The sequence below is a fragment of the Cyprinodon tularosa genome, unplaced genomic scaffold (genome assembly GCF_016077235.1).
Source record: "Cyprinodon tularosa strain WSP-4 unplaced genomic scaffold, ASM1607723v1 ctg505, whole genome shotgun sequence".
NCBI lineage: Eukaryota > Metazoa > Chordata > Actinopteri > Cyprinodontiformes > Cyprinodontidae > Cyprinodon > Cyprinodon tularosa.
This window is the reverse complement of record NW_024039236.1, coordinates 94073-163172: the sequence shown is the minus strand read 5'-3', so window position 1 is coordinate 163172 and position 69100 is coordinate 94073. Positions and strand designations below refer to the sequence as shown.

Here is a 69100-nt window from a genome sequence, read left to right as displayed (position 1 = left end):
AAAATAATATCTAAAGTGTGAGAGACAAAAGCTTCAGGAAATAAAGTAGACGGGACGTCTGCGTCTCTATTTTAACTCATAAGCTGTGCTAATGCTCAGCACACTGTGCTCCTTGAAGGGTTTTAGCTAAAGTGAGAAATCATTCGGGAGTAATCCCGCTCACTCTCTGCGCTTCCTCTTCCACCGTGTTCTTAGCATTCTTCTCTTTTATTATTTCTTTTGGGATCCATGTTCAACTACTTGTTTTCTACTTGTTTTCTGTTGTTATTGTCATACAATACAGTTACTTTAGCTAATTCAGATCTATATTTTAATATGCTAAAAATTCATAATGATCTTATAATATATTGTTATCATTATTACTATATGGGGACTTTAACCCAATAAGAAGTTTGTGTTTCTGCACTGATATCTTATTAAAGCATACTGATCTTACCTATGAAAGAAGGCTCTGTGTGTTTATTGGACATTATTTGACTTAATGTGATGCTCTATATGTTTTATTTTCTTTGAAAAAAAGTGAAGGCTTATAAAAGAAAAAACAAAATAAGTATCTCCATGAAGCTTGTCAGCAGAGAAAAACATAATCTGTTTAAAGATATCAACACCATTAGACGATACAGTTCCCCAAATCACAGCCAGCGAGGTTTCTGTGGCCCCTAAACGTCTTTAAACTCTAGAACCTTGATTATCATTGGTCCTTTATTATTGTTGTTGTATTGAAAAAGGGGACTTGACAAAACAAAATTGGTAATGCCTATCTGCTGGACAGTACGTGGTCCAGGTCAACCTCCTGACAGCAGATAGACTCAATCATCTTGGTATCAGTGACAACCACACCAGTTACTGCTCTGCCACAAATACATCGACTGGTGTCGTATTTTCTTACTGTAGCGCATCCATATAGCGTTCTCTCCCTCCATCCTGTGACGTGCCGTTTGTGGATGCTCATTGCCAGAAGGTAGGGTGGCTCATTGGGTAGCACCGATAGTCCGACCACTGGGTCCACAGCTGCCTCTCTTCTCCTTATTACGGCTGGAGTCACATGCTGAATGGGCACTAAAGCATAAGCAGTGGGATTTAGACACTCTAATGTCCTTTCAGTTTGGTCTTCCATTGTCCAAGTGTATGGTTGTGAGGTAACCCTGATACTTCAAAGGTTTTCAGCAGGAAGCTACAGAGCAAACCAACCCCCCCCCAAAAAATATCACTGCTTAGAGTTGTACAACATGATGCCGCCCTTGCCATTTATGAGCACCACCGTGTCACCTCACCGTCCAGAACGTACAACCAAGACCTTGTTTTTTTCTCACATTGGCAGTAAGTTGATATACATAGACATAATAAAAACAGTTAAAATAGCAACAGTATCATAGAATGGCTTTAAAATGGCAGATCTCTGCCCAGGTCCCCCTTGAAAATGAGATCCAGATCTCAATGGAGTTTACCTGGTTAAATAAAAAAAATAATAAAAAGAAATGCCTTCTCCAACTTCTAGTAGGTTTCCTGTGGCTGATAAAATATAGATTATTATTGATAACAGCTGCTTCGGCTCTATCTAAAACAGTCATTTTTATCTCCTATTTACCTACTTTATTTTTTTGTTTCTACTTTACTTATATAAAGTTTATTAAAGCTTTACTGCAAATTAATTCCACATGTTTCAGTCAAATGGATTTAATGTGTTAATTAAAATAAAAAACTCAGTTGACAGGATATGTGATGTTTGTTTTTTTTTGGTTTGTTTAGCATGAGCGACATGCAGATCTTTGTTTATTTCAAGACATGAAGTACAATTTCTTTTTCAAGACATGAAGTACTTCTGAAAATTTCAGATTACACATAAATAGATTGGTTAATTCTGCAAGCGAAACATGAGTTATATTAGTGTTAGGATTAATATTCAATAGGTAAAAACAACCTACTGAGCCTGCTGGTAGGTAGGAGGCACAATCTGAAGCCATTCTATGGGACTGATAACCGCTAATTACAACCATTTAATGGCATGGTAACATCTGAAGTGGCAGCAAACGGAAACCTAGTATTTACTGAGTGATGGAAGACAGAATCAAAATGAGGAGGAACCCCATGACATGATGAAAAGTTCCTGCCTGTTAGAACAAGGTTTTTATTCTTCATCTTCAACTGCTATCAGGTGATTACACCTAAATTGAATACAACGATCCGCTACCATTCAAGCAATAAGCTAGTTTTCCCCTGTAATGTTATAGTGGTCAGGCTATAACAGTTTTGATATGTAGGCCTGTTCGTTTGACTGGATTTCTTGTCAAAATGGTAAGGGTTAAATTACATTCTTCATATCTAAAATAAACAGTGTGGATGTCTGAAAATGAGTTTCTCATTTCCATATTATGGTCATAAATTCTATTGGATTAGGTAGAGATGTATTTCACATAATATAAATGCATATTCAGTCAAGCTGATAAATTTCTGAATAGCTACTTAAACATTTCTAGGTATATAAAACTTCTTACTAGTGCAAACTTTTTTTTTTGCATTCCTAAATTCTGTTTCTGCTGGCAAAATGGTATTTACGTATTTAAGTGGTCTACAAATTGAACAACAGAGAGGAGTAATAAAAGTAATTTTAGTAAATGTTATAAAGGCCTGCCATACCAGACATACACACATAAAGTTGCGTATTATCTTGAGCAACAATCTACTTCTATGCCGTCACCCTGTTGTTTTGCTCTTTGCTGTTTCTTTTAAACACTTTCTCCAATTGTTTTTTTTTTTTTTTTTTTCTGCATTAAAATCACCAGTTCCAGTGGGGTGAAATAGGCACTTCCCGTTGCCTGTTGTCATGGTGACTCATCAAATCAGGGCTCCACTAATGATGGCTTGTTAAACACATGTTAAACTCTGAATAGTCCTACTCAGAGTTGATTTAAAGTAAGGCGGAGCTCGAATACGGTGGCTTCTTCCTCTGAAGGCCAGATTTGTCTGCCAACTACATCAGCGCCGTGGCTTCATCAGAGGCAGCCTTGGGTATCCCATGATTCATTGCGAGTCCATGCAAAGTGGCTGCTCCATGCTCAGAGGAAAAAGGGAAATGTTAACCAACAGTGGTGAATGTTGACTGCAGTATCTCTTCAGTGTGGGTACTGCTGCTGAAGCTCCTGGAAAATAAAATTATCACACAGAACAGTAGAAAATAGTTTGGCATCCATTCATTTAATTGCTTTGTGAGTCAACTATGATGGCTGCTAAGCAACACAACTTATGCTGAGTGAGGGGAAGCAGTCGGCGAAGCCTGGACTCGTTTGAATTATAGCCAAACTCTTCCAGCCTCCTGTTTTTGACACAGCCTATCAAACAGCAGCTGTTGTGAAACCGAAACATCAGAGCTTCCAACCTTAGGCTAGATCAAATCAGAGCTGAAGATTTGAGTCTGAGTTTGTAAAATCTCTGCTCTTAAATATTCAGGATGTTGCACCATCCTGGTGTTTTGGTCCAATGAGAGTGAGTCTTGATGGGCCAGATGGATGGGCACAAGGCTGGATCAGTAAAGGACAGCAAGTTCCTTATCGACTCAGACGCAAGCAGATGGAGGTGCGGTACTGGCAGTGTTGGGCAAGCTATTGTCCAGTGTAATGAGCTAAGCTATCAGTTACTCAACAATAAATTAAGCTTCAAAAAGCTACCACCTAAATAATTATAGCAAGATAAGTTACACTAATGTGTTAAAAGTAGCTCAACTACATCAGAAGCTACTTAACGTTGTACCAACCTAATATCAATTCAAAATTAGACTGACACACTCGTTAAAACATTTATTAAATATCAGCCAATGACATAACACAGTGTAAAATTTGATTTATGATCAGCATAAAAAAAAAAGTATTTACTAGTAGACAAAAAAATAAACAATCTGCTGTTATTAGAACCAAATGAAAGGTACTGTGTAGTGTTCTACACATGGAGACATGGCTATGTGTTTGCATTAAATGGTTATCTCTAGGGAAAACAAAACCCTACAAAAGGCATCTTATTTCTTTAGGGTCTCTTCCGTTAGAGAAAACTTCCTTAGACCTCAATTAAACAGTCGATTCAAGTAACAAATGAAACTGTTTGCAAAAAAAAAAAGAAGCTAATTAAGAGATATATATACATTTATATCTCACTGTATAATTTAATTTCTACCTACATATTTATTCATTGTATTTTGGGGGGAAATTAATTGAATGCTTATTTATTTATTGAGCATGTATTTATTTTTATATATGGGAGAGCTGTTCCTCCATACCTAAAAAATCTTATCTGTGCAAATAAGCCTTAAAACAGATTTATTTAAAAACATCCTGTCTGGTAAATTAGGCCATGAAAATACAATATCTAAGTTTGGCTACTGCTCTCTAATGAGAGTATCTTAGTGGCACTCATCAGATTGAACTATCTGGAAATTAAAGGTGCCATTAAAGTTAAAGCTGATATATTTTTCTCATCTTTATTTCAAAAAATTGACTGCAGTTGCTTGTTTTAATGAGTGTTTGGCTATGTAAAACAAATGGCTAGTCTTGGTCACATGAGCTCTCTATGGCCAAGAACCGAAATTTGAACGCATACTTTTTATCAGAGGATTCAACAAGTTTCAAAATCTCTGATGATAAGGCGCTCTGCTCCTGTCTCCTCCTCCATCCTGTGTGTGTGGCTCTGTGTGTCTGCGGGTGTCATTCTTTGAGTTCCACTGCAGTGCGCATGCGCATGTTTCGTAGATACAGACAGGAGAGGCAGAATAGAGGCTCATGCATGAATGTCCAACGAATAACTCCGATTGTTGTTTCAAAAATAGAAAACCTGGTTTCATTACTTAGTTTTGCCCTGGATTTTGTAGCGTTTGTGGATGCTACGTCGCTACTTGATAAAAACAATAATGTCACTACTGGAAAGTTACTTGATAAATAAAGCAGCGACGCTACGGTCAAGCTACTGGAAAATGTAGTTAAACTAATAGCTTCGCTACATGTAGCGGCGCTACTGCCCATCACTGAGTACTGATATGGGCTGCTACAGTATCATCAAAGATGAGCTTGTGGGACCTTTTCGGGTTGATGATAAAGTCAATCAACTCCCAGACCTACAGCCAATTTCTGGAGGACACCTTATTCAAACAGTGGTACAAGAAGAAGTCGCCATCATTCAAGAAGAACATGATATTCATGCAGGACAATGCTCCGTCACACGCACCATAATACACCACAGCGTGGCTGGCCAGAAAAGGCCTAAAAAGGAAAGAAAATAATAATGACATGGCCCCCTTGTTCACCTGATCTGTACCCCATGGATAACCTGTGGTCCTTCATGAAATGTTAGATCTACAGGGAGGGAAAACAATATATCTCTCTGAACAATATATCTCTCTGGTGAAAATAAACAAGTGAGATGGGTATATATTTGTTTTTGTTTACATTGCCTAATAATTCTGCACAGTAATATTTACCTGCGCACACAGACATCCTCATAAAATGGCCAAGTCTTAAAAAAACCCATATCAATTTCCAAAAATATGAAATTTTGATTTTAAGGAGTCTTTTGGGTTGATTGAGAAGACAATTGTGGCCCAATCATAAAAACAATCCTCAAAAATACAACTTGCCTAAAAATTCTGCACTCAATGATTAGCGGCCTGTCGCACTGACTCCCATCACGATGAAGTGCTTTTAAAGGCTGATTAAAGAACACATCGTCTCTAGTCTGCCGTCAACATTCCACCCGTTCCAGTTCGCCTACCGATGGAACCGCTCCACTGAGGATGCCATCTCTCCACCTGAGCCTGGCACATCTGGAGGAGAACACCCACGTGCGGATGCTGTTCCTGGACTTCAGTTCAGCTTTCAACACCATCATCCCACAGCAACTGATGGGCAAACTGGAACAGCTGGGCTTCAATACACCCCTCTGCTATCGGCTGCTAGACTTCCTCACCAACAGACCTTAGTCAGTCCGGGTTGGACAGAACACCTCTGATGTCATCAGTCTAAGCCCCTCCTCTCAGGGCTGCGTCCTGAGCCCCTGCTGTTCACCCTGATGACACATGACTGCGTCCCCAGGTTCACCACCAATCATATCGTGAAGTTTGCAGACAACACCACTGCTCATCAACAGCTCAGCTGCAGAGGTGGTCAGCAGCACCAAATTCCTGGCGGTGCACATCACAGACACCCTCACCTGGACTGGAAACACCACCTCACTGGTCAAAAGGGCACAGAGGCGCTTGGACTTCATGCGGAGGATGAGGAGAGCCCCCCTGCCCCCACCCATCCTCCCCACCTTCTCTAGAAGCACCATAGAGAGCGTTCTGACCAGCTGTCTCACTGTGTGGTGTGGAGGCTGCAGCGCCTCAGACTGGAAGAAGGTGAGAACAGCAGAGAGGATCATGGGGGCTCCTCTTCCCTCCATTAAAGACATTCCATCACAGCGCTGCGTTTCCCGAGCCCGTAACATCATAAATGACGCCTCACCCCCCCGCCCTGCACTGTTCTCCCTGCTGCCCTCTGGGAAGAGACTTCACAGCATTTAATGCAGGACCAGTAGATTCTGCAACAGCTTCTTCCCCACCGCCATCAGATTGATGAACTGTTGAGAAAACTCTGAATCATGTCCCAGACTCTGCATCACACTGATAACACCAAACCAACAATACTGCATATTTACACCATATATATTAATGCTCTGAGCTTCCAGATCAATGTGTTTAGCTTTTTTTTTTTGCACCATATTTTTTTCTCCCACACTGTTTGCATTTAATCACTGCTGCACTTTAAGAAATGAAAATGATATGAAAACTGTACACAAAGAAATTTCATACACACTGTATACAAAATGACAATAAATGTTGTCTAAGTCTAAACAGTGCACAGGACTTTTTACTGTACCTTATGCTCCCTCAAATGTTCCTGTGAGCAGCGCTGTTAAAATCCAAGCAATGATTGCATTAAAGCTTGTTCTAAAGGACAAAAAGTAAATAAGTTCAAATGATGTGAGTACTTTTGCAAAGCTCAGCATGGAATAGTTAGGATTGTAAGACAAAGCTGGATGTTTTTGTTGCATAATCTTTTCAGAATTTAAAAGGGAAGGGAAAAAATAACATGACAGATTCTTCATACCATCAATTAACACATTTTTGTGAATGATATTCATATATAAACCTATTTTGAATATGTAAGGAGTTTTATTATTACCTGTGTGAACTGAGGTCACTGAGCAATAGAGGGGAAATAATCCAGCTGAAACAGAAAGAGCAAACCACTGGCCGGGCTCCGTTAAACTGTTGTACCTAAACATCCTGGTAGGTCCAACCATCTGCTTATCAGCAGGAATACGTCAGCTGGCTTGTGTCTTTTGCACTTCTTCCTTCCTTTGCATGAAGACAGGAACCCAACATTAAGGGCACAAAAAAAGCAAGTGGACATTTTACACAGAAGCACAGGTAAACATCACACAAACACACACTTACACTTTTGTTCCAGCTTTTTTTTTTCAAGCCCTTTTGTTTTCTTTAAGCAGGCAGCCAAAAAAAACACAGTAGAGGTAAAAATGGGAGGAACCGGCGACTTGGACCAACCAACTTCCCCTTGTTTCGGGTTTCCAAGGCACCTCTTTATCCAAAATGTCTGTTGCAGAACAATTACTGTCAAACCAACACTTTCTAAAATCTCCAAGATATCTAGACAGCTACTGACACACATCTGCTTGGAGTTTCTAAGCTAATAGTTCAGCAGGTTGGGTTTGTAAACATGTCATCATGTCTCAAACATGTACATCTAAACATGACAGAGGACAGGCTGCCAGATGCATTTGAATAATGAAAAGAATCACAAACACTAAGTTGGGCTGCTCACTTAAAAACAACTGCAAGTATTGCATTAATATTGTTTTTTATTTGGTTTAAAATTTTGCATCAAATCTTCAAAACATAGTTCAGCAAATTCAATTCAAAATGTCATTATAATTTTAGAATAAAATCATGCATTTTTTGACTTATTATTGACTAATTGTTCATCCAAGATATGTTTTCAGTCTCTTATTCAAGACTAATCATCATTTAAACAAATGGTTAAGAAAAATGTTTAATATAGATGTTTATAGATAGATAAATGTGTGATTTTAAATTTCCAAAATATATCCCTGCAAAAAGAAACATTTTTTATTCAAAAATTCTTGTTTTTTTTGTGCCACACATGTGGGTTGTTAAGGAAGAGAAATTGAACACAGACTCGTGCATGGTAAAAGATTGGCAGCAAAATCTCAGTTTATGTTAAATAGGTTACATCCAAATGAAGCATCACTTCAACAAATGCCAATGCATGTCATTTAGCAGAAGCTTTTATTCAAAGCAACTTACAAAGTAGACACGATGTTACAGTTATCATCAACATGACAATAAGTTCTCTAGAGGAAAATCCTGAGTCAGAATCAGTGGTGACGGCAGGGATATAGTGAAGTGCAGAAAGAGAAGTGGAAGGCTATAGAGCTATAGTTAAGAGTTGGGATAGGAGATGCTCTATGAAGAGGTTGGTCTTTAGGAGTTTCTTGAAGATACAGTAGAAAGGGATGCTGCTGTTCTTGTAGCGCTTGGGAGGTCATTCGACCATCTTGGAACTACACATGAAAACAGTCTTCATTGCATTAAGCAAGGTCTAAGCACTGCTAGAAAACAATCTATTGATCTCCGGAGTGACCGATTTGTGACATAAGCCTTTGCTATAGCATGCAACGCCAATCCAGCGTCTTAAACAAACAGCAACAAGTAAAACTGCTGTTACAGTTAGGCTATCATTTGTTTAACTGACACTTGTTACACATGTAAAAAATATTTAATTCATTACAAAACTGAGAGTCTTGCTGCTGTTTACCTGACATGATGCAGAACTTCTGCCAAACTCCTGTATGCTCAACTTCTACAGGTCTAAATGCAGCCGCTTCACTGTGTGCACAACGTCAATCTGTGTTTGATTACTCTGCTTCCTCTCAAGGACCTGGATGAGTGTCAAGAAAAAAAATAAAATTTTAGAATTTAACTTGAATTCTGCCCCACCTCTCCCAACAGACGACCCCAGGTAGACACTGGCCTCACTGGGACCCTAAGGGATTGAACAGGAGAAGATGGATGGATGAAAGTGAAATTAGTCAAACTGATTTTTTTATGCGATACAATAAAGTATTGATGCATTTCATTCAGTTTAATGTTTCTTTGTTTTTTAAATACAGTTTATATTTAGTAGAAATAAATGTGGAAAACTCTTATCAGCATCACCTGAACCACCTGTGATGTCCCTCTTTCAGTTCCAGCCAATGAACTTGGGGGCCTCACCTTCTCTGAAGCCAAAATCCTGCAAGCAAACTTTCACCCACCTCCACAGCATTTCTTCCCTCATCCTCAGTTCCACTGGTTTTTCTCATCCAAGCCTATCACAGCATCGGAGTCTTCCGGTTTCATTTATGTCTTCATCTGCTTCTGTCTCCTTGAACCTCAGTCAGCCTCAGCAGATGGCTGGGAGTTTTTTCTCCCCAATGTCCCTACTTACATGCTTTGTGCGAGGGATTGCAGGGAGTCAACGAGTCCTTGCAAATAGCTGGTTTTCCTTAGATAGAAATAATTGCTACTTTTCTCTGCGTGAGTCTCTCCAGGTTGAATTAATTTTCAAAATAAAGCGTCTACATTTCTTACTTTTCATATACAGATTAACTCTGGACAATTCAAGTCCAGTTTCCAATAGCTCTGGTTTTCGTCCAGACCTATTCTTTTAATCAAATACACTAGAGTGTAAGATAATATTTGCTGATGTTACACCACAAAAGATGGTTCTAAGTATTAACCATTCCGCACTTCTCAGATTTGTGAAGGATTTTCAAAAACCACAAAAAAAAAAAAAAAAAAAAAAAAAAACGAAGAAAAGATTGTGGTTATGTGTGATTAATGTGATCAATTTTGAGGGTTTGAAATTAGTGAGAAGCTGTCACCCATAAAATATCTGCCGTCAATAGTAAGACATAAAGAATGAGTTCTGTACTATGTCACAATGATTTCATTCAGGCTTGAAATCATTGTGATTTCAAAACTGATTTCAATTGACCATAACTTCCCCCTCCCTCCGCCTGTCTGTTTATTCTCATGCCTGCCTGTCCTTTTGGAACTGCATGTCTGGGGACAGCTGTCCTATGATCTGCTCCAAGGACTTTGTGTTTACTCTATGATTCAGTCCCAAGACATTGCGCTGCTCCGCCTGGGACTGTTACCCCAAGCAGAACTCATATAAAACTATAAACAAATGCAAAATTTCCCATGTTTAAGGTCAGCCAGTGCATATAATCTGATTTAAGTCTTTCTGGACAGTTAGCCCCCTATCTCCAGTAGTTTCTTTTTGGGGGATTTTGTGTTCAGATAATTTTCCTAAAAGATGCCTAGCATCATAGGCAGATAAAGCTTTAGAGATGAATATGAATCCTCTATTGAAGAGCTTAACAATCGTGATATAAGTTTGAAAAGACTTTATTCATTAATCAATTCACCAAAAAATGCCCAGAAGTCTGTACTCTTAGATATGCAAAGTGTTTAGAAATCACTAAAGCTTTATTATGTACATGCAAGCTACATTTATTTCACACTAAAAACTGAATTTGAGTATAGTGTTCAGTTAGTCTTTATCAAACTAAATTTGGTCAATTGACACATGCCAATTTTGAAAAAAAAAAAAACAAGTACTTTTGTCAAATTCTTTTGCACTTGAATGAGGCTGGATTTTTTTGCCATTGTAAAATTAGTGTATTTCACAAAATTGTCATCCGATCAATATCCACATGTTGGTGGTGGCAAAAAATACTAAGCAGACGAGAGGAAGTAGCAGAGGGATGATGGTGCTTAATACTTCTTATGTTTTTCATAAGAAGTATTAAGTGAACAAACTCATTCATGTGTGATTTTAATTTCCTATTGATCAAAACACTTTTATTGTGAAATTGTTATTTTTTTACCTATCAAGTTTAGCCACATTTTACAATGGAAACACAACTAGTATCACCCAAAAGTAGTTCTGACAACAAACATCTCAATCGTTGTTTCCCGGAAGCAGTAATCCCAAGGGATAAATACAGCTGAGTCTAAGAACCCAAATCTACAACATCTGGGCGAAACAATCAGCTTTCCTGACTTTGAAAAAGAATCCTTTTCTATATTGATCAAAACCAGGAATTATTACTTAACAGAAAGATTTATGTCTGCTCTTTATTACCTTTGAAGAATTCCTACTAAATTGCAAAAGTGTTTAAGTTAGCAAATTTAGCAGGATATTCCTACAACAGTTAGAATCAGTAAATTTACAATCCAAAATTCTGCACATTTGATTTCTATACCTTCATAATTCTTCCACAGCTGTGGAATGGCTGGTGCTTTTCATCAGTGGTCATGGAGGAAGATGCGGGGTGCACTCTGGATAGGTCACCACTTCATCTTGGGGTAATGCTGGGACCCACAGGACACACACACACACAAAACACAAAACATACAAACTGGCACCTAAATTCAATTCAATTCAGTTTATTTCTATAGCGCCAGTTCACATCATGTCATCTCAAGGTACTTTATAGTTCACCAGATCATCCAGTCAGATTGATTCAAAGTTTTCTATCTAAGGAAAACCAATTGATTGCATCGACTCATTGACTCTTCAGCAATCACTTACACTAAGGATGCTTGTAGCGACAGTGGAGAGAAAAAACTCCCTTTTAACAGGAAGAAACCTCCAGCAGAACCAGGCTCAGTGTGAGCGGCCATCTGCTGAGGCCGACTGGGGTTCAAGGAGACAGAAGCAGAGATAGAAAAAGATACAGAAGGCAACTGTTAACCAGCTCCACAGGTGGCCCCATGCAGTAAACACACACCCAGGCAAACGAGCTCCGAGCCAGCTCCCATGTCACAGAATGAAGAGAGCACATCCAGTTAGTCACAGTCACAGAAACAGGACTACACTAAAAATATAGGCCAAGCTCCAGCCTCTAAAAACAAAGGTGTTGATGGCAGCAGCACAGCTGATATTTCTCTCCAGTATGGAGTCACAGCCAAACAGGAACAGACCAGATGAAGCTATATGAGAAAAAGCAGAGAGAGCAGAACGTTAGAGATTGAACTAAGATTCTGCAGAGTGGGAGAATAGAGATAAAATGAAGCTGAATGATTAAATGGGGTCCCTATGTCCTCCAGCAGTCTAAGCCTATAGCAGCATAACTATAGAGATAGCTCAGGATAACCTGAGCCACTCTAACTATGAGCTTTATCAAAAAGGAAAGTTTTAAGTCTAGCCTTAAAAGTAAACAGGGTGTCTTCCTCACGGACTAAAACTGGTAGTGATAACTAAAAGATCTGCCTCCCATTCTACTTTTAGACATTCGAGGAACCACTAGTAAACCTGCAGATTGAGAGCGAAGTGCTCTGTTAGGAACACAAGGAACAATCAGATCTCTGGTATCAGATGGAGCTTGGCCATTTAAGGCTTTATATGTGAGAAGGAGGATTTTAAATTCTATTCTGGTTTTAACAGGAAGCTGATGAAGAGAAGCCAGGATAGGAGAGATATGATCTCTCTTTTTCATTTTCATCAGAACTCTGGCTGCAGCATTTTGGATCAGCTGAAGGCTTTTAACTACAGTTTGTGGACTTCCTGGTAGAAAAGAATTAAAATAGTCCAGCCTTGAAGTAACAAATGCATGGACTAGTTTCTCAGCATCACCCCTGGACAGAAGATTTCACAGTTTTGCAATATTCTGCAGATGAAAGAAAAAAAAGTAACACACAAGATTTTTTACTTCATTATGATTTTCCTAATTTTTTACAGAACAAATCCTTGAGTGACAGATCAACCTAAGATCTTTGATGTGAGGTTGGGGGGCAACTGGAGGCAACCCACATGTGAATAAGATAAAAAGGACTGGTTAAAGATTTAAACCCGGGACCTGCAAGTCAACAGCAGTAGCTACTAAATGGTGGGTTTCAGTTGTCTTTGAAGGTCATAATTTTTCTTGTAAATTTTAAACTGGAACCTTTGTCCTTCATGTTGAATGGAGTTCCAACAACAGTATTTAGATTTTCCTACTATAAAATTTGTAGAAGTCCTTCAACATGTGTGTAGCTGGTATGTAGCTGGGGGAGTGTTGGCCTAGAGGTTAGAACAGCTTCAGCTCTGAAAAGGTTGCAAGTACCCAGTTTGACCCCCACAGCCTCCACTCTGGGTCTCTGAGTAAGACCTGTCTCCTGGTTGCTGCAAATGGCAGCCCACTGCTCCCCTAGGGGATCGGTTAAAAGCAGAGATAAATGTCTCCATTGTGAGATCAATAAAGTTCAGTTATTATTATTAGCTTTATGTCAGTTGTTTAGGTGCAGCGCTGCATATATGAGCAGAAACCCTCAAACAGTATTTTTGTCTGTTTTATGGTTACAGTGGCCGTAGTAGCGATGATTCTCCATTGCTACTAGCAAGGTTTTACAAGAGGAATACTGGGGCCAGAGAATGCAACATTAGTTTATTTGAACAAATACCTACTAACCCTTACTAATTTTCAGTTTAACTGAATTTAATTCAGTTAAAAAAACTCCTTGAACTGATAAATTCACTCACCTTTTAAAGTCATCTCTAGAGTCAAAGGTACATTTTAAACAAAAAGTCTGACATTGAGAGATTCAAGTCTTTATGAGATTCTCGTCATAATTAAATTTGGTTCAGACACTGACTTGAAAATTCATATAAGGCAGAAATTAAGAGCACTTACAGCAAATTAACATGCAGCAACTGATATGTGAGAAGAATAAAAAGTCAAATAAAATAAGAATTTCGTTAATATAGTGATGATTTAATACACAGAAACAGGTTCAAGAGGAATTTAGTAGAGGCAGGAGCTTTACAAAGCTTTTATCTATGCAACAATGAAGTGAAGGGATATAACTTCTGCTAGCGTTCGTTTTTTAGGCAAATGTCTGAAACTCTCAGGAGACAATGAACAAATCCTGGAAGATGGTCCTTTATTTGTTCTGTTAGACGCTGTGAAGGAATTCATCCTGGGTGGAGCTTTATCCTTCCAGCTGGATTCCTACAGTGTTTTTGTCCTGCTCTCAATAGAAACAATGGTCAATACATTATCAATGTTTGAAAGAAAACAGTTGCTGTTGTGCAGACAGAAAAAGATGTTTCTAAGTCATAAATATGCATGCAACAACTTTCAGATTTGTAAAAGGTTTTTCGAAAACTCCCAATCTTATTTTGCATTTTAGACACTTCCATCTACAACATTTTCACAACACACATCCACGTAGGACATTTTCTGGGGGGGTGGGGGTCAAGAGCACCTGGGGGGTGGGGCTTATGTCATGGGCCTCACCACGGTTGGCTCCCCCCATCCCCTCTCGCATTTAGACATTGAGGGTTCTGGGTTGTCGATTGGGGGGGTGCGCTGGCACCGCCTATCTCCCGGAGGGGGGGTGGACTGTGCTGGACACCCCCTTTTGGTACTCCCAGTTTTAATTACACCTGAGAGCAACACGCAACAACACCACATTCAAGCAGGCGCAGGGAGGATCGGGTCTTTTCACACCCCTGTTTCCTGGCTGCCGCTGTCTGTCAGTCTGGGGTATGGAGGAAGAGCGAGGCGCCTGGTCTGTGGTCTTGGTGGGGTCTGCTGCGGGGCCTGGGTGGCCTGCCGGCGGCGGGGCTGTCACTTCTGCTCTCCCCAAAGAAGGGTGGAGCGAGGGTGGAGCGTGTAATGGCTGGGTGAATTAGTTAAGAGAGGTGGGGGGGGGGGCACTGGTTGGGTGGCCTGCGTGGGCCGGGCCTGAAGCAGGAACGAGATTGGTTTGTGTGGCGGTGTCAGCCCCCCCCCCCCCCCCCCCCTTTAAACTTTACATGCACAAGTGCACCCTCACAAACAACTACAGGTGCTTGGTTCCAGGTACTTAGAGATTCACTTCCATACAGAAAGCCCACACTCATATCTTCAAGTAACACAGAATACATGTCACATTAAATAATACTACTTCAGCAGTAGTATCTAGGTATTACTTTTTTGTATGTCTCGTACCATGTCTGTTAGTTGTGCTGTCCTTTTTACATCTCTTTGTAGGTGATGAAGCAGACTGAAAATGTTTTATCGTTATCTCCCTTTTATTTCCTCTTTCTTTCATCTTTTCTCCTTTTTTCTGTTTTTCCTCTTCTCTTCTACTTACATTGCAGTGTCCATATAATCTGTAAAACTCCCTGCATAATTATAATAAAGCATTTTATATGCATGAAACAAGCGGAACACTATGGCAGCAGTACGGCTATGTATTCCACTTGTGAAAGTAAAATCTGCTGTGCTCCTTTTGGCATCAACACAATTATTCTTATTGCCACATTGCCAGACAGGACAGTAAAAAAAAAAAAAAAAAAAGAAACCAATTGACTTTGTGTTGTTTTTCCACTTGATGAATGCCACAAATAAATAAAAGATGTAGTTCTGTGACTGATGTAATAAATATTGGAAGGGTATGAATTTAGCAAGAAGCTGTTATGCATTTTAACTATGTATAGAAGAAAGAAAAACAAGTATCCCTAGAGAAGTTACCTAAAATATAAAATACCCTTGGAAGAATAACTCAAATTGTTAAGTATAACAAATCCTTGACTATTTGCTGAAAAAAAGGTTTCACATTTATTTTACGTGGCTTTTGGGTTTTGCGAAAAATGATTAATGTTCAAAACAGAAAAGTGTAAAGATGTTTTTCAATTCAATTCAATTTCAATTCAGTTTATTTATATAGCGCCAAATTCACAACACATGTCATCTCAAGGCACTTTACAGTTCAACCAGATCATACAGTCAAATTGATACAAAGTTTTCTATCTAAGGAAAACCAGTTGATTGCATTGACTCATTGACTCAAATACAATCCCCCACACTAAGCATGCTTGTAGCGACAGTGGAGAGGAAAAACTCCCTTTTAACAGGAAGAAACCTCCAGCAGAACCAGGCTCAGTGTGAGCGGCCATCTGCTGAGGCCCACTGGGGTTCAAGGAGACAGAAGCAGAGATACAAAAAGCAGCTGTAAAAGGCGGCCCCGTCCAGGAAACACACAGCCAGGCAGACGAGCTCCAAGGCAGCTCCCACGCCAGAGGACGAAGAGAGCACATCCACTCAGTCACGGTCAGAGAAACAGGACCACACTGGAAAACAGGCCGATCTCCAACATCTATAAACAAGGGTGTTGATGGAAGCAGCACAGCTGATGTTTCTTTCCAGGATGACGTCACAGCCAAACAGGAACAGACTCTTTTCGACTCTAACATAGGAAACTTTTACCTCACATGACTGATCAGCTGTTCCTCCTGTCCTCCTATTATGATGTTCCTATGATGCGCATGGCTGAAAGCAATGCTGCCTTTATTAGCTGACATACTGACGTAAGAACAGCATTCATTAAAACTGTTGTTCATTACTGATCTTTGGTCAGCAACAAAACGCAGCCTCTGCTTCCTGTCTATTAAAGCCATGTGTGAATAGGAAATGTGGACGAAGACCTATGATGACTTTAAATTTTGCAGTGCTTGGTTAATTTGTGTCAAAGCAAACGGAAACACAGCAAATTCACATTTAAATTTTTGGGTTTTTTTTTTGTTGAACTTTTAAAACTTTACTTGAAATTTGCATTCAGTTTGATGGAAACACGGCTACACCCACCCCAAGTGTGCTTAGCATAATGGCTACTACCTGCCCCCTCTTTGTCACATTGGGAGGGTACAATGGATAGGATCTTCTGAATTAATGTCCCTGTTAGCAAAGGAACCACCCTCTTCAGACTGCTAAAAAGCTAAGTGAGCGTCTTGTTTAATCCTAGAAACCTAGAGTTTCAAAGAGTAACTTGGAGGTACACGACTGAAGAACCATAAAGCATCTAAACACCTAAGTAGCCTCCCAGCTAGGCTATATCACACAGAAGTAGGGGTGTAAAAAATAATTGTTTGTATCGATGCATCGATCCAACAGCTGACGATCCGATGCATCAACACGTCTGCAAGAGTATTGATTCTTTTTTTTTTTTTTCTTCCTCCAGTTTATTTGTATCCATTTGCTCCTGTACGTAATTTCTGATCCTGTGCTTCGGTGGCGCTTACCTATTTTGTCCTCCTACCTCACTACCACTACCATCTTTCTTGTATACACACACCTGCATAAACAATAGGCAAGACAGAGATGGCGGTGGAAAAGGTGACTTACACACCCCTTGCGGGTTCAAGTCATTTCTGTGGAAGTATTTCCGGTGTATTCTTGAGTATCGAAAAAATAATCGAATCGTTGGGTCAGGAAGTCGATACTGAATCAAATCGCCATGATGGGTGTGATTCACATCCCTACACAGAAGCTGCAGAGAACATAGCCAAGGCCAGAATAAGTTTTCCTGAAGCCTCACCTTTCCAAAACACAGACATTAAAGGTCTGACAAAGTTGAGGAAAGCATTTCCAGCTGATATTGAATTTTTGATGATTTCTGGTCATATGTTCACTGTTTTCTAAATCAAACTAACAAAAGCTAATAATTACCAAATTGTAGCAATGCTAACCTGTTTTGAGCAGTTGTTCATAACATTAAGAAAACTGTATTACTGTATTGTGTTGTGATTTTATGTACAATGCCCTTCCCAATAGGATGTCACATTAATGTTGGGATTTTGTATTCTGTTCTTGACATGATTCTAGAGTAGACTCTGGTGCAGACACAATACAAGTCAGGAAGCGTTTTAATATGTTTATTTGGAGATTTTACAGAAATATAGGTTAGGTGGTGATTCTGGGAACTGCGACTGGAACTTGAGACTGGAACTGCACGGGAAGCGAGATCAGTTAGATCGTTGGCAGGAGGAACTGAGTTATTAACAGTGATGGGAGTTACTAACACCGTTATCTTTTTTTAGTAACGAGTAATCTAACTAATTACTTTGACTGTAACTATAAACGCTGTTGCCACTGCCAACACCGTGTTACTGCACGTTACTCAGGTCACAAAATTAACCTTTCTTTCATGATAGGACTCGTGCGCGCCTTGTCATGAGAGAGGGGAGGATGAGATTGGCTGATGTATAGTGAGATTACGTCTGTCAGTTGGATAGGTGGGTGTTTCTGTTGGCGGTTTTAACGTACAGCACACACAGAGAGATGGAGAGTGAGGAGGACTGAAACAGCAAAACAGTATTTTCAAAATAGAAATACCGGTGTTACAGTGGGCGCTGGTTGGAAATGGACACTTCACTCACGCTCCGCGTGTTTCACATATTGTGTGAAAAACATGTGACTACTATAGCCACTAGGTGGCAGTCTGAGTCCATTTCGGCGTCCCATGAGTCAGATTAGATAGGTGAATGAGCAGACTGGGAGGGGTATGAGTTGTTGCAAGCTGAGAACATTATTGTTCCCCAGATTTAGCGTAGAGGGTAAGGCGAATGGGCTGCAGTTCTAAAGGTTAAGGGTTCGGTCCCAGCTGTGGTCAAGTTATTAATGTTGCCTTAAATGTTTTTCTTTTTTTTTTAATCACTTGATGGCCTATGATATCAGAAATTGTACAATAACTTCTTTAACTTATTTATATACATTACGGATAGTAGCCTATTATGCTGTTTGACTTTATGGCATCTTTCTTTTATTTAGATCAGCTGATGTGCGCTCCACCTTTCCAAGGAATTACATTAGACCATAGGGATTATCATTCTACAGCCTCAATATCTTACTCTGATAATAATAGGCGTATTGTTATACTATTTTTGTTATTTTTATTATCATCTAGCTGGTAAAATTTTCAGTTTGATCTGGAAAAGGACGCTATGATGCCTTACAACAAGCATGAAAGGCCCAACCCCCCAGGCTTTTTGGGCACATTATGCAAGAATGCTGCTTGCTGCCGCGATGAATAGCGGCATTTCTAAACTGTTGTCAGGGATGGTTGTGACCCACCCAAAAGTCAGTGAGCTAATCCGGAGTATTTCCATTTTAAATACAGTGAACCCTCGTTTATCGCGGAGGTTACGTTCCAAAAAGAACCAGCGATAGGTGAAATACGTGAAGTAGAAACCCTTTTTTTTTTTAGAGTTATCATACGATGAAATACTCCTTACAACATTGAAATCAGGGAATAAAAACTTTATACAGGCCCAAGCATTTGTTTAACAAATAAAAGTACGGTATAAATGTTAACTACTGTACTGTACTGTAAAATAATATAGTTATAAATACTTTTAATCATCAATACGAAATAAAGGGTTAATATTGCGGGGATCAGCACCGCCCCGCCGTGATGGATTGGATTTTTCTTCCAAAGCCTGCGGTGCAGCTGTGTGTTTTGGAGAGAAGAACATAGTTATGTGATCAACGCGCAAGTCAGTGAGCTAATCCGGTTTATTCCCATTTTAAATCATGTAGGCTACTATTTAACCACGTATGACCAGAACGTAATCTGGATATAATGGGTTCCTCTATGTCATCCTGTTCTAAACATCACCAATTAATTAAGCAAACCACTTAATGCAGGAATGCCGCTACTACTATAGCGGTGCTTGAACTCTATTGTCAGAGAACAAGAGGGTAAATGTCTACACATCGGTTTTTCCAAGACAACGATGAAGTCATAGCCTTGAATGGAGCAGCGACTGGCATGTAATATTCCCAGGGCCAAGAGATACATGTCATTTGCTATCAGTAATATATTGATTTGAAATGCAAATAAAAAACATTTTCTATGAGACATTTTCCTGACTTTATGTTTCACTATTATATTATGGGCTACTATATAAATCTTTTTAAGCAAACCTGTTAAAATGTAATGATGTCAGAATATTGGACCCAGAATTCGAGGCGAGACAGGCAGTGGGAAAGTTTAAAACGTTTATTAAACACTAACAGGTGAGCGGGGCTGCTCGTTTGCTGCAGGGCAGATCTCTGCAGGGATAGGAGAATACTGGGCAAAAAAACTCTGATTACTTCCAAAGAAAAATTATTATAAGAGCTTCAGAGTTCAGGATTATTCAACCACTCGGATTTTCCCCATAATTTGGCCTTTCCCGCTAACAGAGAGATTACATAGGCCACCTTGGCTCGATCAGAAGGAAACGCAGAGGGCTGTAATTCAAAATGAATTTCGCACTGAGTCAGGAAGGCTCTGCATTGATCAGGATCCCCTTTAAACGCTTCAGGAGGGGACAGATGCGGTTCAAGAGAAGCTGGACTATCAGTAGCAGACGACGGCGCGGCAGCTGTCAGGGGCGGGGCAGCTGGAGCAGCCTGATTAATAATCAAGAATCTCCTGCATGCCTGATTCTAGCCGGGAAATACTTTGATCCACATCATTTCGCCACTGCCAGGTTATTCTGTAATGATCTCAGAATATTGGACCCAGAATTCAAGGCGAGACAGGCAGAGCTGAATGCGACTTGGAGCAAAGTCACTGACTTGATTCAAAGTTCAGTTCATTCGCGGAGAAACTCAGCAGAATCCAGAAGGGAGATTTGACCAGCAGTTGCGGCGGCCACGCCCCCAGAGTTTCTAGAGGGCGAGCAGCAGACGCCGCTGATCCACAGGACAGAAAACTGGTCATAATCAGGGAAGCAGAGAGACTAAAGAAAGCTAGGAAACGTCTCACCAAAACACACAAATAACCTGGCGCTGATGGGAGGCAAACACACAACTTAGAACCGCAGAACCAATTAGACAGGGAGCAGGGGCAGAGGAAAAAACCAAACCATCAGCGCCAAGATCCTGACATAAAAACCCCATTTCCATTTCTTTCGTTTTTAAAATTAAATAAAAAAATTAAATGGCAAAAATCCAAACGTGTCTGCTAGTTTAAAGTCCATCTTATTTATTTGAATATTTAACGAAAACATTGCAGATGCTTCACACGCACACAAAATGACAGAAAGATCCGAGCGTTTTAGTTTCTATATATATATATATAATACGGAGCCCCCTAGGGGACATGGGGAATTTTTTTTCTTTTGCGTTACCTCGCAAAACTTTTGCGTTCCCTCGCAATACTTTTGCGTTCCCTCGCAATACTTTTGCGTTCCCTCGCAAAAACTTTTGCGTTCCCTCGCAAAAGTTTTTGCGTTACCTCGCAATAGGGCTTGGTCGTCGTGACGTCACCACTTTGCGTGGTCGCCCTGTTGACGGCGCACTTTACGGCTTCCTTAGACTATTGCCTGTGACTAACGCGTACTGTACTCCCTCTCAGCCGTGTTTTATTTCGTTTAATTTCACCGTAACTTGATTTCAACCATGGTAAACCGTTGCTGTATTGTGGGCTGTAACAGCGCATCACATGATCGCCGAGGGAAAAACCTACAAAATGGGATAACTTTCCACCGCTGTCCTGCCTGGAGGCGCAAACACGGAGACCAAGTTTCACAGATAACAAAAAGTCGTCGGCTAGCTTGAATCGCGGCTGTAAGACGACAGAACAGAACTTTCCACAGTATCCTGATGTCAATGCGAGTGTGTTCCCTGCATTTTCATTCTGGTAAGTTAAAGATGCACGGTTTTATTTTATAGCCTACAGTGTTTCCTTCCTTCATCCGTGGCACCACATACATGCATGAACGCGCGCCCAGAGACTGTTGATATAGCATTTTCATCCTCGTTGGTTGATATAGCATTTTATCCTCTTTGGTAGAACACACTGCCAGTTCCTACAAGGACAGCGACATCCCTCTCCATTTTCAAAAAAAACCCTGAGGTTGACAGCTGTCATAGCACCACTTATAAATTTTGCTGATCCTAGCGCTTACCAGCCGTCTTGTAATGTAATGTAATCATATAATACAATATAATAATGTGTATATTGAGGATCATTGATAACATTATGGTTCTGTATGTGTTCAACACTGCTGCTGTGGATAATAATTTTAAATTGTGTCACCAGGAAAACCAGCAAATGAAATGTACACCTCGCATCCGGATTGGGCACCATCACTACACTTGGGCCACACTGAGATAAAGGCCACACAGACTGCACGCTATGAGAGACAGGAAAAGAGAAAACGGCAAAGGACTGACAGTACACCTGCGAGGATGAGACAGCTATTGATGACCTCTGTAAGGCTTACCGCCCGGTAAGCCTTACAGAGCCAGCAGATTCAACACCGTATGTTGCTTTTGTGGCTTTTTCAGCTGCATGATGCACATTTAGCTAAAAGATGTCCTTATTTTATCCATAGTGGAGACACCAGCACCAGCTGAGGATGGAGCTGAGCAGACACCGCTGACAGAATGTGACTTCTGTCAGCGCCGGCGTGCTGAAATCAACCGGCTGCTGGAGGAGAACAGGACCCTGAAACGTGAGCTTGGCCAGAGAAAAATGGATGAAGATTTCCTGAAGGAAGACACCGTCAAAGTGAAATACTACACTGGACTTCCACACCTTAAAGTCAACCACTTTATTCTGGTGTTTATGAATTACTGTATTAAAGAAAAGATTGATGCTCAATATGGAATTGACAATTTCTTTGTATCAACAATACACTCTAAGCAAACATTTAACAAGTGGGTTGTTTTTTAGCCATAGGTGTGTTTTGCATCCATACCCAAAAGCAAGAGGTCTCAAACGATCAGATCCTTTTCAGTGTTTATTTGCAAGTAGTGAAACTTGAGAACACAGTGTAGCGCAGAACAGTGCAGTGCAGTTTGAATGCTTGTAGGTAAATGGTTACAAATAAAAAATGGACGCGATGAAAATGCAGTGCAATTACTTACAATAACATAGTATGTATTTATACAAAATGTTCAATCCTATTAATAAGTCGGTCTTAATGAAACATCAATGGAGAAATGGAAAGTGGAGATATTGCAAATTATTATTATACAAATTGTAGTTATAGTAAACATTAACAGTTAAACACTGTTAGTGCAAATTCTTATATAAGTATTTATAATAATATGCATTACTTAAATTGTATAAATAAAGGCTGCGATGCAATATGTCATGATATACAATAATATAATCTATAATTGTATAATATAACAACGTGCAATAATATGCAAATATAACAATACAATGTAATAATACAAAATACTATGCTTTTTATAAAAAATGTCTATGTATAAAAAAAATTCCAAAGTAATAAAAAATACGTATTTATGAAACATCAATTACAAACATAAAAATTGGAGGTAGATCAAATTAAGTAATAACAGATATCAATAACATTTGAAGTAGTGCAAATTATTACAGGTACTATAGTACACATTAAAAAACACTGTTAGTGCAAATTCTTATATAAGTATTTATAATAATATGCATTACTTAAATTGTATAAATAAAGGCTGCGATGCAATATGTCATGATATACAATAATATAATCTATAATTGTATAATATAACAACGTGCAATAATATGCAAATATAACAATACAATGTAATAATACAAAATACTATGCTTTTTATAAAAAATGTCTATGTATAAAAAAAATTCCAAAGTAATAAAAAATACGTATTTATGAAACATCAATTACAAACATAAAAATTGGAGGTAGATCAAATTAAGTAATAACAGATATCAATAACATTTGAAGTAGTGCAAATTATTACAGGTACTATAGTACACATTAAAAAACAATGTTAGTGCAATGTCTTATATAATTACTTTTAACAATATGCATTTCTTAAATTGTATAAATAAAGGCTGCGATGCAATATGTCATGATATACAATAATATAATCTATAATTGTATTGTAATATAACGACGTGCAATAATATGCAGCTGCAATGTCTTTCACTGTCTCACAGTGCTGGAGAAGGACAGCTGGTGGAGCATTTTCAAACTTTGGGTCGCGCAGACGGTCTTGCAGGGGTTTTGGGATCACAGCTGGCTGGACAGGAGCAGCATAGTTGTGAAAGTAGGGCTTCACTGTGGACATACAAACTGACCTATGGTTCTGAAGAACAGGGAACATTGACGATAAGTCGTCCAATGTAGCTTGGGCAGTGCGTCTGCTGGCCCGTGTCCGTAGGCCAGGCATGGGAATGTTGTCATCGATGACTCTGTCCAGAGCAATCCTCTGCGCTTTGGATGAAGTGAAGTCCATCTTGTGGGCGACTTCACCGCTGACTTTGTTGATACCTGCTGGTATTTTCCAATAAGCTGGCACATCTGTCACAGTCTTTTTCCCACGGATGCGGACTGCTGCCTCAATCTTAAACAGCAGAGCCCCAACTTGTGTACATGCCTCTGCAATTCCAGCCATGCATGTACAGTGTGCACAGCAAACCTGCCCATCGTCAGCAATGATGACCCATGGCTTCAGGGGAGTCTCATTAATGCGCTGAGAGTGCAAGACCTGAGGAGAAAAAAAATAGACATAAATTATGCAGGTAAGGACACCATTATATTTCATTCTATGCAGGAAAGCAAACGTTAACCTCAACCCCTCATGCATGTGTATACATATCATATAAATCACAGTTATACAACAGTAAAGTATAACAACCACGCTGTTATATTGTTATATCACTTAAAAGAAAAAGAAATGAAATGAGCACAGGACATTTAAACCTGCATAATACCTCTGAGTGAATGATTTAAGCTCAAAGTTACCCGTTACAGTGTTTTATGAGGTCAGATTTAATAACCCGCAGTCAATACTGCACTCATTTTTCTAAATAGTTCACTTTGAAAGACTGATTCAAACTAGGAGTTAACTTGAATGGCCACAGCACTGCACTATTGTTTATTTTTTTATATTTTGGAGATCTTTGACTATTTAATCTGTTCCTTAAAATTTTATTAATAACAATGTTCAATAAATGATTTTCAACAAAATACAGATGTAACACCTATCCAGTTTCTGAATGATGGTAAAAAAAATCTTGTTTCTACCAGCAGCTGGGGGAGACTAGATTAGAAGATGGTTCAGAAAACCTGTTAGGACACATTTTTTTTCTAACACTAAGTATCAAACAAATGCTGATTTCTATTTCAGCAAATTATTCTTAAAATTTTTTTTTATATTTTGAATAAATGTTTTGATGAAGATTTGAGATTCCTTTCACTGAATGAATGGTCACGAAGCTAGTGTTAAGCTTGAAGTCTCTGGCCAAGCTCACGTTTCAGGGTCCTGTTCTCCTCCAGCAGCCGGTTGATTTCAGCACGCCGGCGCTGACAGAAGTCACATTCTGTCAGCGGTGTCTGCTCAGCTCCATCCTCAGCTGGTGCTGGTGTCTCCACTATGGATAAAATAAGGACATCTTTTAGCTAAATGTGCATCATGCAGCTGAAAAAGCCACAAAAGCAACATACGGTGTTGAATCTGCTGGCTCTGTAAGGCTTACCGGGCGGAACAAGGTCATCAATAGCTGTCTCATCCTCGCAGGTGTACTGTCAGTCCTTTGCCGTTTTCTCTTTTCCTGTCTCTCATAGCGTGCAGTCTGTGTGGCCTTTATCTCAGTGTGGCCCAAGTGTAGTGATGGTGCCCAATCCGGATGCGAGGTGTACATTTCATTTGCTGGTTTTCCTGGTGACACAATTTAAAATTATTATCCACAGCAGCAGTGTTGAACACATACAGAACCATAATGTTATCAATGATCCTCAATATACACATTATTATATTGTATTATATGATTACATTACATTACAAGACGGCTGGTAAGCGCTAGGATCAGCAAAATTTATAAGTGGTGCTATGACAGCTGTCAACCTCAGGGTTTTTTTTGAAAATGGAGAGGGATGTCGCTGTCCTTGTAGGAACTGGCAGTGTGTTCTACCAAAGAGGATAAAATGCTATATCAACCAACGAGGATGAAAATGCTATATCAACAGTCTCTGGGCGCGCGTTCATGCATGTATGTGGTGCCACGGATGAAGGAAGGAAACACTGTAGGCTATAAAATAAAACCGTGCATCTTTAACTTACCAGAATGAAAATGCAGGGAACACACTCGCATTGACATCAGGATACTGTGGAAAGTTCTGTTCTGTCGTCTTACAGCCGCGATTCAAGCTAGCCGACGACTTTTTGTTATCTGTGAAACTTGGTCTCCGTGTTTGCGCCTCCAGGCAGGACAGCGGTGGAAAGTTATCCCATTTTGTAGGTTTTTCCCTCGGCGATCATGTGATGCGCTGTTACAGCCCACAATACAGCAACGGTTTACCATGGTTGAAATCAAGTTACGGTGAAATTAAACGAAATAAAACACGGCTGAGAGGGAGTACAGTACGCGTTAGTCACAGGCAATAGTCTAAGGAAGCCGTAAAGTGCGCCGTCAACAGGGCGACCACGCAAAGTGGTGACGTCACGACGACCAAGCATAACGCAAAAACTTTTGCGAGGGAATGCAAAAGTTTTTGCGAGGGAACGCAAAAGTATTGCGAGGGAACGCAAAAGTATTGCGAGGGAACGCAAAAGTTTTGCGAGGTAACGCAAAAGAAAAAAAATTCCCCATGTCCCCTAGGGGAATTCCCCATGTCCCCTAGGGGGCTCCGTAATATAATACCTTTCAAAACCTATGAGTGTTTTTAAAATCTAGTGATTTTTTGAAAGAAAATAAAAGAATAAAAATAGTTAAGCATTTTAAAAGCAATTTTACAAAAAAGGAACATAACAGCATTTTTTAAATAAATGATTTATTATGAGAACATATCATTTCACCATTTATTGGGGGTAATTAATTGAATGCTTATTTATTTATTGAACATATATATATATTTATTTAGATTGGATTAGATGTGATTAGATGAGCTTTATTGATCTCACAGCGGAGAAATTTAATCGTCACATATTGGCATAGAAGTTACAGAAGGTGCAAACAGGGAGGAAAAAGGTGCATTAAGAATAAGCAATATATATACAGTATATCAAGATAAATAGGATTAAGGTGCATGTGTACATGTATCGCACACAATGAAAAACAAAACAAAAATAGGAAATAAAAAAAAAAGAAATAACGATATGTGCAATACGGATGGCTTATATACAGGAGGAGAAATATTGCACATTCAACATATTGCACAGCATATTGTTCACAGTCAATAAATACAAAACTATAATGTAGCTACACAGTGGTTTTTACAGGAGTTATTGTTGATATAGCGCATTATTATAGAGTCTGGTGGCAGCAGGAACGAATGACCTGCGGTAGCGCTCCTTCTTACAGACATGGTGTCTACTGTAAGTCTCTGACTAAAGGAGCTGCTCAGCTCCTCTTTTTACACATGGGAGACTCATGCGTGAATGTCCAACGAATAACTCCAATTGTTGTTTCAAAAATAGAAAACCTGGTTTCATTACTTAGTTTTGCCCTGGATGTTGTAGCGTTTGTGGACGCTATGTTGCTACTTGATAAAAAAAAATAACGTCACTACTGGAAAGTTACTTGATAAATAATGCAGTGACGCTACGGCACTTATATTTTACAAAACTAAAGAAAATATATTTTCTTACATACCCTGTTGAATAACTTTGGCTTATCTTAATGAGGAATCAACTTTGGATATGATTTTAATTTCAACATCACCAGCCGCAGCACTGTCTCTGTCGCCTTTCTCTGGTTGCGCCTCAGTCCGTATCCCCGGTTCCAACTTAATTAATTTTATTTTTAATAAAAAATAGAGATGCAAATAAATAGAAATAAACAGATCTCAGATAAGATCGGAGGTGTATCTATAACTACGCCACCGTTTTCATAAAATAAGATTATGCAGTCACTATGTTAAATTAATTCATTAAGTTTATTTTAATCAAAAACAAAATAAAATAGCACAGTATTACACCAAGATCCCCAATAAACCTGCTTTTCAGTTGACTGCAGGCCCACAAACGTCACCCTCAGCACGGCAGAGGTCCCAAGCGCCACCTGGTGGTTGTCCGGGTACATTGCAGTTCTTTTTGAAATAAAAAACTGGCCTCAGGAAATACATCGTGATTCACGTGGGAATCACACAGGAATCACGCAGGAAACCGTCCATTTCCAACCAGTACCCACTGTACGTCGAGCTGCTTTTCCCCATCAGGTACGGTTTCCCCTTCATCTCCACACAGCGCAGGCGGCACGATTCACCGTGCAAGCAACAGGAAGCACGCATGCTCACTAAAGACGCGTAACAGCCGCCCTGTGCTCGCGCCACAGGGGAACTGCGGAGAGCATGAACAATCAAATGTTAGCCTATATGGAGAAAAGGGAGAAATCGGGATGGATGGATGGATGGATGGATGGATAGATTGATAGATACTGTCATAGTTGAATAGTAGTCATTGTACTCTCTCCCTGGTTGATGGTTTGATGGTGGACAGGCTGGTGAGCGCAGGCAGGAGGGCTGAGCGGTGGATCAGTCCGAGATTCTTGGGTTCCTAGTTGTGTTCAGATGGGGATCCAAGGTCTGTGGTTCCAGGCTGGGTTTCAGGGTCAGAGTCCAAGGTTCTGCAAATAAGGTGCAAGATCAGAGTTAGGCTGGAGATGACAGGCTTTATCTGAGAGACATGGAACGTAGGATGGACACGGAGGAAGCTTAAGGCGGACAGCTGTGGGACTAATAATCTGGTTGATTTTAAAAGGACCGAGAAACCTGGGAGCCAACTTCCTGGACATGGCCTTTAAGGGGAAGTCCTTGGAAGAAAGCCATACCTCTTGCCCAGAGGTGTAAGGGGGGCAGGGATGCGGTTGCGGTCAGCAAAGGTCTTATCCCGGCAAGAGGCTGCCTGCGTCTGGTCCCCGACCCTAAAACAACAGCAAAGGTGGGTTCTAACGGTCGGTTGGACTTAATCAGGAAAGGTTGAAGGTAAGAGATAACGTTGGTAGCCTAGTGATGTCTTGATTGGGGATAAACCAGTAGCCTCGGAAACATGGGTGTTATGAGCCTACTCTACCCAGGCCAGATGTTGGCTCCAGGTGCTGGGGTTGTGAGAGCAGAGGCAGCGGAGGGTGTTCTCCAGTTCCTGGTTAAGCCGCTCACACTGCCCATTTGACTGGGGGTGAAACCCAGAAGAGAGGGAGGCTTTAGCCCCTAAACACTGGCAGAAGTCTCGCCAAACCTGAGAGATAAACTGCGGACCGCGGTCTGAGACTATCTCAGATGGCAACCCATGGAGTTTAAACACATGGGTAAACAACGACCGGGCAGTCTGATGAGCAGATGGAAGTTTGGACAAGGCCACTAGGTGGCAGGCTTTAGAGAATCAATCGATAACCGAAAGGATAACTGTCTTGTGGTTAGATGGGGGAAGACCGGTAACAAATTCTAATGCTATATAGGACCAAGGTCAGCTGGGTCTGGGTAGAGGTTGGAGTAAACCGGCAGGCGGTCTACTAGAACCCTTATCGGTCTTTGTCAGACACGTGACTGACACGCCCCCTAGCGCCATTTTTGTGGTGAGCAGAAGAAAAACAAAACAGCAGAAAACAAGAGGAGAGCGCTGCCAGCAGTGAGGATTATCAGTTAAATGGAAAAGAACAAGAAAACTGAACGGTTACCCTACCCAGACAAACTTTCTAAAGCTGCTAGGGAACGATATTATATATTATTATTACAGTGACAAGGCAGATGTTGTGGGCAGTTGCACAGATAGCTGCAGTTATTAGAGCAGTTTGTGCTGCTCATCAGACTGAATGAAAAAACTTGTCATAATTTTTGCACATTGATAAGTTGCACACTGTATTTGCTGTTCACTTTATCCAGGCCTGTTTTCACTGGGATCTGCAGTCTTCTTCACAGATATCACCTGTTAGGTCATATCTCTACGGAAGACCACAGTGAAAACAAGTCCTGGGAAAATGAAAATCTTCTAATTTAATCTAAAGAGCAATCTGCTATATACGAGGGAGGAAGACAAAGTAAAACATTTGAAGCTTTGCACTGTTCTGCATTATTTATGTATTTGAGATTTTGTATTGCATTTTCATAAATCCTCTGCTTGATTGAAAAGATAATAACAACACTTGTTTCAAATTTCAAATCCACTCTTTATTGTACACACATTTTTACAACTTCAGAAAACATTAATATTTGAAGTGATGGTGAAACTTATATTTGTTTTGCTGTTATTTTTCAAAAGTAACTTTAAAAAAAGCAAAATTCTATTTGTGTGAAAAGAAGAATAAAAAAAGAAGAATAAAGTTGAAACAGTACTTGATCTGGCATTCATTTATTAGCTGGTTTCTCTGTGAAAATTTCAAAACAGTCAATAATCACTGTGACTCTATGTCCAAAGGCCTCCACAAACTGATGAGGCATAATTTTGTGCAAGGTGTCTCTATCTGGCCACACAATTGCACGCTTTAGATTTGCATATAAAAATGACACCATTTCATTGAATGTTCTGTACACTGTCTTTGGTGAAACACGGAAGAGATAAGCAAGGTGTTTTGAGGGCAGATCCAATCTCAGACGCATGAAGGTTAACAGAGCATTTGAAATGGACTGAGAATTTTGTTTTGAGCAGACATGAGAGGCAGCAGAAAATTAAACAAAGCCATAAAGGTTGCCAAGTTTGGTAGACCCGTATAGTACTTGACTTTTTCATTACTGTCTCCAAAGAAGCCATCAGAGATCTGCAGCTCATCAAGTTCACGCTGCAGCTCTCTGTTTTCTTCCAAAAGACGGTTCATCTCTGCACACCTGAGCACACACAGGTTACATTCTGTCTGTCCTTCCTGACGACCACCTTCTGTGTCATCCTTGGTGTTTGGCCGGCCAACGTTTTCAGCAGCCTTCTGCGTATCAGTCTGTTGCTGGTTAGGGTTCTCTGTCGCCTCATGTGTAACTTCATCCTGTCGCTGAAGGATTTCATCAGCCTGATGGAGCCCCGTTTCAGTTGCTTGCAGGGCATTCTTTTTCAGCTGTTCCCGATAACCACGTCTTAAAGAGCGTTCTGTGTCTGTTGGTTTGATGTCAGTGTGGCCCAGATGCAGGGATGGAGCCCAGTCTGGGTCAGTCTCCATCATCTCATATGCGGGTTGACCTGCAAAGTAGATGAAAGGTTGAGTGTTTTACACATCTATTCAAAACACTATATAAAGCACCTTAATAACAGAGCCCATTAGATTAGATGAGTTATAAAATAAGATATGCTTATGTTTCCCACAGTGGGGAAATTTGCTATACCGAAAAAGCACAAGTACATCGGATTAGTAAGGCCAGAGGTAAATAAATAAACTGAAAAGCTTACAGACGAACAAAGGATTATAATAAAAAACTTAAGTAGATTGCACAGGATGAATAAATGCACTGAGTTGGCTGACGAGTGGGTATGTACAGTGTTTTTATATGTACACTGTATTTATATATATTTATTCATAAAAAAAATATATTTGTATTGCATATTGTGTAAATAATTATATACAGATAATGCATTTGTTGGAGCCTATTAAGAATTAGATTCATTTATCTTTTGCAAAATTATTAATGTTAAAGAGCTAAGGTTATGTGAATGGTAGAGTTATTGTTTATTTGTTTATGTATTTGTTTTGCTTTGACCCTCCTCCTTGTCAGTCCGCCTCCTGCTGAGATTAACAAGTAGAAGCAGCTGATGAGGTGGAGCTGATTGTTTGTTTGAAGGAGTGAGGAGTGCAACAGTTTTTTTTCACACACATCACTTAACTTTATATTTGAATTTTTGTAAGTCAACTCTGAGAATATTTCTGTTATTTTTTATTAGTAAAGAAAACACCCTTATTTTGAAACAAGAAAATTCTCCACGAGTGCTTTTTGTTTTGTGAGTCGAAAAACCTCCTCCTAAGACTACTCTGGCAATTTTTGATTTTTTTGGAAACTTTTTTGATGCAAGAGTAGCCGCAACAAGTGAAAAAACTTCACTGATGACTTGAAGAAGAGCCTAAAGTCGGGAGCCACCAGCCGATCACGCTCTGATGCGCAAAGAAAGCAGCCAGCGGGCCGTGAGTACAATCAGCTGACTGAGTTTATGAATGAAGGCGCCGCTGCGCTACAAAGAATGATCGATAACTACAGAAAGCAAAGCTGTTGATTTCAAAGAAGGATGCTTATTGATGAACTTACTTGAAAGTGAAAAGATCGGTGTGGTCATTAACAATGTTGGACCCTAAATCCACGCCTGCGTCTGAGAACATGTTAAAAGAGCGCGTCCTTTCGCGCAGAGGCAGATTGGGAGCCTGCACTAGAAAGATTAATGAAATAAAGGCTTTGATGACGGATGCAGGAAATATTGATGAAGTCAATGATTTAGTACAAGCATTTAAGGAAGCCGTGGATGAGTTTAAAAATGCTCATAGGTTGGTTCAAGAGCTCTTATCAGAGGACGAAAAGGAAAATGATTATAATGACTGGTTTGAGCCTCGAATAACTAACTTAAACTACTTTTTGAAAGATGTCGAAACATGGAAAAAAGACATTGTACAATCAACAATCAAACCATCAGACAGCATATCTAATGTATCAAAGAAATCAAAGTCATCTTCTTCCACATCCAGATCTTCCTCAGTCTCTTCAGAGTTAAAAAAGGCCAAAGCAGAACAGGCTGCTGCACTGGCACGAGTTGCTGCCTTGAAAGAAAAACATGCTTTACAAATGGAGGAAGCAAAATTAAAGTTAAAGATGGAGCAAATTGAGCTAGAAGCTGATCTTGCAGCATCAAATGCTAAAATAAAGACCTTGCAAAGTGTTGAGGTGGACCAGGAACCGTCTTTAGGTGACGGCATGAATGAATATTATAGCTCTCATCAAGAACCACATTCGATAGAGGGCAATGTGGAATTTATGCATTTAGGTGCTATACCAAAGACTCCACTTCAACGGACCATTTTGGAGAGATGTAAATCGTCTCCCAGTAGATTAAGGACAGCAGAGAATAAACCCCAAAATAGGAATCCCACTGAAAGTGAAACTGAAGCTGCAATTTATGATCATAACGCATCTGAAACTGCACAAGATTACCCAGAGGTGGCTGTTACTGCTGATAATGAAAATTTGAATGTTGTTATTCAAAGACAAAATGACATAGCAGAACTCATTGTCAGCCAGCAAAATCTGTCTTTGTTACCTCCAAGAAATATTTCTGTGTTTGATGGTAACCCATTAGAATACCAGTCTTTTATTCATGCATTTGAACAATTAATCGAAGACAAGACTAAAAATAATAAAGACAGACTGTATTATCTAGAACAATTTACATCTGGTTTGCCAAGAGATTTAGTTCGCAGTTGCTTACATATGGAAGGAAGTAAAGGCTACAGGGAAGCTAAACAACTATTAAAGGAACATTTTGGAAATGAGATGAAAGTTTCTGGAGCTTATTTGGATAAAGCCTTGAACTGGCCAGCAATTAAAGCTGAGGATGGAAAGATGCTGTATGCATATGCAATGTATTTGAGAGGATGTTGTAATGCAATGCAAGATTTACAGTACTTAGAGGAACTTGAAATCCCATCAAACTTAAGGCTGTTAGCATCCAAACTACCTTACAAACTGCGAGAAAGATGGCGAACCACAGCTTATGAAATACAACAGAAAACTGGCAGGAGAGTCAGATTTAAAGATCTTGTCAAGTTTGTGGAAAACCATGCTAACATGCTTTTGGATCCTTTGTTTGGAGACCTTCAAGACCAAACAACAACCAAAAAAACATTCCCAAGAGGCAAAGGTGAACTAAAATCAATGAGAGGTAAGAACAGTAGCTTTGCAACATCAATAGTTACAGAGAAAACAGGATGCGCTATAAAGCAATCCGTTTTGTCTCCACCACCTCCAGAATCCACACCCATTGCCAATATCTCTCACTGTGGATTCTGCCAGGGAAAACACAACTTAGCTGACTGTCTGCGTTTTAAAGCAGAGTCGCATGATTGTAAAGTTGAATTTTTGAGAAGTCACGGATATTGCTTTGGTTGCCTACTTAAAGGTCATTTAAGCAAAAATTGTAAGAGGAGACTAACATGCCAAGTTTGTCGAATGAAACATCCAACAGTACTCCATATTAAAAGTGTAAACGTTTCAAAGCAGGACAGTCAAACGGAGATTGAAGAAACTCCCATAAGTAGTGCTCTTGTTTCAGCAGGTGATGTAAACGGGGCCGGGAAAGATTGTGCACTAGCCATTGTGCCTGTCCGTGTTAAGGTGGCAAAAGGGGACAAATATATTCAAACCTATGCTTTCCTTGACCCAGGCAGCACGGCAACGTTTTGTACTGAAAGATTGATGAACCGGCTAAATTTGAAAGGACGCAAAACAGAGATACTTCTGCGAACAATGGGACAGGAAAAGCCTGCAGGAACCTACGAGGTTAGAGGACTAGAGGTGGGAGATAATGATGGCTGCACATACTTGGACCTGCCGAAAGTTTACACACAGGATAAAATACCTGTCTCAAAAGAAAACATCATCACACAAGTTGACCTGGAGATGTGGCCTCATCTCAGGAGTGTCCCTTTAAAGAAAATCGAGGCAGACATTGAACTCCTCATTGGAACTGATGTTCCTCGAGCATTAGAGCCATGGAAAATAATAAACAGTCATGATAATGGACCGTATGCAGTGGAAACGGTACTTGGATGGGTGGTAACTGGACCACTTGGTGTTGATAGTACCACAGAATATGATGGGCCTATTGCAGTGTCCAGTAACAGAATTTCTGTTACTGAATTGAAGGATATGCTCATCAGACAATATAACCAGGATTTCTCTGAGAACCTGTATGAAGAGAAAAATGAGATGTCTGTTGAGGATAAGCGTTTTATGGAGATTGCTTCTGGCTCATTGTATATGAAAGATGGACACTACCACCTACCACTTCCTTTTAGAAACAAAGATAAAGTTATGCCTGATAACTATAAAATGGTTAAGGAACGCACACTGCACCTTATGAAAAAAATTAAGAAGGATAAGTTGTACACAGAAGAATACACATCCTTCATGGAGGACATTTTGAAAAAGGGCTATGCAGAAAAGGTTCCATTTGAGCAACTTTGCAGGAAGGATGGACATGTCTGGTACATTCCACATCATGGTGTTTACCATAAGCGAAAGCACAAACTGAGGGTGGTGTTTGACTGTACATCCTCATTTCAAGGAACCTCTCTGAACAAGGAGCTCCTCCAAGGCCCTGATTTAACAAACACCCTTATTGGGGTATTGTTAAGGTTTCGCCAAGAACCCATTGCAGTAATGGCAGACATTGAAGCAATGTTTTATCAAGTCTTTGTTGATGAAAATGACAGAGATTTGCTGAGGTTTCTGTGGTGGCCAGAAGGTAACATTAACAAACCTCTTGAGGTTTACAGGATGAAAGTTCACCTCTTTGGCTCTGTATCATCCCCAAGCATTGCTAATTTTGCTCTGCGTCAAACTGCTGCTGACAACCAGAAACATTATTCTGATGAAATTATCAAAACCATTAAAAGTAACTTTTATGTAGATGATTGCCTCCGATCAGTGGCAACAGTGAACCAGGCAATGAAGCTTGTCACAGATCTCACCAAAATTTGCAGTGAGGGAGGTTTTACATTAACAAAATGGGTCAGCAACAGCAATGAAGTGCTGGCAAGCATCCCTGAACATCACAGAGCTGGAGCATTCAAGGAACTAGATCTGGATAAAGAAAAGCTGAAAGAACAAATAACAGTTGAGTCTGCACTTGGACTCCACTGGGATACTCTCAGTGATACCTTCAGCTTTAAAGTCACCATCAGGAGTCGACCTGCTACCAGAAGAGGTATACTCTCCACAGTGAGTTCAGTATACGACCCATTAGGATTCCTTTCTCCTTTCATCTTGAAAGCCAAACAGTTACTTCAGGAACTCTGCAAATCCAAGTATGGATGGGATAATGTAATTCCCCAGGAATTTGCAAAGCCTTGGCAAAGATGGCTCAAGGAGTTAAATCTGCTACATGACTTTCAAGTTGCAAGATGCATGAAGCCTGAAAACTTTGATCCCGTGGAAACGGCTGAACTGCATCACTTTTGTGATGCAAGTGAGTCAGGCTATGGTACAGTAAGCTACCTCAGATTAACAAATCACCAAGGTCAAATCCATATCTGCTTTATATTTGGAAAAGCTAGAGTGGCACCTCTAAAGCAGATGACCATACCCAGACTGGAACTAACAGCAGCAACATTGGCTGTTAAGGTGTATCGAATGCTAAAGAAGGAGCTGCATTTACCACTTTCTGATTCAACTTTCTGGACAGATAGTACCTCTGTCTTGAAATATATTCACAATCAAACTAAAAGATTTCACACTTTTGTATCCAACAGGATTGCTGTAATCCATGACCTCTCCCACACCAGCCAGTGGAGATACATAAGTTCAAAAGTCAACCCAGCCGACGACGCATCAAGAGGGCTATATGTAGAATCTTTCTTAAGATCAAAATGGCTGACTGGTCCTGAATATCTCAGCAGAGAAAAAGGAACATGGCCGAAACACACAGAAGGTCTGAAAGAAATACCAGCGAACGATCCAGAAGTAAGAAAGGAGATCACAGTTAACAGTGTGATAATGGAGGATCAACATCCAATATGCAAGATGATAAAGTATCATTCATCATGGAACCGACTTCAGAAGTCTGTAGCCTGGGTATTAAAGGTTAAAAGACATCTTCTACTGCTAAGCCAGCAAAGAAAAAGTCAAACTCACCTGTCTTCAGAAGTGATGAAAAAGTTGGAAAATCAACACGAGACGCAATACTTATCAGTGGAGGACATGCAGAATGCAGAGAAAGCAATCATTTGTTTTGAACAAAAACGCTACTTTCACTGTGAATTTACTTGCTTGGAACAAGGCAAACCTCTCAGTTCAAGAAGTACCATCCTCAAACTGGATCCGATGCTCGATGGTGGCATCTTGAGAGTTGGTGGTAGGATAAACAAAAGCGCAATGCCATTCCACCAGAAAAACCCGATCATTCTACCTAAAGGTTCACATTTATCTAACCTCATCCTACAACAAATTCATCACCAAGTTGGACATTCAGGAAGGAGCCACATGCTCTCCAAGCTAAGGCAGAAATTCTGGCTCCCTCATGCAAACTCCTTAGCCAGAAAAATCATCAAGAGCTGTGTATTCTGTAGACGCATGCAGGCAAAACCTGGTGAACAGAAGATGTCAGACCTTCCTGAGGACCGTTTATTTCCAGACCTACCTCCTTTCAGTCATGTTGGCATTGACTACTTTGGTCCTATTGAAGTAAAAAGGGGACGAGCTCAGGTGAAACGATGGGGCGTCATATTCACCTGTCTGGTGAGTCGAGCTGTCCACCTAGAGATGGCAAACTTCTTAACGACAGATTCATGCATAAATGCTATACGCAGATTCATCTGCAGAAGAGGATCAGTGATGAGCATCAGAACAGACTGTGGGACAAACTTTGTGGGAGCACAAAAGGAATTACAAGAAGCATTAAAAGAGCTAAATCATCAGAAAATCCAAAAGACCCTTTTAGTAGAGGGAATAAAATGGATTTTTAACCCACCTTTTGGGGCTCACCATGGTGGAGTCTGGGAAAGACTAATACGTCTAATCAAGAAGACCCTCACATCTGTCCTTAAGGAACAAACACTGGATGATGAAACCCTGTCAACAGCACTATGTGAAGTGGAAGCCATCCTAAATGACAGGCCAATAACTTCAGTGTCGAATGACCCTAATGATTTAGAACCACTAACACCAAACCTTTTACTCCAGCTGAAAGGAAAAGCAACCTTACCACCAGGAGTCTTTGAGAAAACAGATCAATATTCAAGAAGAAGATGGAGACAATCACAGTATCTTGCAGATCTTTTCTGGAGACGTTGGACAAGGGAGTATCTTCCACTTATGCAAGAACGAAGCAAGTGGAACAGCAAAAGGAGGAACTTCAGCCCTGGAGATCTGGTTGTTATTGTGGATAACTCAGCACCAAGGAGCGCATGGACAATGGGTCGTGTGATAAGGATTTTTCCAGATGCCAAAGGTTTTGTTAGAAGCGTTTTGGTTAAAACCAAAGCCAAAGTCATCCAGCGACCAATAGATAAGCTCTGTCTTTTAATGGAGGCAGCTGGATGAAATAAGACTTTCTATGGACTGCTTTAAGCATTAGAAATGTTGAGAAGCTCTAGGTAACATTTATGGACAAAAGAATGAAGTTTATGTAATGTTTTTGCTAGATGTTAGGCTCCTGTGAATATTATTTTTGTAATTGTTATTTTGCTAAGGCTAACAATTAGGGGCCGGGATGTTGGAGCCTATTAAGAATTAGATTCATTTATCTTTTGCAAAATTATTAATGTTAAAGAGCTAAGGTTATGTGAATGGTAGAGTTATTGTTTATTTGTTTATGTATTTGTTTTGCTTTGACCCTCCTCCTTGTCAGTCCGCCTCCTGCTGAGATTAACAAGTAGAAGCAGCTGATGAGGTGGAGCTGATTGTTTGTTTGAAGGAGTGAGGAGTGCAACAGTTTTTTTTCACACACATCACTTAACTTTATATTTGAATTTTTGTAAGTCAACTCTGAGAATATTTCTGTTATTTTTTATTAGTAAAGAAAACACCCTTATTTTGAAACAAGAAAATTCTCCACGAGTGCTTTTTGTTTTGTGAGTCGAAAAACCTCCTCCTAAGACTACTCTGGCAATTTTTGATTTTTTTGGAAACTTTTTTGATGCAAGAGTAGCCGCAACAGCATTATTTATTAAATTTTAGCGGTCTAAAAAAGAAATAAACAAAACAAACATCACTTTCCGCTTCTCTTCCACAGCATGTTTCAGTAGGTTTTCATGAACTCCTGCAACTTTATAAGCAAACCATTTCAGCGTGTTGATTTCTATTAGTGTATATTTATAAGGACTTACCTTTGTGAAAATGCCGAGAGCAAACACGAACATGAGGAGATATTTTATGAAACGTGATGTCTTTCCTTCTTACAGCAGCGACCCACGGAGCCCGACGCCTCTTTGTTAAGTCCTCTGTCTGCGGTCCGTATTTTTTTTCCAAGTGGGGAATACGAAAAACCGTCAGGCCCCATCTGCTGTTTTCTGTTTAGAATTACTATTGCATCCTTTGACGCAGCACCAGTGTCCCATTATTTCCAAAGAAGCAACTAGAACACGTCTGCTCTCTGTTAGTTTTCTTTTGTTTGTTGCTGCTGTCTCTTCACCACAGAAATGGCGCTAACTACCCTAAATGAATTGCGCTTTTGCGGAAGTGACGTACACTGTCACAGACCGATTCTTGGCACACACGGAGCATGCTGACACAAACTCGGCTACATCTCTATTAAGAGTTGGCCACCAAAAAATTCGCTGAATTCAAGCGATGGTGCGGCTGGAGCCAGGATGACCGGAGAACCTAGAGGAGTGCCCCCAGCGAATAACCTGAGAGTGAACAGCAGAAGGTACATAGAGTCTCTGGGGAGAACCACCACCTAGATCTGGTTCACCTATTTGGGCTTGTTTTATTCCGTTCTCAAGATGTCAGGTGATGACTTCCACCACACAAAATTCAGGGATGATGGTGCCTGGTACTTCAGCCTCTTCAGAGGTGGAAAACAGGTGGGACAAAGCATCGGGCTTAGTGTTCTTGGACCCAGGGCGGTAGGTAATGATGAAATTGAACCGAGAGAAGAACAGGGACCAACGGCTTTGACGGGAGTTTAAACGTCTGCTGACTGGATATATGAAAGGTTCTTGTGATCAGTCCAGATGACTATGGGCAATTTAGTTCCCTCCAGTCAATGACGCCACTCCTCCAGAGCCCTCTTGATGGCCAGTAGCTCTCGATCTCCCACGTCGTAGTTTCTCTGAGTGGGAGAGAAGAACGCACAGGGATGAAGTTTGCCATCTGAAGGTGACATCTGGGACAAAACAGCTCCAGCTCCAGAGTCGCATCCACCTCCAAAATTGAACTTAGCTGACGAATCAGGGTAGGAAAGGATGGGAGCCTGAGAAAACCTCTCCTTAAAGACGCGGAACGCCTGATCAGCTTCAGGGGACCACTGGAAGACACTCATGGTGGAGGTTAGAGCAGTGCCAGGTGAGGCGAGAATACTATAATTCTTGATGAAGACGCGTTAAAAGCTGGCAAAACCCAAGAAGCGCTGGAGTTGCTTACGGGTGTTAGGAATGGGCCAGTTGACGACTGCCTCCGATTTTCCGGGGTCCGTCTTCACCTGTCCACCCTTGAAAAGGAAGCTTATGAAGATGATGGCTCTTTTGTGGAACTCGCACTTCTCTGCCTTAACAAAGAGGTGGTACTCCAGAAGACGTTGAAGGACCTGGCGGACGTGTTGCTGATGTCAGAGGTGTAAAGTAACGAAGTACAAATACTTTGTTACTGTACTTAAGTACACTTTTTAGGTATCTTTACTTTACTCCATTACTTATTTTTCCTCCTACTTTTGACTTCTACTCATTACATTTTCACTCAAGTATCTGTACTTTCTATTCCTTACATTTTTAAAACAAACGTTACTCGTTACTCTTGGCTTCGGTTTAATGCAGAGGTCACGTATTAGTGTACTGCGGTGTTATGAACAACATTAAATCCCAAGATTTTGTCCAAGGTACGGCTGATTTATTTGTTGTAGTCTCTTGTTATTCACACAAAACAATAAACAGTGATGCCAACGTGGGTTTTAAAACTGCAAAGCTTTGTCTTCAGCTGAAAATCAAACGCGCAGTGTGATACATTAGCGAGTGTCAGATAGCTATGGTGCATTCAGGAGCATGTGTCATGGTGGGTTTCTATGAGAGTAAGCCCAAGATGCAGAACACACACGGAGACTTGGGTAAAAGTCCAAAGAGTTTATTAAAGGCACAAGCACAATGATAATAGAGTGGAAAACAGTTCAGGCAGTGGACTGGTTCACTGGGGTCTGTGCGGGGAAAACGGGAGATGTTGGTTTCAGAGTTCATGAGGGGCTAAGCCTCTAGCTGTTAGCTTAGCAAAGCTAACTAAGATCTGAGCTTCCAGCTCAGCTCAGAGAACAACAGGGAAGACACAGGAAATCCACATGGGAACCTCTAGGGAAACTCCACATAGGGGTCGTCAGGTTTCAACCACATAGGAATCTTTGGGTTGGCTCACCAGGGCAGCTTAGCAGGTTAGGTTTTCCAAGAGCTTCAGGCTTGAGACTGGTTTCCTGTGATGCAGCTCTCCCAGAGCTGCAGTCCAGAGACAGGTTGCCAGGGAGACGGCTCTACCAGAGCTTCACGAAGGGACAGGAGGTTAAGCTCATCCAGAGCTTCACGAAGGAGACAGGTGGTTAAGCTCATCCAGAGCTTTCACGTAGAGGCAGGAGGTTAAGCTCATCCAGAGCTTTCACGAAGAGACAGGATTCCTGTGAGGCAGAGATAAAGAGATATTAGAATCTGGTCTCGACCTAGGAACAACCAAGACTCAGTCAATAGCAGAAGGTTCAGAAGCTAACCAACTAAGATCAACACTGCGGCGTGGAATCAAGGTCTGAAGGCAGCTTAAATACTGAGGTCCTCCTGATTAGTAGATCAGCCACAGGTGTGTGGGAGACTCAGCTCAGGAGGACCCACGGCGCACTCTGCTGGAGGCAGAGGGTAATCTCCAGAACCATAATAATGACTCCAGCCCTAAAGAAGAGACAAAGAGAGCAGAAGAGGATCCTCGGCGCCCTCTGGTGGGCAAGCCTGAGGATCCCAACAGCATGGGACATTTCATACTTACAAGGAAAGAGACATAAACGGAACAGAACTTATCTCATACAATCATGTATTTATTTAGAAACAGTCTGGGCTTTCTTACAATACTGAATGCTCTATAGTTGTATTTCTGTTATTTTTTGATTATGCAGATCTGCTAGCTTTTTATTCTAAAAAAATCTATAATATTACAGCAGCAAATTATCAAAGTTTTTCAGCTCCAAATGTCCTTTAACTACTGATGGATATACAGGAATACAGTTATACAAGTGTCAACTACTCTGAGATAGTACGGGATGAAATATTTGGCAATTTCTATTTTTATTTTTTTTTATTCAATGTATAACATGAATGCATAAATACCTCATTTTATTTTAGTGTTAAATTCTGTTTATAGTAACAGATCATTAAAAATATCTCCAGACCTTTACTGGTTGATTTTCTTTATTTGGACCCCGCTGATTTTTAATTAGTTACCCCGGTTTAATGTTTATAAATTCATATTTCACGTCCAATACAGATCATTGGCTCCATCCACATCTAGTGAAAACTAGTGTAATTGGATGAGTCATAGAACGCAAACACTCATTGGTTAGCTAAAGGAAATCATCAGAAGCAAGCAGGTGTTCTTCAAACTGCCTCCTCCTTACTCTGAGAGGAGGAAAACATTTGTTTTTAAAACATCTAAGAATTCGGCGTAGCTGTAATTATAGATCAAGGTTTCAGTTATGAAAGATTCTGCCCATCTAAGAGTCCGATCTCTAAGAAGACCAACAATATGAGCAATGTTATGAGCGCCATCCGGAAAAGATTATGGGGATCACCGGAAAAGCAGTCCGGGTTGGACATAACATCTCTGAAGTCATCAGTCTAGGCACAGGCTCCCCTCAGGGCTGCGTCCTGAGCCCCCTGCTGTTCACCCTGATGACACATGACTGCGTCCCCAGGTTCACCACCAATCACATCATGAAGTTTGCAGACAACACCACGGTTGTGGGCCTCATCAGAGACAACAACGTCCAGAACTACAGAGAGGAGGTGGAGCAGCTGGTTGACTGGGGCAAAGATAACAGCCTGATCCTGAACGTGGAGAAGATGAAGGAGATCATCTTGGACTTCAGGAAGAAACGGTCTAACCACGCTCCAGTGCTCATCAACAGTTCAGCTGTAGAGGTGGTCAGCAGCACCAAATTCCTGGGGGTGCACATCACAGACACCCTCAGCTGGAATGTAAACACCACCTCACTGCTCAAAAGGGCACAGAAGCACATGTACTTCTTGCGGAGGATGAGGAGAGCCCACCTACCCCCACCCATCCTCACCACCCTCTACATAAGCAACATAGAGAGAGTTCTGACCAGCTGTCTCACTGTGTGTTGTGGAGCTGCAGCTCCTCAGACTGGAAGAAGGAGAGGAAGGTGGTGAGAACAGCAGAGAACAGCAGAGTCGGACTCAGCTCACTGCAGAGCTGAGTCCTGACGTGTTTTTTAGTCGCACAGTGTGAGCAGGTAGATCGCATCACAGAGCGTCGGGCCGAACATAAATCGTGAGCTGCTGCTAACACTGTACGAATAAAACATGCATTTAGTCGTACAGTGTTAGCAGCAGCTGCGTGCCACCATTGAAAAAAATCGCACAGTGTACACCCGACTTAAGTCTAAACACTAGGCCACCACCCCTCACTAATGTTATTATTTTTTTAAGATTTCTTCATTGTAAAATCAGCTCCAGATATTCTGTCTTGTCTAAATAACGAACTCAAAGGCGAAAGGCAAATTGCAGGATATTAAGTTTGCTACTTTTTTAATTAATCAGGTGCGTCAACACAAGTCTCTCAGAAATTACTGAAATAAAAATTTCAAACATTACAGTGTTTTTAAATACCAAAATCAAATATTATTCATGTTATTTTCTCCATTTTTCCTCTGTGTGCAAAATAACCAAGCGAGGAAAAATGTCCAGTGTTATCTGAGAAAAGCAGACATCACTGAATCAGTCTGCATTTGTCTTGTTAACTCTTTTGATACCAACTATTTCTGTCCTTCTGCAAGAAAGAAACACAATGGCACTCTACTCTCTCCTAACTATTTACAAACTGGATGTCCTAAGTCTTTCCCCAGTTTTTGTTTTCTATGGAAAGCCTTCATTCAGCATTCATACGTTACTTGGCCAAAATGAGCTTTTTTCAGCCTGGAATTGTGTTATTAGTGTTTGTTCTGATCTCGGAAGCACAAAGACAAAGACTTTACACGGCCATTATTCAATGGTTCAACTGTTAAAATGACCCAATTTGACCCGATCAGAAAAGGGACAAAAGCATAGTGACTTTTGATAGGATAAGGTTAATTACTTAGATTGATAGAAAAACAACACATGTAGACAGGAAATCATGTTTGATCCATTTATATGTACAAATTTGGCCAGAAAATAATGAAATTATTCCCTGGAACACAAAGAATGTTAACAAAAGATTATATTTTCTGTCCCTGCTTATACTGCATAAACATGATAACAATAGCACCCTTAATTTTTCCCTCAACAACATGCCCATTTACTGATAAAAATGACTAAATTAATTCATGATTTCATACCAATTACACATATTAAGTTAAACATCCCAAATCTGCTACCAAAATAATTTCTACTTACTAGACATATGAAAAGAGCCATGATGACTCTAGCAAACTGACCCAGTAGCTAGCAGCAAGGTTTCAAATGGTGTGAGTGATCTTAAGAGTTTTACTGATGGAAATCCAAAAAAAACAAAAAAAAAACTCACAAGGAACACAGAAAATTGAGCATAAATGGAGACTTAAGCAATGAGAAGTAAAACAGCAACCGCTAAACAGCAGAAAAGAGAGAGAGAAGAAATCAAGGCAGGCAGGAAGGTTAAGTGGAAATAGCTGAGGGAAAGGAAGGACTCTGAGCAGGGGAAGACTAGAGACTAACACAGGGCAGAGAATTTACACCATGTAAAAGAAAGATTAACGTAGGAAAGAATCCAAAACATGGTCAATAATGAATCAACTAAAAGGAGGCAAAAGGAGAACATAAACAATAAGAACCAACTGATATAGAGAAGAGATCATCTGATAAAAGCTCTGAATGACAAAACTAACAGAAAGTGATGAAGAAACCAAACAAAACCAAAAAGAAAATTGAATCTAAGACAAGAACAATAATCAGTCACAACGAGATTGTGACAAAGAAGTTTTTCAGAGGATATTTTGGATGTTTCTATTTTTCTTTTGTTTTCCTCTCATTTCCTGAATAGTTGCTAGAATTGCATTTAAACTATATGACTTCTATAAGTATTGTGAGTGTTTTAAAGGCTTTCCCTTATACTTTCACAGATGTGCTTCATTTTAATACACATGTTGTAAACTGATTAATAGCTTAAAATACATTATGTCTATATTTTCTTTCTATAATTGTTTAAATGTTATCTTACAGTATGTAGATTTGGGATACAAACCTTCACTGGCTTCCTGTTAAATTCAGAATAGAATTTAAAGCCATAAATAACCCAGCTCCATTTGATGTCAGAGATCTTAATGTTCCTTATGTTCCTAACAGAGCACTTCACTCTCAATCTGCAGGTTTACTAGTGGTTCCTAGAATTTCTAAAAGTAGAATGGGAGGCAGATCTTTTAGTTATCAGGCTCCTCTCCTGTGGAACCAACTACCAGTTTTAGTCCGTGAGGCAGACACCCTGTCTACTTTTAAGGCTAGGCTTAAAACTTTCCTTTTTGATAAAGCTTATAGTTAGAGTGGCTCAGGTTATCCTGAGCTATCTCTATAGTTATGCTGCTATAGGCTTAGACTGCTGGAGGACATAGGGACCCCCTTTTCATCATTCTGCTTCATTCTCTCTCTATTCTCCCACTCTGCAGAATCTGTTAATTCAATATTTAATGTTCTGGTCGAACACTTTCTCAGGTTATCCTGAAATTATTTGGTGATGGTCTCCCCTGGTAGTCTTAAGAACATCCGTTATCCTGACCTACCGTAGTTTCCATTTCCTCTTCACTTGCAGTCAAGTTTTCTTCTAGCACCATTTTCCTATATATGTGTTATGTTTGTTAGCATCATTTATGTATTTGCGCTTCGCTGCTCTGTAGTTTGTGTGATATCAGAATTTCTCTTTTGCAGCAGTTTTCCTGTAAATGGTATTTGTCTATTTTTCTCCTTTTTAATTTGCCACACATTTATGCATTTGCAGTGCCTTTGCAATTTTCAGCTGCCATACAAATGTCTAAGATTGTGGTAAGAGATAAAAAAAAGAAAAATTTCATTTGGCATTTAACACTTTTAAATAGCTTTTGCAATCCCAACTGACCTAAAAGAAGAATTGTTTTGTCTGCTTTCTTTTATTCTTTTTTTTCCCCTACTGCTTATTTAACAGTATCAACAGTATCAGTATTATAACAATATTTTGGCCCAATGAACAAATGTATTAATTTCTAATTTAAAAAAAAGCTCAAACAAATTTAGTTCTTTCCATTTTGTTTTCAGAAATTAATCTAACTTCGTCCAACTGCTCCTTTGAAAATTGGTTTTAAGAAAGAAAGAAAAAGTACACATCATGCTGATAGTATCTGCAACCTCTATAGAACTCCCCTAGTTGGTATTTATAATTGGTTGGTTTATTTTTTCCCAATGTTTTATGACCTTTGTTATCATAAAAGCAATAAAACATCTAAACCATCTGTTTTAAACTTTTGTTATTTACCTTGTAAATTTGCTGTTTGACTTAGATTTCCTTATCTAAACCTCCAGTAGGAAATGTCCTGCTTTATGCCAGACAACATACCGTAAATCCTCTAATGTTGGCCTGTATTCCATTAGCGGCCAGGTCTCTATCTCATCCTTACACAGAGATCGTAGTGACCTCACACAATCGTTCTGATCTGAAAGACAAATGTGATTACCGGTAACCAGGCAGCGTTAAAATTATTAAATTAAAATTACAATTAAAATTTGTTCGTTGTTCTGAATTGACCTTGAAACACATGATACTGGTAGCCTACTTCCACTTTGCCTGCCTCAATATAAAATTTCGCTGTGATTTCATTATTTATTTATTTTTTTTACTTTATTTTGCAAGTCAGTTTGGCCAAGATTCAATTCTGTGTCTTTTTTTTCTGTATTGCCGTGCAGAAAAATTGCAGCTGCTGGAAGATGTCTGAATAATGTTCTCTATACCGTTATGGTATACACTAGGTAAAACCTAGTGTTGTGCAAAATGATATCCTGCAGATAATGAATAAATTATTAACTAGAACTGGAGTTATATTTAATTATTTCACTTTTTCAAAATCGGAGGTGAAATCACTTTAGTGTTCTAATTGTAGCTTAAATTTGCTTACTTACCAGGGCTTATGCCTTTCACCTCTGGATGGTTCCTGGATCGGCTGTTAAAATCCAGGGATCCACACCAATTTAGTGACCTAATCTACCGGTAGGTTATCAGCAGAGCTACTAATTATCAATCAAAGAACTTTTTGTCTCTGTTTATTTACACTGTTACCAAAAGAGGGTGGATCTAACCTGAGTGATAATCCATCCTTTATGTGGATCACAAGACCACTACAAGTTAAAAAATGACGTCTTTATTCTAATAATTCAGGATTACAGAAATCTAACATCTATGCACAACACTACACCCTATTAGAAAAATAAACATTAGGTAGTCTAAGTGACTAGGTTAAAGAAACAAAATGAATAGAACTGTAAGAGTCCATTTAACTGGCTTCTGAGATTGTCCAAGATAGGCAAGATGTTAATTACATTCACTAATGTCCGTTGGAATAGCAGCAGGATAACAACGCATGATGATAACAACGGTGCAATTAAAACAACATAAAAGTGCATTCAGTTTAAAATGATAAATGGTTAAAATGCATTAACAACAGCAGCAGAAGTGGTTTTAGCAAAACGGCATCAACGGGGCTGGGTAAGTGTGGGGAAGAAATGAAAATGTGACTGTGTATGGATGTATAAGAGACTCCCTCTTCATGTGATGAAAGGGAGGATGGGGGGGGGCTTGCAACAATAGATCCTCAATTACGTGACCACACACGGTTGAATTGGGCAAACTCTCTATAAACTACCTTAAAGGCACACTATGCAACATTTTCAGTTAATTAATGTGTTCCATAACGTTATAGATGATTAAATGATTCATTTCAGGTTGAACAAAGGTATTCTCGGCCGCCCTGGTGGTCTGTTGGGGAAATACCGCACTTGCAATTGCAGGAGCACCGACCCGCACCCACAGGCTCAGAAGTCTCGTGAGAGTCAGTCTTGCTTTACAGCGAGAACTGCTACACGCCCCCAGTTAAAAGCATTCTCGTTGCAAGCACAGTGGCGATCTTTGTGCAGTTATGCTACGTTCACATCGGACGCAGCAAAATCGCGTCGGCTGCTTCATTTTTGCTGCTTGTTTCTGACGCGCGGCTGAAGCAGCTTTGCTGCTCTGGCTGCGCGGTGCAAAAGTGTGTCTGACGCGCGTTGGGCGGAGCTTCACTATCCTTTCTCTGCCTTGCAGCTATATTTGCTGTGATCAGTGGGAATAAAGTAGTTTTAATATGTTTTTAAGTGAGAAAATACACCTGAAAACGTAATCAGTGCCGTCAGTTCATTCAGATTATTATCCTGCCTTCAATATTTTTTCTGTTGGAGCCGCTCAGACCCCCACATACCAGCGGTGCGCCGACAGTAGGGATCCCTTCATCAGCAGCCTCTGGCCTGGTCGCCTCCTCGCGGTTCACCACGGCAGCTGGTAGGTGTTTTTCATCTAAATAATCCAAACTGCATATTCTGCCGGCAGATTTCTGCATTTTAAGTTAATTTAGGCGTCAATAAACTGTTTAAGAGGAGTGATCATCAGCGCTGTGTCTCTCTCCCTGCGTCAGATGCTTAAACGCGCCCGATGCCAATTCTGGCCTCCTTCCAATAATGGCCTGGACCAAGATGTACCTGAGTGAAAGAAAGGCCCCGTCCTATATTAGAGGATTTACGGTAGTCTGATCTTTGCGTAAATCTTTAGAGTATACATTTGTCTGCCTCCTTAAACTCCTGGTTACCTCATGGTCATTTCCTGTGGGAGAAGGAACTGAACTAGCATATGGCAGAGACTGCGCTTTATCTTTTAATGTGTGTGTGATGTGCATTTGTCTAAGTGAAAGCCACAGACAGTGCAGGCTGCACAGCTTCCGCACGGTAAACATCCAATTTCTCATGAGAATCTCTTCTCAGAATCCATATATGTGTGTATCTGAGTACAGTTAATTTGCAGCGTTTACCACTGTCATGTAAAAAGCACCACTCTATGCATTATTATACCAAGATAAGCTTTAAATATGTAAAATTTAAAGCTTATCTTGAGTATTACTAGGGGTGTTTGTTTATTTAATGCACAAAAAGTTGTAAAGTTCATTTACAGTCCTTACTCTCACAGAGGACCTTGTTTTTGACTGCTTTTTAAACCATCTTTAGTTTTTATGTGGAGTCATTTGAATATCTTTGTCAGATAAAAAAAATAGGTTTCTTGTGACAAAAACAACAGTTTTTGGGTCACATGTTTGAAAGTGTAAATACTTTAGAAACTTCAGGAGAGTTAAGGAACCCGAAGAGTAGGAATGATTAAAGATTTCCCTCGTCCTTTTAAGTAGTTTATTTTAGTTAAATTCAATAGCAATTCTACCCTCTATTTGTAATACATTTTAGCTCTATTTGATAATGTAAAACTAACACTCAGTAACTTTTCAACCTTCATAGGATATTTTCATAACTTTTGTGATTATACCTTCCTTACTACTATTTGAACGACCCCTCTGTCAATGTCTCTATCGCTTTCAGCAGCCTTAAGCGGAGGGTGCGGTAATATGGGGGGCCGTTTAGGACAAAAAACTATTTTTCCTCTCACGTACACCACTAAAACCATGCACACACCTCAGTAGACACACACACACTCTCAACAAATCTATGTTTTCCCCCTCAAACACCCTTCTATGACATGCACACATCACAGTAGAAACAGTCAAACACAATCACAAAACGAAAATTGAATATATGTCTTATGTGCGTGTGTGCACTAATACTAGACTATATGAGAGGGTATAAGAGTGTGTGTGTGTGTGTGTTTGTGTGAACTAATACTAGACTTAATGAGAGGCTATGCATATGTTTGTGTGTATGTGTGCGCGCGGGAGCGCATGTGCGTGTATGTATGTAACTCATACAGTAGTAGACTGAATGAGAGGCTTGCACTTGTGTGTGAGAGAGGCGGGGCAAATTGGCTAGCGCATGCGTGGAACCCAAAATGAGCAATATTATATAGATATGGAGTGTGCAATAGAGGGCAGCACACAAGCCAATTACCCGCTGAGCCAACAACGAGCTTCCGAGAAGAAGACGTAGCATGATGCTAGTTCTGTCTCAACAGAATCAGTATGGGTCACCTGAGGAGCTCTTTCACTTAAGGCGCTGGCCACACTGCTTGTTGCATCTGGTGTTGATAACATGCCACTTAAAATTGTGGCTGCTTGACTGATTTTTTCCTTAGTTACACCGCCATTAGCCATGCTACTTCTTCTTCTCGGAAGCTCATTGTCATTGGTTCGACCATAGATATGCATAATAAAGGCTAGATGTCTCGTCCGCGCTGCTGGCCAATGGGGGTCGACGTCCGCACGTGGCGGCCATCTTGCCACAGGCAGCTCGCTCATTCGTAACATTGTGTTTTAAAGGCGCATGTACTTAAATAACCATAACTTCCTGAATTGTCTAATTGTTGGGTTTGTTAAACAAAAGTCAGACATGTAGTTATGATACTGCACACTTATGAATAATTATAACCATGGTATTTCATATGAAAAGAACATTGAATAGAACATACAGGTGCAATAAATATACACATGCACAAGGTATTTATGTTAAATCAATATATGCTAATAAAACTGGCAACATGATATATAGATATATCTATATAGATATCTATATAGATATCTATATAGATATAGATACCTATATATATAAATTTGTGTATGTATATATATATATATATATATATATATATATATATATATATATATATAAATATGTATATATATAATAAAATTATGTATATATATATATATAAATATGTATATACATATTTATATATATATATTTTAATATGTGTTTATATATATATATATATATAAAAATATGTATGTATATATATATATATATATATATATATATATTTTAATATGTGTTTATATATATATATATATATATAAAAATATGTATGTATATATATATATATATATATATATATATATATATATATATATATATATATATATATATATATAAACACTTTTATTTGGGTGTGATTAATTATTTCACAGTCCTAATTTATTTATATTTACATACATACTTTTATAATATGAATATTATTGTTATAATAAAATATGGAATACTGACAGAAAAGGCTTATTGTGTGGCAACCTCTTGGTGTAGCAGCATAATCCAGGTTTCAAATTAAAGGTAACACTTTGAAGTTTCATGTAGACTATTCGGATTATATATCAGGGGTAATTACACAAAAGTTCCTATTTTTAAACCATTATAAAAGTGACATTTATTTGCTATTAAAATTGGTACAATAGTCCCCTTCACAAGTATATATAGATGTAGCATGTTGAAATCCCCACCTACACTACTGTGATGGTATACACATGGAAGACAGAGATTTAAAAAATGACCCAAAAAACATAGCTTGGCTAATGCCCTTTGAAAAGGACGGTTTTATTGAGCTTCTGTATAATGTACAAGAGACCGTTGTCCACAAGGCCATCAAAGCGGACAGGAAGGTAGCTGTGGTCATGTACTAGTGCAGGAATGTCAGCAAACGGGGATGGAAGATCTTCTCCTCCTGCTTACACATTATATAACCTGCAGAAACAAAAACAAAAGTGACCAACAACAATTCACAGTGTATAAGATTGGTATATCAATATGTGATTAAATTTCAATGATACACATGCCCTTTGAAGATGAGCTGGAAAGTTTAAAATGTTTGGCACAACACCATCTTTAAGTTGTCCAAATGAAACTAATACAAACTTATAAAAGCTTTGAGTCAACAACAATCTTGTAATACTATTATGTCATAGCAAAAGTCTGGCATCTTCCTTTTAATAAACCCAGCAAATTCCTGTAACATAATGTAAGATGTGTTGACAAACCAAATCGATTGGAAATCATGTTAAATTCTGCATCTTCCACTGATGTAAAGTTGCTGGTTAATGTTAGCAGCTAGCTAAACTGTAACGTTAGCTGCTAACTTACTAACGTTAGGTCTCACTTTGCAGCTTCTTGTTATTAGCCAGCTAACGTTAGGCTAATAATGAAAATACAACAACATTCAGATTATTGTTATTAGCCAACTAATAACTACAACCACATCCACAAATATTGTAATTTACACCAAAGATTAATTGTCATACAATCGTTATTGGTGTCAGTAAAATCTATATAATTGACTAATAGTCTCAGCCTTGATAACTTGCGCAAGTAGCCGTGATGCACAACTATGCTGCACGATTAAGTCATTTTTCGACAAGAAAATCTGCAATTTCGACATGTTCAAGCATTAAGAATAATAGCCACGTTCATAATGTTTGTAAGAAACCAAACTGTTTGTAAATCCGTCAAGAATTCAGTGAGATAAGAGTATTTGTGTTCGTGCTGATCACTCACCTTACATTAGGTACCACAGAGCACAACAGAAAGCCTGCCTGAGGCAAGATGGCCGCCGGTGATGACGTTTGAGACTCCGCCGTAAGACATCTAGCCTTTATTATGGATATCTATGGGTTCGACAGGTAATTGGCTTGTGTGCTGTCCCCTATTGCCCACTCCATATTTACATAATATTGCTCAGTTTGGGTTCCACGCATGTGCTAGCGTCACATTTAGTCTACTACTGTATCAGTCACATACATCCACGCACATGCGCGCACGCGCACACACACACACACACACACACACACATATGCATAGCCTCTCATTCAGTCTAGTATCAGTTCACACACACACACACACACACATATGCATAGCCTCTCATTCAGTCTAGTATCAGTTCACACACACACACACACACACACACACACATATGCATAGCCTCTTATTCAGTCTAGTGTTAGTTCACACACACACACATGTGTAGCCTCTTATTCAGTCTACTATTAGTTCTCACACACACACACACACACACACTCTTATACCCTCTCATATAGTCTAGTATTAGTGCACACACGCACATAAGACATATATTCAATTTTAGTTTTGTGATTGTGTGTGACTGTTTGTGTGATTGTGTGTGACTGTGATGTGTGCATGTCACAGTAGGGTGTTTGAGAGGAAAACATAGTTTTGTTGAGAGTGTGTGTGTGTCTACTGAGGTGTGTCTTTGGTTTTAGTGGTGTACGTGAGAGGAAAAAAAGTTTTTTGTCCTAAACGGCCCCCCATACAGTAACCCTGCCACACAAAGCAACTACAGATGTGTAGAATGCTTTACAGCAAACATCACTTCCCTATTTCCACATTCGTTATAAAGACGGAAGACGATGCCATTAAGTTTGCCTGAGAGACTGTATATATTTGTGCAAGTTGTGCAGTCTTCTTTCCTTCTGGGATCTCTACATGTATTTACTGTGAGATTATCAAACATAACATTATATTCGTCAGTTTCAAGGCAAGTAAACTTGTCAGTTCATCAGTCACTGATGAGTAGGTTGAGGTGGAGTTGGGGGACGTTTCTTGTTTTCAACATCATCATATGACCTTTTTTCAACACGGATTCATTGCCTCTATCATCTTTCAAACAGAACAGTCACTGGAAACAGAAATGTGGTTCAATCCAACAGCAGGTGATTTCCCCATGGGAAATGTTGTCTTCCTTAAGGCAAAACAATAAAGCTTTTGTCCACTTGGGAAAGCCAAAGTCGACCAAAAATGAAAGTTCTTTAGTACTGTTTTAACATTCCCATCCTTAAAAGAAAGTTATTCTCTTTGACACATCCTTAGCCCCTTGGTGCGTTCACCGCTTCATCTGTGCTAAATCTGTCTTATTTTGCTCAGAACTGACGCTTTATCAGGTTGCCACAACCTTCTAATCCTAATGCTTTTATTCCTATAGGCATGTAGATTTGGGAAGGTTTTGGAAGTATTCCACTAAAACAGTTGTTCTTATTGACATGATGGCATCAAGTTAGACAGAAAACTTAACCAATCTGACTGAATGATCTGGTGGAATTGTCTCTGTAAATGGCCTTGAGTTGACTTTTGTTAGGAATTGGTGGAGGAAATAAACTGAATTGAATTGATGTACTTTCCAGATGCAGATTTAGGCCTAATCTACCCAAAGTTGAACACAATATCTTTGCACGAATGGCTTGGAAAAAAATAGTTTCCATACAAATGTGTGCCAAGGAAGATATTATGGTAGAAATGTCGGGTTCTTTAATGCCGCTGTGACACTGCCACAGAATCACACTAAAGAATGTGATGCGGCGGCAAAGAGGCACGTGCTGGTTCCAGAGGGGAATGGGGATACAACGTTATAGTTACAGATGAATATATAAAAATAAATGAAGTGTGAATTACATGTCGACACAGAAACATTAAACCCGCATTTTTAAAGTTTTCCATTCGGGGCCTCCTGCAAATCTCCTAATTTTCAGCATTTCAGTGCTATTCTGGATTAAGAGCTGGATTGTGAGAAGAGCAAACTGATTAAAATGTTTAAGAAACCAGTTTGAAATGTTTTGGGCTGTTAGATCGTACCTTAATGGAGGATATCAATTGAGGCAACAAATGTCCAACAGCTTTCACCAGAATAGGCGATAGCCATAAGGAAGGAGGAAGGAAAAGGAGTCTAGATGCTTCCTATCATGGTTCCTTTAAGCTTATTTTGCATCGTGTAGTGTACACGAGTTACAAGGGGCGATCAGCCTCTAACGACCACCTCCCGATCCGGAATCGTAGGGTTGGGAGAAAATCAAACATGTTTGAAATTCAGTTGGCCGTCGTAAGGTGGCCGTGGGCAAATCAATCAGTGGGCAAACAACAATTCTTCTTCTTCCTCTCAGATGAAAACACAGAGGCATGATGGGGGTGCAATGGGTGAAATGGAGTTCTTTTAGTAAAATTGACATAGTAGTAGCCACGTTTGCTCGGCCATACGTGGCTACTACATCGCCTTTTCTTTATAGGGCTCTTAGCACAAAATTGCACAAATTACCAAGGCAGCGTGTTTCACTCTAGTGAGCTTCATATTCCTCTTCTACTCGTTTGGCTCCCGGATAGATGAGTCCAAATAGCGCCATCTCACTGTGCAGCTGAGTCCCACGTTGTTTTTAGATGTACAGAGTGAGCAGGTAGATTGCATCAGAGCGTCCAGTCGCACAGTGTGAGAACATACATCGTGAGCTGTGAACTTTTAAACCCTGTGGTTTCAGTGTGCAGTATGAGCTTTAGCTGCATGCAACGATTGGAAAAAATCGCACAGTGTATACCTGGCTTTAGTAAGTAAACCTTGTGAGATCCCTCACAGGTACTAACTAAAAGAAATACAATAAACCTTTGTGTAATTGGAGGAACACCTCACCTTATATTGTGTTACAAAATTACAATATTTCTTCACCCTTATTCTGAGTAACACATGCAAATATACACACCTTAGTATGTTTTGGGCTTTAGAATGGACATCTTCGGATAGTTCGTTCCATTTGTGTAACTTGATGCTGGAGATCGGCCTATTTTCCATTGTGGTCCTGTTTCTCTGACCGTGACTGAGTGGATGTGCTCTCTTCGTCCTCTGGCATGGGAGCTGCCTTGGAGCTCGTCTGCCTGGCTGTGTGTTTCCTGGACGGGGCCGCCTTTTACAGCTGCTTTTTGTGTCTCTGCTTCTGCCTCCTTGAACCCCAGTCCTCCTCAGCAGATGGCCGCTCACACTGAGCCTGGTTCTGCTGGAGGTTTCTTCCTGTTAAAAGGGAGTTTTTCCTCTCCACTGTCGCTACAAGCATGCTTAGTGTGGGGGATTGTATTTGAGTCAATGAGCCGATGCAATCAACTGGTTTTCCTTAGATTGAAAACTTTGTATCGATTTGACTGCATGATCTGGTTGAACTGTAAAGTTCCTTGAGATGACATGTGTTGTGAATTTGGCGCTATATAAATTAAGTGAATTGAAACTGAATTAACTTGCATTATTTGAAAAAATGTTTTACGAAAGTGTAGTCTAATTTTAAAAAGCACCATCAATGTACGTTTCCATTGTGTAATTTTGTAATGCTAAATGCAGTGCATTAAATGCAGTGCAAGAAAAACGACAACTATGAAAATCCCAGTAGGTCAGCAGTTTCTGAGACATTAACAGCAAAACAATCTCAAGTTCAAAGTAACTTCCCGTTCCATGTTGACTTGAAATTGAGTAAGTATTCTTAATTAGGTCTTGATGCCTAAAAGCTCCTACGTGTTACTACATTATTGAAATAGCTGTGGTTTGGTGTACTCAGTAATTGCTTAGGTGCATGTGTGCGTAAAAGTAGAGGTTAATCATTAAAGGTTTTCCTCTGCAGATTCTGACACCAAAAGTTAGCATTTTAGATGGACACACCTAGATGTTAACACATCTATGTGTTACCATGACACATTATTATTTAAAAATAAACCATTTTGGTGATGAAAAGTCACCCAACAGAGTTAAAGATCACATATGAGGAACTAACTGATCAACCTTTGAAGCTTTTCTTTGGAAGCAGTTCTAGCTTCATCTAGAGGACAAATATGTGTACTGCAGCTGTGTGGAGATTATATGCTTGATGAATAACAAACACCAGAACTTTGTTGGTAATTAAGAACTCTATGAATATGTATGAATACATAGCTTTTCAGCTTTTATGGTCCTGTACCTGGCCTACCATCCCTACCTCCGCATCTCACCCACTCTAATATAAATAGAAGATCATATTCACTCTTAGACAACAAAGTTTTAATTGTTAAACTATTATCTATTGAATATCTTCTCCAACTTTCTCCATTAGGGTAGCAATGGGGCTGGTGCCTACAGTATATTCAGCCGTCTAAACGTGGAGTACAACCTAAACAGGTTGGCAATCCATGGCAGGGCAACATAGAGGCACACAAACACACTACTAATAAGGACAATTTAGAGAAGCTAATTAACCTAACAATCATGTTTTTGGATTGTGGGAGGAAGCCTGAGTACCTGGAGAAAACCCCGACGTGCACAAGGAGAACATGCAAAGTCCATGCAGAAAGACTCAAACCCTGGACTGTCTTGCTGCAAGGCAACAGGGCTAAAGACTGGGCAGCCCTTCCTTCAAAGGACCTTTATGGCAAAAGACGGTAAATTTCTAAGACTATTGACTTTCCATTTATATAGTTAAATTCTCAGAAAGTTAACTAGTATGTATGAAATTCATATTGCTCTACCTGTGATGACCCAGGAGAGACTTGAACCCCCCGATGCAGAGGATCCAGAGCTGATGCGTTGTCCATTATGCCACTGGGCCTGTGATATTGCTGTTGTATGCCATAGTGAATTCTAGGAACCACTAGTAAACCTGCAGATTGAGAGCGAAGTGCTCTACTAAGAACATAAGGAACAATCAGATCTCTGATATCAGATGGAGCTTGGCCATTTAAGGCTTCATATGTGAGAAGGAGGATTTTAAATTCTATTCTGGATTTAACAGGAAGCCAATGAAGAGAAGCCAGGATAGGCGAGATATGATCTCTCTTTTTAATTTTCATCAGAACTCTGGCTGCAGCATTTTGGATCAGCTGAAGGCTTTTTAACTACAGCTTGTGGACTTCCTGATAGTAAAGAATTACAATAGTCCAGCTTTGAAGTAACAAATGCATGGACTCGTTTCTCAGCATCACCCCTGGACAGGAGATTTCTAATTTCTGCAATATTCTGCAGATGAAAGAAGGAAATTCTGGAAAGCACTTTGATATGGGATTTAAATGACAGGTCCTGATGAAAAACAACACCAAGATATTTTACTTTAGTATCTGAAATCAGTTTAATCCCATCCAAATGAAGTGACTGATTAATCAGCTTCTTTTTCAGACTCTGGAAGCCTGCCAGATGCCTGGCTCAGAGCATCGCCACTGATGGAAGCTGTATGTCTTCCCATGATGCACCAAACATTTAATAGTTTAATATAGTATGAGTCAGAAATTGCTCCTGGATTGTTTTTTTTTTTCCACAACTGCAAAGACAATAACAAAAATGAATAAATAGAAACCATAGGTTTTTTGTACAACAAAATATTCTGTATTTCTTCATAGGCCTGTTTGGAAAAACAGATTCTTGACCACAAGTTGATGGTTGGAGGGCTCAATGGGCCATGGACAGCTGACAAGGTTGTGCCCCTCTGTCACTGACATGTGACTATGCCATGTTAGTTACCTTAACTAGCAAAGGAGACCCATACAATGATCCTCCATCCATCAAAACAAAAAACAAAAGAAACACACAATGCATTTTAGGGCTGGTAATTTAGCAACTTCTACACCACATATTTGCCTTTCAGATTTCTAGACAAAGAAAGAACTACAAGTGAAGGCCATTTTTTCCCCCCATTTTAGATCAGTTCTATGGATGCTGAAAAGTGCCACAATACGGTAAATAAATTAATTACATATGAAAATAATAATTTTGCCTAAATGTGCCAGACACAATACCACATAGAAGAAGTGTCCATCCCTATGTACTGGTTTACGGCTTGTGTGACTATCAAGGGGATTGGAAAACCTAAATTTAATTGATTTAATTTAATCAAGCAGGGTGACCCAAGGCATCTGGTAGTGTTTGTTGATGTTTGCAAAAAGTATTTTTGTTTTTAATCAAATTGGTCTAAGATCATAAACCAGGACTACTGGGTATTGAAAAACCCAAGAAAGAATAAAACCAGAAACACAGTGAGTAGAAAGTGATGTAAAAGAACCGATCTTTAGCTAATGATGTTTCATTACAAAGTTGATGCTTATGTGCCAGCCTAAAGTAGGTTTTGTTCCTGATGCTCAAGTTTTTGTGACATCAGTTGATGAGCAGCAGTTGTACTCCTCATACATTGAATTGTCCTCCACTGAATTTTATTGATTTCATAATGAAGACCAGCAGGGGTTCCGTTATTCATAAATAGAGTTCAAAAATTCCCCAAATCCATCCAAGCTGCATGTCTTTAAAATCTTGTTTCTACAGTTTCAGCCACAGTTTCCACTGTTGGTGCCGTGTTCTCTTTGCGCCTTAATTTTTTACAGCAGGGTAGAGCTTGAAGAGCCTCCTTTGGACCCTTGGTCATAAATATATAAAGGAAGGGGTCCACCAGTGGACTGAGGTAGAGCAGCATGTGAGAAACCAGCCCCAGGTATTGCACCTGTTCTTTGAAAGACAGAGCCTCTAAGAGGACACTGATGATAAACGGAGAGTAGAGGAAAGTGTAGCTGGCCCAGATTCCCCAGATCCCCCACACTGTCCTCCTCCTCTCTGGGCTAGGAGACTGGGATCGGGAGCAGTGTAATGCCCTCCAGGAATCCATGGCAAAAAAGAGGAGGAAAGGAAAAGGAGCGAGGAGAGAGATGGCGAACCAGAAATCTTGGTGCATTACAGCAAGGGTGAGTATGCCAAAAGGGCTGGCCCATGCCAGCAAGGTCACCACAGGGGACTGCCTTAAGCTGGTGCAACAGCCGAGGCACTGTGGGTAGGCCACCAGCAGGTGGCGCTCCTGAGCTATAAACAACATGAGGGTGATATTGGAAATGACCCCAAAGTAAAAGATGATGTCAGTGCCATTGGTTGATAAGACTGGGTCAGTTTCCAGGCTCTGATCCACAGCAGGGCGACCAAAGAAACTGATGACGTCTGACACCAGGAGGAATATGATGTGCATAGGAACCTTGTTGTCACCTAAAAAGGAAACATGGAGGGAGGAATTACTGATACTGCAATATCAAAACAGCACTCAATGCATTTTTGGTTCTTTAATTATAAATCTACAGCTTAGGATAGATGTCAGTCACTTATCATCAATTATAAATGGGAAATATTACTACCACTGCTAATGGAGATGTGTAAAGACTTATAGTGGATTTGTGTTTTATAGTAGCAGACATCTTTAATCTTACAGTGAAAATTTTATTAATTTTTACCTTTAATCACTCAGCAAAGAATGGCCTCCACAGGCGTACATATAGGGGCCCTCATGCGATCACATTTTTATGCATAAGCCTTTCAAAATTGAGGTTGAGACTAGTTTATGAATGTGTGTCTTAAATAAAACTGCTCATATCAGTATTTGTAATGCGTGTGCACTTTTTTGGAGAATACTGATTTCATAGTCTTTGGCTACGTTACAACCGCAGGCAAATGTGGCCCAAATCGGATTATTTAATCAGGTAAGGCTGTCTAAAAGAAGTGGGGATGCTCAGATCTGTCCATTATCTGACATTTTTTCAACATTTGAGCTACATGCATATGTGGCCCTGAACCTGATCTTTTGGAGTTTGACTCCCCCCACCCAAAACTTGGAGAGAGTTTGTTTCTGCAGTCATCTAGAAGTCGACATTATAAAATACTAAGAACTGCTTAACCAATAATATATATAATATAGAAAGAAACTAATTAGAAAACTGATTTATAAATATATAAAGTTTTATTTGAAAAAGGACCTCATGAAATTTTCTTCTGTCTTCAGTGATGTATGTATATTTGGAAAATTAAGATGTGTGGGTTTATTTTCCTGCAGTACAGTTGAGAGGAGAATTGGTGACATTTGTGAATAAGAGTAATCCTTGATTTAATAAAGTTCTGAATAAACTTGGCCTCTGTGAACTTGTTGAAATGTCCCTATCAAGACAGTTTCTTGTACTGAAATGACAGCCAGATTTACCTTGTAAGCCACAATAAACTTCCAGTCTCTTTTTATTAACATATTTCAACAGCATCTCCTGACATAACAGACAGAATATCAGATTAAAAAGGTACATTTTGTGTATTTCTTAGTTTATATTAGGAATACATGTTTTTTTAAGTATTCTCAACTGTTGTCATCACAATATAAAAACATGTGTAGTTCTCCTACCTCTACCAAGATTTTAACCTTTTAGTTTGATTATTTGCAAGAAACAATCAGGTGGATTTGATGACGCAAAAGATGGATTTGAATTAGAAATATATAATTAAAGGGTTACAATCTTTTTTCTTTTATACATCTACAACTATGGAGGGGAAGCATATTTATGGTCACTGTTTACTTCAGCAGCAACATCATCTCATAGAGGTTGGATTAATGCATTTATTAAGAATCATTTATGCAAACATTTCCTGAGACTAAAAAAGAAAATAGATATAATATTCTGGTTTTAGTTAGTTAGTTTTTAGCTCTAATCTAAAAGAAAAAGTTGAAAAGTGTAAGGATATATTTTGTGTGTTTTGCTTTGCAGACACAATATTCAATTTTAATTAGACAAATATATTGCTAAAGTTCTTAAGTGTCAGTTTCTTTTGGGCAAAATAATTTCAAATATTCAAACCTTTAGACAGATTCTTGAGAGTGTAAAGAGCCAGTCCAAGGGCGGGCAGCCCGATGCAAAAAGTCAGCCACTTCATCACCTTTGCCACCTGCACAGCTTTGGAGGTGCTATTTTCTGTGACATTGAGGATAAATGAGGGATCTGTGGAGCCGTCGGCCATGAGAAGCAGCACAGTTTGTGTCTTCAGCTGTTTAAAGGCGGCACAAAAACCTGGTGAAGATGCCTTTCAGCTGATGCGTTGTAAACTCATCATGATGATTGTCTGAAATTAAGGAAAAATAAAACAAAGATCAATGTATTTAGAGAATTGAATTTAAAGTGCATACAAAGTATTTACATTCCTGGGAGATTATCAAATTGTAATACATTTTAACCACAAACCTCATGTATTTTGTTGGATTTGGGTCTTCTTGACTAACATTTAACATTCTTGATAACATTTATATTTACAATAAAAGGCCTGCTTAGCACAATTCAGTACAAAGACAATTCAAAGTCCTTAACATGAATTAAAGAATAAAACTATTAATCAACAATATCTCAGTTTAACTTTAAATCTCCTGTTTCTGAGCTCCTTTTCCACAGGGGGGAGGATTGTGTGAATGTGACTGAATGAATGTGAATTTATCGTTTTCTGGAGTTGTCTGAAGCGAGGGTCTGTTAAATGCAACATCAGCAAGCTACCTCCTTAGACTGAATAATTAAATTCAGCCTCAAGGTTGCAAAAGATCACATGAATTTTTTTTAAGCGTCTAACATGCAGGAAAAAAAAACCATCACCTTCAACCTGTTCTTACCTGAGTCACCTTCTGTCTGTTCAGAACATCTTTCTCTGACTCTAGGTTGTTTTTAGCTGAACAAAAGAAACGTCTTCTGTTTCCAGGTCAGGTACAGACTCCATAAAGCATTTGCGGAAGAGTTTTGTATCATTGCTGGGAAGCTGGTTACTGCTGCAGCTTTCTTATCTCCAGAATTCAACCAGCTGCTTTGAATGAGGCCTGGATGTTCTGAAAAACCTCTCCTCCTTCATACAGTCCGTTCTGAGCTAGAGAGGAAGAGTTGATTTGCATGTGAGACCAGTGTCAATATGTCAGAGCAATATCTTGAACTTTATCCCTGGTTGTTTGTTGCTTTCATTTTTGAAGACAGGTTGAATTAACTTCTCCAATGAAAACAAATTATCCTTTGAAATGGACTTTTGAGTTCCTCTTAGGTCCTGTAGGAAGACTGGCAGGCTAAAGAGCAGCCAGAAAGCATTTCAGTGATGGCACACTGATTATGTAAACTTGGATTTTTAACCTGATATTGCATAGCTTGCATTAAATGATTAATGTTATCATAAGTGTGCAGTTTTTGACCTATTTTGGTCCTGGAATAGGGAAAATAGTAGGAAATGCAATCCTAACTGACCTCCCACAATGCCTTCTGCGGCCCAAATTGCTGTCACAGAAAAGGAAATCAAGTTTATTTTCAATTCATTTAATTTTAGTACCAAACATTCACAGAATAAGACAAGACACTTTACAGAGACATTTCAATCAAATCATACAATCAGATTGGTAAAAGGTCTTCTAACTAACAAAATCCAGCGGACTGCATCCAAGCATTTACTTTGCAGGACTCACTCCTTCAATGAGCATGTAGCACAGTAGATTGCTCATCTTAAGGTGGTTGCATGTTGGAGTAGCTCTGATAGTTTGACTCTGGTAATATTTTTTACGAGCTATTTCGTTTCTCCCTTTGTGGGTCAAAGTTCTTTTTAAAAAAAATGTTTTTTTCCTTCTTGGATACTTATGATGCTTAATATCTCTAAAGCTGAAATAATGGACCAACTACTTCCGTAAGTACCAGCTGAGATGAGGAGTCACCTGTGGGGAGCAGAGCAGGAGCAAGGAGATGAGAGATGAATAAAAAATTGAAGCCATTTCTTCCATCAATCATCATGGTAAATGTAAGATATTTAGGAAACAAGTTAGAGGAACTTGAAGCCCTAGCAAACACGCAGTCAGAATATCAGCAATACATTATTACTTGTTTGACTGAAACGTGGCTGCAGCATCATATCTTGGACTGCAGTGTCTCTCTGCCAGGTTTTTTGACCATACAGACAGAAATTTGAAGAAGACTGAGCAATTCAAAGGAGGGGGAATGGCAGGGCTTGTGAGCACATGGTCAATCAGACATGTTACTGTGTGGATTTTTCACTGCAGCCAAGATATTGAACTATTGGTTTTGGCCATACAATTTTCCCAGAGGATTTACCAATGTTCTGTCAGTAACCATTTACATTTCACCATCTGTTCTGCTGTTGCTAAGCTACAGAAACAACAGCCAAATGCTTTTGTGCATTTAGTGCCTCACTCTTTGCTACACTACCAGTGTTCCAACAATTTATTAGCTGCTGCACCAGAGAAATTCAACATCTTTTATACCAATGTCAAGGACTCATACATCTCTGAAGTATGACATAATCTTGGGAAATCAGATCACAATCTTGTTTTTTTCTCTTTAGATTTCAACCACTTTATAAGAGACAACTTGCGTTAAAAATAACTGTAAGGAGATGGTCGCAGGAAGTTGAAGAAGCCCTGCAGTGTTGTTTTGAGGCTTCAGACTGGGATGAACTGTGTCAGCCACATGGAGAGGACATCAATGCAATGACTGAGTGTTAGACTGACTACATCAACTCCTGTACAGAAAACACCATCCCTACCAGAAGAGGGAAATGCTTCCCAGATAATAAACCATGGATCACAGATGATCTGAAGGAACTGCTCAACAAGAAAAAACAGCCTTTAAGAAGGAAAGCAGAAACTGATGAAGAAGGAGACCGTTCCAGTGATGACCCTTATTTCATCATTCTGCTTCATTCTATCTCTATTCTCCCACTCTGCAGACTCTATTAGTTCATTCTCTAACGTTCTGCTCTCTCTGCTTTTTCTCATAATAGCTTCATCTGGTCTGTTCCTGTTTGGCTGTGACTCCATCCTGGAGAGAAATATCAGCTGTGCTGCTGCCATCAACACCTTTGTTTATAGATGCTGGAGATCGGGCTGTTTTTCCAGTGTAGTCCCGTTTCTCTGACTGTGACTAACTTGTTGTGCTCTCTTCATCCTCTGACATGGGAGCTGGCTCGGAGCTCGTCTGCCTGGCTGTGTGTTTCCTGGACGGGGCCGGCTTTTACAGCTGCTTTTTGTATCTCTGCTTCTGTCTCCTTGAACCCCAGTCGGCCTCAGCAGATGGCCGCTCACACTGAGCCTGGTTCTGCTGGAGGTTTTTTTCTGTTAAAAGCGAGTTTTTCCTCACCACTGTCGCTACAAGCATGCTTAGTGTGAGGGATTGCTGATGAGTCAATGAGTCGATGCAATCAACTGGTTTTCCTTAGATAGAAAACTTTGAATAAATCTGACTGGATGATCTGGTGAATGGTAAAGTGCCTTGAGATGATGTGTTGTGAATTGGCGCTATAGAAATAAACTGAATTGAATTGATTGTGGAAGACGTCCTGCCTTGATCCAGGACCAAAGAAGACTCAACCAGCAGTTCTCAGTGACTATAGACCTGCTGCCCTGACATAGTCCTAGAGAGACTTCCGCTGGTTCGCCTCAGCAAGCAAATCAGCAGCTATAAGGACCCACTGCTGTTATCGCCATGGAGATGGAGTTGTAACATCATACACCTGCTTTAAAGGGGAACACCGTTTTTTTTTTTACATTGGCCCCTTGATTTTAGGTTATTACATCACATTTTACTCACCCATATTAGTTTTGTGTCATTTGGAGCTGTTCCGAAGATATTCGGTTTTGTAATCCAAGTAACGTCTTCGTATGAGCAACGAGTTGAAGGCACAAACTAAACTGTTCATCATTTATTCTTTATGGTACGCCAGCATTCATAACATGTAGGTGAATCACTGTCCCCCAGACATCCACGGTTATATTTTTCATATTTTTTCTTAAACAGAGTGTGTATGACTTCATCCGTGCGCCGGACTGGAGTTGTGATAGGCAGCCCGGGCCACAGGCGGCTACGCTCTACCCCTTTATTAATTCAGCGCTATCTGACGTGGTTTATAGGCCTGTCAGATAGCGTTCCCCCCGATGTCATTTACGTGGAGTTGCAATAAATCCCAACTCTCTGCAGGTACTTATCTTTGTCTTCCACTCTATTCAGCTGGCTTTTGAAACACACGCCAAGAAGGTGGGGGCCGGGTGGTGAGAGTTACGGGGGCAAGAAACGCAAAAGTAACGCAATAGTTACTTTTACTAGTAACTAGTTAGTTTTATTGTGGAGCAACTCAGTTAGTAACTCAGTTACTTTTTGGGAGAAGTAACTAGTAACTATAACTAATTACTTTTTCAAAGTAACGTGCCCAACACTGGCAACAGTCACATAAACAAAAACGGAATAATCCAGGCCAACAGACCTTAGAGAGGGACAGAATAACCCTATTTACACTACCCTTGAAAAACCGTGCCGATACTGGTCCGAGCTCAGTAACTGAGATAACTTATCGTGTGTAAATGGAAAGCAAACTGAACTGAACCGAGCTAGACACAACCGAACCGAGATAACTGCAGACCAGTTCCAGAGGTGGGCTCGGCTCGGTTTTTCCCTCGCGCGGTTCTCTAATAACAAGAGCGCATGAGCAGAACGCATCATCTCCGTCTGGCTGCACATCCCGATTCACACTCCATTCCAGTAGTTGGCGGTAATGCCCCTCCGGAAGTTGTTTGCCAACCAACACAAAACAGAAGAAGAACAACAACTATAAACAACAATTGAAATCTTCTCCAAGCAACATTTTAAATAATGGCATTTTAAATAATAACACCGAAGTACAGCAATAATAATCAAGCATAACTTTCTGAATGTGACGGGCGCCGCCATTTTGATTTGCTTGATTCCCTCCTTCTTCGTCTTCTTGTGTTTAATGGTGGTTGGCAAACAGCTTTTGGTGCATTACCGCCAGTGACGTGCGGTGAGGTTCATAGCTGGTGAGGCACTGACGTCATCAGAATCAGATTTGCAAATAGATGCATAGATTGACAGCAGTTAACAGGTTATGTTTCACTTCTGCATCCTTACACATACAAACTGAACTGTAGCTCACAAAACACACATTTCCTTAAAAAACAAAACAAAATAAATGTTATTACTGTCTTACCTTTACTTATAAATGAAGTCCACGCGTCGCTCCTTCTGCACAAAAACATCCGTCACTTTGCGATAGAAGTCCTCCTTATCTTCCTTCACATTTCTGCTCGAATCGGAGGTAGTAACTGTCAAACTCCAGTCTCATGCGCTCCATGACTGAAACTGTGTCCCGGATGCGCGCAACACAGTATTCAATGTCCGTCACTTTGTTTTGCAGCACTCTGAAAAGTGCGTCGGTCTCATTGAAAATGCCATCAAATGTATGGATAAGAAAGCATGTAGATGCTTTTGACAGCCACCGATCATATCCTGCTGCCATCATCAGCGTGTCATTATCCCAGCTATCGGGATTTTCCATAATGACATTAAACACAGCACGCAGATCGTTTTGGTGCATGCTTATTGTCTGCAGCAGCCGAGAATTTGAATTCCACCTTGTCGGCGCTGCTCTGGGTAAACGGCGCTTGACAACATCATCCAACAAACGAGTGCGCTTTGTGGACTTGCTGAAAAATGCCCCGAGTCCCTCAGCTGTTTTAAAAAACGCACGACACTTGGGCATGCACTTTGCTGAATGCAATAGCACCAGGTTCAGCTTGTGTGCGTAACAGTGTGTAAACATGGCCTCAGGCACCTTTTCCTTAATTTTAGCCTGCACCCAATTAAGCTCTGATGCCATTACAGCTGCCCCATCATATGTCTGAGCTACAAGCTTATCAAAACAGCCGTATTTCTCCAGCACACTCAGGACATACTCAGCTATGGCAGGTGCACGTCTGTCCGCACTCACATCATCGAACCCCAAAAACGCCTCCTTCACCTAACAGCCTGCTTCTGGTTGAGTCACATAGCGCAATATGACGCTGAGCTTTGCTTGTGACATCTGTGGTCTCGTCTACTTCTACAGCTACAAATGGGGCTGCACTTATGTCCTGCTTAATATCATTTCTAATGACATCGCCGACTGCTTCAATTAATTCATTCTGTATTCTATTGGACAAGCCGGAAAATACAGTGGATGTCTCCAAATGTCTAGCTAGTCTGTCATCTTTCTCAGCAAGGACATGCAAGAGTTCAACATAGTTGCCACGATTAGCAGAGCCCTTGCTCTCATCATTTCCACGAAATGCTAGCTGCTGTCTAGCGAGAAAGCAGGTCGCATTGATGAGATCTTTTAAAATCTCTCGGTTCTCATTTACCTTAGCATTGTGGATGCTGATGTTGAGTCTCCGCTGTTCATCCAAAGCCAAATCTATCCTGGACAGGCCGAAGGTTTTTAGCGCGATTTGGCTTTGAATATGAGTGGTGGACCGCTCATGTTTGGGTCCACACAGTGCCACAAGTTGAAAAAAGAAGGCAAGGAAAGCAGAAAAGGCGGTTTCGAGCAGGACATCCACAAAGCCAGTCTTTTCGTGAATACCACTCGGTTTGAAAAGAGCGGTTAACCATCTGTCCCGTACTCTGAAACAAACCTTTCAGCTCCGGCGTTGGTCTTCCTTTGGTTATTATCTCCTGCTTCGACTGAAAGTCCACTTGAGAACATTTTTTTAGTGTTGTAATGTAGTCATCCATGTCGAAAGTCGGGATAAGCGAGAGGAAAAAAATCACTGTCTCTATTATAATCTATCGCTGCACTTGACTTGCTTCCCGATGAACAAGACGAACGTCTGGGATCTTGAGCACCCCCTGCCATGAGGCAAGAGAACTGCCTGGCTCACCTTGAACCTGTTCTCTGCCGTTTATAATCGCTCATTACACGAAACACGTTACACAAACACAGTTGGTGACAAAAAGCACTCTACATAAGCTAAATTATTGGAAATAAGTTCACATATTAAATTTGTTTAAACCATTTTATTGACGCCGTACAGCAACATGCTCTCTCCGCTTGGCAGCCAGCGCAGAGCAAGGGGTTGCGCAATCCAAGGTGAGGCAGAGCTCGCTGCTGCCTCACCGGCCTCGCTTCCAAGCATTTGAATGGGAAAATAAGAAAATTCAGCGATTTTGAACAAAAAAAAAATCGAAATTGGTGAAGCTACATGAAAAATAAATATTTTTTAGTACAAACCACCGGATGAATATAACAATTTAAATTACTTTATGATTATATATTTTCTTTCTTTCCATGATGGCTGGTGAGGCACTGCCTCACCTGCCTCCGCTGACCGTATGTCAACTGCTTCATATCCTCCTTCAATACTGGCAGTAATACCGCAGATCGTCAGTAGGAGGCGAGGAATCGAGGAACCGAAATAGTGTGATCTGTAAACGGTCCTCAGATCCGAGCTTGGCCTGGTTAACTCATCCGAGCTCGGACCGGTCTCGGCATGGATCGGTTTTTCAAGGGTAGTGTAAATGGGCTAATAGAGAATAAAAGCTAAACTCGCTCTACAATCTGTGCTTCACTTGGTGTCGACCCTAGGCTGAGCTGAGTGAAGCTCAGTGCTGGATGGTGAACGTCACTCTGTTTCTGTTCCGTTTGATTGACTGGTGATTTTTGATCATTTTCAACATTAAGGTCTGTTTTATACTTAACCAAATCTCATTATTTCTCAAGGTCATAACACTGACGGGTTTTGGTTGAGTCGGAAACGTACCTGAGTGGTTCACAGGGGGTAAAATGTGTGAACTACAACAGGGTTATTTTATTTAATTGTCCTGAAATTGATCAGTTTTGGTCATTTC

At 40.0% G+C, this 69100-nt stretch overlaps 1 protein-coding gene and 1 long non-coding RNA gene across 2 annotated transcripts; both read right to left on the bottom strand.

The window, feature by feature from the left end:
* Positions 1-24236: 24236 nt before the first annotated feature.
* LOC119795245 lies at positions 24237-26000 on the bottom strand. Its single transcript, XR_005282309.1, has 4 exons — positions 25936-26000; positions 25352-25533; positions 25127-25246; positions 24237-24360 (listed from the first exon to the last, which is right to left on the bottom strand). It is a non-coding gene; the product is annotated as an uncharacterized LOC119795245 (long non-coding RNA).
* Positions 26001-57860: 31860 nt separating this feature from the next.
* On the bottom strand, positions 57861-62164 carry LOC119795235 (chemokine XC receptor 1-like). The gene is made up of 3 exons (XM_038303125.1): positions 62056-62164; positions 61259-61520; positions 57861-59633 (listed from the first exon to the last, which is right to left on the bottom strand). Exons 2-3 carry the CDS (start codon positions 61416-61418, stop codon positions 58909-58911), a joined length of 885 nt encoding a protein of 294 aa, XP_038159053.1. The 5' UTR covers positions 61419-61520; positions 62056-62164; the 3' UTR covers positions 57861-58908.
* Positions 62165-69100: the final 6936 nt, after the last annotated feature.

Bases quoted from the DNA above. Each gene is read 5' to 3' on its own strand.
- LOC119795235 (XM_038303125.1), bottom strand. From the start codon at position 61,418: ATGGCCGACGGCTCCACAGATCCCTCATTTATCCTCAATGTCACAGAA. The intron at 59,634-61,258 runs GTTTGAATATTT...TTTCCTTTTTAG, and splicing joins TCTCAAGAATCTGTCTAAAG to GTGACAACAAGGTTCCTATG.